This window comes from Patiria miniata, unplaced genomic scaffold, assembly GCF_015706575.1.
Source record: "Patiria miniata isolate m_02_andy unplaced genomic scaffold, ASM1570657v1 HiC_scaffold_5, whole genome shotgun sequence".
Classification (NCBI taxonomy): domain Eukaryota; kingdom Metazoa; phylum Echinodermata; class Asteroidea; order Valvatida; family Asterinidae; genus Patiria; species Patiria miniata.
The window spans coordinates 33705328-33768021 of record NW_024037072.1 but is presented as its reverse complement, the minus strand read 5'-3'; the positions used below and the strand labels follow the sequence as shown (position 1 = coordinate 33768021).

Here is a 62694-nt window from a genome sequence, read left to right as displayed (position 1 = left end):
ATAAAAATTAATCAAAGGCTTTTACTGAAAACAAGTTGCTCTTGAGTAAATGGCCTGCAAAATGTAAAGCTTTACACGTTTATAAGTTTGCAGAATATAAAATTGTCGTAACCGAAACGGAAAGCGGCACTGGGGAGGGTCATGTGAAGGAGGACAGATACCAATAAAAAGGCGCCAAACGTGACGAACGCAATGCCGTTTACGCGCACAATGCGCTGTGCATCGGCACCCATGCATGGTCTACATGTGGATTGGGTTTTCAGTTCCTACCTGATTCCGTGGGTTTTCCCCAGACTATATTCTTCTGGGGTTTTCCTCCCACCTCTAAAACTGTAATTTCTTCTCATTGTCTTCTCTGTACAGGTTTTTTTTTCGGGGTTTGCGAGCTACAGTGCCTGGGGCATGCACTTTTGAGGAATCCTTGGTTTCATTACCAGAAACAATATCTGTCGTTTACTTCGTTTCGTATGAATAAAAAGGAGTAAATGCTTCAGATTTCAAATATGCACTTGTCATTTACAAGGCTGGGTTGGGGCAACCTTGAAATTATAAAGCAAATAATTCTGCGCAAAAACTACAGCATTTATTATATGTTAATCGCGAAAAATTAATATTAACAAAGTTCATAAAGTACAAATGATACCATGTTCGTATGAATAAAACATGGCATTTGCTTTTACTTCCAATTTTGAAGCATTTACTCGCATCTGTATGAATGAAAATTAAGCAAACACTTTTTACTAAAAACCATTTGCTAAAATCTGAAAATAATTAGTTTTTTACCTTTTAACTTTTGCTACACTATAACTTATAAGCGTTTATTTCGTTTCATATGAATATAAAAGAAGTAAATGCTTCGGATTTCAAATATTTACCTGTCATATTTCTGAAGTCCTTTATCTACAGAACTGTAAGTCCGATTGGGTTGAAACTTGGTATGTGGCCAGATCGGGATGTGTTATAGGTAAAAAAAAAAATGAAGTGACGTAATGATGACGCCATCTTGAGATTTTATATGAATATTTGAATTTTTGGACCGTTTAGCCGTAACTCACGAACGCAACATGCAAAGTTAAAAATACTTTTTGTATTTGGTTTGTTAGGTAATAGGTATTTGCACAACATTTTTGAAAAACTTGGGTAGGTAAATAATGGTACTAGTATGCCAAGTCCGAAGTGACGTCACGATGACGTCATCGTTTGATTTTTTTTAATGATTTTTTAAATATTTATAATTTTATTCTGCTTCCAAAATTGCACACTTTCTTTCATCGGATTGACATTAAACTTGGTTCAAACCAAGACCACAATGACAAAATGTGTATTGAGAAGGGTTTTAAAGATGACGTCATTGCAGGGAATGTGACGTCATGTGATAAAATTATATCTTAGGAATTATTCTAAGCATTTGAACAACCTTCAACTGCATGGATCACTCTGACAAGTGACTGCAAAAGGACCAACGAAACATAAACATTTGTAAAATGCAAAAAGCCCTGTGTTCTGTTTGCAAACAGACATTGTGATGTTTTTTTTTAATTTCATCTTTTTATTTTTAATATGACGTCACGTGACATGTGACGTCATATTAAAATTGCATATTTTGAAGGCCAATATCTACAGAACCACTGGTCCGATTGGGTTGAAAGTTGGTATGTACCTAGACCGGGATGTGTTATAGATGAAAGTCGAAGTTACGTCATGATGACGTCATAATGGGTTACGTGACGTCTCGTTAGAGAATGATAGATTTGATCTTTAAAAATCAATATAAAATCAACCGTGAGAGACCTGAACATGATTTTTGCGGGATATGATAGAATTATCGAGGGTCTTCATTTTTTACATTATGTGCAAAATCACGTGACCCTTTCTTCCGGTTGAAACCGGAAGTGCCTTGTAATTTAAAATTGGTGAAAATGTGAACTTGCTTTCAACGATGTATGCTCTGGCGAAGTTGTTCTTTACCATTATATTATAGTTATAGGTGAAACTTGATGTGACGTCATCATGACGTCATCACGTGACATGTGACGTCATAATTCAAAGCCCTATGAGAATATAATCACATATTATATGCCACCATTTATTATAAACACAACTACACATCCTTCCTTGATGGAACATATACTTGAAACTTTACATGTCACAAGTCACACAAAAAATTACCGAAACAGCCCTGTGTTTGTCCACAAACATAAAGCTAGTCCTTTTCCTGTTACCCTTTTTTCGTTTTTGTTTGGCAGAAAAAGGTTGTCTTAGTTTTTAGTTGTTTGTGTTTCAGTGAAATAAAATTAAACAAATACGAGTGTGCTGCGTATAATTACATAATGTAAACTGTATACAAAGGAAAACGATTGATGATTTTGTTTTATTCGCATCAAAAACGGAATGCTGTAACTCGATGCGTTGTCCCTTTTTCTAAACACTAGCTGTTTTGTTTTGGTATACATTTCGTTTGATTTAGATTTCTTAAAATCAATTTTAAAATTTCTATAACTATAAACAAACAGTTTCAGACTGAAAGATGACTTCAAACATGTTTGCTATGGACGGTATTCAAGAGGAAGCCATTTTGTCGTGTTCCTTGAATGTATTTATAAATTGTGAACTGTTGAATGGGATGAACGTTGCTCTTTTCGATCATTGATATACCGGTGGCCCACGTTTTGGACCGAAGCTGATAGCCTAAACGGCTTTCGTCGAGCTGCCACAGTGGCCTAGTGGATAGTGGAATGAACTTTGGATCGCAAGATCTGTGGTTCAAACCACCAATGTCCATTTTCATCGAACATTTTTGTTAGTTGGGATAGGTTTAATTGAAGGGAAAACACTATGAGAATCTGAGTGTCTTCCATCCCGGCGCGATAGAATTTAATATTCATGTTAGGGTGCGTGATGTGATTGGTTAAAATACGATGTATGCTGCAAACAAAATATAAATAAAAAAATACGCCGCTCGTACCCCCGCCCTGCAAACAGGACGCTGCTGGGAAGGGCAATCTGGTTCCCTGACCCCATTATCCTTTGGAATTCAAAAATGGGGTCTGGTAACTAGCGGTGAATACCGTTGCCAGGAATTCAGGGGTAATGTATGTTAACTATATAATGAATGACGTGCGTTGGTCTGAAACCCGCCTCGTCTCGTTGGTCAACTTCCCGCCTCACAACGGTAATGTTAGCGTGCAACCAGCCTGTTGCAGAATGGCAATAGGCCTGGCCACGAATGTTGGAGGTAATGAGCTTCGATTTTTTTTTTAATTTGAAAGTATTTGTGGCAAATATCAATAGAGAGAATATTGCTGTTCAATACTTACAACTTATGCAGTTGAAATACTTGAAAATTGCTTTCATTGAGACACTGGTGATTTTGCATACTTTTTGTGGTAAGACAAGCGTGATTTTCTTGATAATCGTGGGTTCAATCACCGGCGTCCATGCACAAAAGTTGAACAGCGATTAAAAAAATAAACAATCGTGATGCGCGCGCAGAGGCGATCCTATCAAAGGCTTTAGATGGGAGTTAGTTACCGGTCCCCATGTCTTTTTGGGAGGGGGAGGGGGCGAAAACAGCCTATGGGAAGGGCTATGCAATAAGGACTATGCCTATGCTGACTTTAGATGATGTATGACAAAGATTAATGCAAAAAGTGGCGTTGCGAAAAGAAATGTACACATGCAGTCTATGGGGTTTAGGCGACAAAAAGAAGAAAGAAAAAACCAGCACAAACAGAAAGGATTTTCCGCAACTACGCGGAATAACCAATTATCATTCAGTACGAAAGCAGACAGCATGATAAAGGTCTCTAGTCACCTGTCAGAATGTCTTCCCGCGGAATCTGTTTAAATATTGGACAGTGCGAGCTACGTGTAAATTATTACTCTATGCTATGTGGTCCTATAGTATGTGCCTCCGTTTTCATGAGCGCATTCCACCTCTTTGCACATAGGCTATGCCTATTCTTAACCAGTGCCCTAGCCAGGGCAGCGTGAATTTACAGCATAGGGGCATTTTGTTCGTCGAGGAATGCGAGCGCAGAGCTACTACACTGTCAGTCAATTTTTGTTACATTATCAGTCCTAACCGATAATATAACAACAACTGAGTGATAGTGTTAGAGGCCTGCAGGGTTTAGACCCCCAAAATCTCCCCGTAGATCTGTCACTATATAATAGTTACAGATTTTCCGTCATCTTATCAAATTGCATAGAAGCCGAACTTTTTGACATGGCGCGCCCATGAGTATTGAAGTTTTTCGATACACAAGTATCCTACGAAGCAGTAAACCAAATGAATGAACCAATAACTTATAATAGGGTGCAGACGACGAGCAATGGTCTCTGTTTACAATAGGTTTTTCCACCGATTGGGCGTTGCTGGTATAGATCCACTTTGTCGCCAGCCATGTTATTCTGGCACACGGCTGGGTCACAGTTTTGCCATAAAAGACAACCTTGGCCAAGTTCGCGCAAGGACTATAGTTGACAATGGTTAACTAACGTTTGCCCGAACTATGTCTAGTCGACGGTGGTTGACTACGCTAGTCGACTATTTGGAACCAGCCTACTGGGGGTTGGTTGCTTCGCTGGTATCCAATAGCCGCGCGCATTCATAACGAAAGCAGAGAGCCAGGATCCAGAAGTTTTGCGATGACAATTTGACCAGCCTTTTCTCTAGAGATGTTCGCACGTTGCTATCAGTGCGCAGGCGTAAGGTACGTCACAAATCAACCACTAGTCGACTAATGGTCCTTGCCCGAACTTGGCCCAAGCCTTGTCAAAGAAAGCTATCACGCCTTTAGAAAAAAGAAGAAGTCAAGGTTTTTACAAGTGTTGTTCCGAGGAAGCCTTTAACGTCATTCTGTTCAGATGGTCCAATTAACCAGTTTCGCTTTCAAGACTGCATCAAGGTTGTGGCAATATACTTCGTTTCTAATAAATAAAAAGGAGTGAATGCTTCAGATTTCAAATATAGAAAATAAAAACTGGCATTTGCATTTCTCCCATCTGTATGAATAAAAATTAATCAAAGGCTTTTACTGAAAACCATTTGCTCTTGAGTAAATGGCCTGCAAAATGTAAAGCTTCACACGTTTGTAAGTTTGCAGAAAATAAAATTATCGTATTCCGAAACGGAAAGCGGCACCGGGGAGGGTCACGTGCTGGAGGACAGATACAAAAAATGCGCAAAACGTGACGAATTAACGCAATGCCGTTTACGTACACAATGCGCTGTGCATCGGCACCCATGGTCTACATGTGGATTGGGTTTCCAGTCCCTACCTGATTCCGTGGGTTTTCCCCAGACTATTCTTCTGGGGTTTTCCTCCCACCTCTAAAACTGTAATTTCTTCTCATTGTCTTCTCTCTACAGGTTTTTTTTTCGGGGTTTGCGAGCTACAGTGCCTGGGGCATGCACTTTTGAGGAATCCTTGGTTTCATTACCAGAAACAATATTTATCGTTTACTTCGTTTCGTATGAATAAAAAGGAGTAAATGCTTCAGATTTCAAATATGCACTTGAAATTTACAAGGCTGGGTTGGGGCAACCTTGAAATTATAAAGCAAATAAGTCTGCGCAAAAACTACAGCATTTATTTTATGTTAATCGCAAAAAAATTAATATTAACAAAGTTCATAAAGTACAAATGATACCATGTTTGTATGAATAAAACATGGCATTTGCTTTTACTTCCAACTTTGAAGCATTTACTCGCATCTGTATGAATGAAAATTAAGCAAACACTTTTGCTAAAAACCATTTGCTAAAGTCTGGAAAATAATTAGTTTTTTACCTTTTAGCTTTTGCTACACTATAAGCGTTTACTTCGTTACTTCGTGAATTTAAAAGAAGTAAATGCTTCAGATTTCAAATATTTACTTGTCATATTTCTGAAGTCCTTTATCTACAGAACTGTATTGATTGGGTTGAAACTTGGTATGTAGCCAGACCGGGATGTGTTATAGGTAAAAAAAAATTATGTGACGTCATGATGACGCCATCCTGAGATTTATATGAATATTTGAATTTTTGGACTGTTTAGCCATATCTCACGAACGCAACATGCAAAGTTAAAAATTCTTTTTGTATTTGGTTTGTTAGGTAATAGGTATTTGCAGAAACATTTTTGAAAAAACTTAGATATGTAGATAATGGTACTGGTATGCAAAGTCCGAAGAAGGATTAGCGGTTACCAGTACATTGGTTAGGGCGAGCAATGGCAACATAAATTGTGTAATTTTAATCCAAAGTAGATTTTGCTGAAACCTATGTTATTTATTAGTATGGAAGAGATTTTACAGAACTAACTCCTATTTAAGTTGGTTTTACATGTGCAGAAAAGATTGTCCATAGGTGCATGGCATGGTAATAATCAAACGTAATGAAATAGGACTAAATAATTAAATTCGGATTTTATGAAATTACGATTTATCATCTTTAACACAGTGAATGCCAATTTCTATTGTATGATACACACTGTAACTTGTCTTTGTATATCATGGGTTTTAAAGCACTTTACTTTTAAATATATACAAAACGATATACCGTAACATATAATGTAGAACAAACTGTTACCACTAGGCCTACATTTGTGTCTGGTGTTTGTGAACAATATTGAAGAGTATAAAGAAATGGGTAGCATGTGCCAATGATGAAATACGAACGCTTTTGGGAAGGAAGATGGCGGCAAACTTATCTGGTTACGTCAAAGCGATTACGCCAATCAGCTTTATCAGTCAGTCATTTAGTATTCAGGCAAAGAACCTGGATGATGGCATTGGCCAGTGGCACACGTCATTGGCGCCCAGCGATGCTTTCCGCCCCTTCATTCGAGTTTTGTTTTCCGATGACTTGGTACCCGCAATGCTTTGTAAACTCAGCGTGACGACGTGAGAAAGATTAGCATTCAAATTCTGTCGAATGTCATTAATTATAGCCTTGGCCCAGGCGTTCGTCATTATTTGTCCGTACGCGGTAAACGATCGGCGGCATATTTCCTTAAAACTACAGCGCGAACAGCGACCTCATGCGGACACTATTTTATGGAAATCATTTGGATCCAGACGAACGCCTCGGTCCAATCGTCCGCGAAAGCTTATGTTTCTCATTATTTTGCGCTGGATTTCCAGCACCCGACCTCATTATGCGAATACTGAGATAAGTGTAGGCGGGGCTATGTGGAGTGTCCAAACACACCTTGGTAAATCTCGACCTCATCAAATCATGTACAGCCGTATTCGCCCTTTGCGGATGTGTCAAAAAACCATATTTTGTTGTGCATTGGTGCTGTGGGTAATGTGAGACATTGCAGACGGTATGTGTATGGATTATGTACAGTGCATCTTGTCTCGCCAGTACCGCTCGCTAATTATGCAAGATTCCGCGCAACGATCGACCGATAAGAAAACGACTTTTTAAGGTCAGCTTAGGCTATAGGCATAATAAGCACCACCCCAAAAAACCTCACACGGACGATTAGACTCATGGACCAAGGCGTTCGTCTGGATCCTAATGATTTGCATAAAATAGTGGCCCCATGAGGTCGCTGTCATCATCGTGTCTCTCGGTTAGTCCGTTAGTAAATTAGTTAGTAACAAACGTTGACATATATAGTCAATTACTCCTACTATTTTCACCAGTTTCAACCAAAATTTGTCAAAAGTATCAGTAGCCCTGCCCCATCATGTCACATAACTTAACTGGGGTCAAAGATCATCATGGGGTCACTGGGGTCAAAAACCTGATTTTTTACTTAAAACACTAATTCCAGAAATTACATGGCACAATCACATGACTCATGCACGAACACGAATTCGTTGGCCCGCGGCTTCCCAGATACTTCCGATCTAACTTGGTCAAGTTAATATTACATAGAGGCACAAAAAATAATTGCTATATTGTCCAATATAGGGCGATCGTGTAGTGTAGGGCCCGGTTCCTTTAAGGGAACAAAATCCACTTTAAAATTATTAGACCGACCAAACTAGTTGGCGACATTCTCAATAAACAGGTATGTCATAGATAGAGGGCAGAGTTTTGGGGTAAAATTTTGGGATAAAAATGACGATGACAGCGCAGCGACAACAGGCAACCCGAAAATAAAGCTGTCGATCACCGGGCGATTGAGCACGCACGGCGCGCTGAATCGCAAGGCACAAACCGCGCAGGAAAATCGTGAGTTCTACCCCCAAAACTGTTCAAAATTGCAAAACGGGTGTCCTTAGAATTGAAAAAAAAGTCTGCTTTTGATTGTAAAGGTGATATTTGAGCAATAAAAAAAACATTTTTGACTCTAATTTGATCAAAACAAAACAGGGGCCCTACACTACACGATCGCCCAATATAGGCCTCTATCACAATTCCAAAATGAAAAGATGAAACAATTCATTATCTTTTTTTTCACAATATGCTATTGAAAAGGGAGGGAGACGTTTAATGAATAAAATGGAACCGCACGTGTTTCAATTAAATCTACTTGCCGTGCTCCGTGTAACCATCACGGCCATTCATCTCGTGAATAATTTGTTGCCGGCGACGAAAATCGATCAACGCGGGTACTGAGTACAGGTGTACTTATCGTAGCTTCGTGGTATGTCGCTCATATAGCACTTCAGTGCTGACCCAACACGTATGAAGCTTTGTTATTTCCTCAGGTTTTGATGCGGCATTATAAATCGATGCGTCTTTTCACTGACTCGCCATCCTCCGTTAATTCATATGGAGCGCTAGGTAACCGTTTGAAGTTTCGTCCCAGTTCTAGAAAAGGGCCTTCTTGTAACGAAATAAACCTTCGAAGCTGACAAAATTTGAGACATTCTATTTTGATCATCATACAAAGTTATTGATAAATGGTGTATGGATGGAACAGCAACATTACCGATGTTTCATTACCGATGTACGGTTTCGACTACATGTATATAGGCCTGTACATCTTTTCCGTCGCAAGTGAAGTGTGAATCTTCTTGACACTGCATGTACTACTACTACTGCCATAGGTAAGTACTAAACACAGTATATTAACACCGATAGTTTTATTTGTTAGATCCGCATGCGCACCAAGCCTCTAAAACTAGATTTAAAAGGAAAATAGTCGGTAAATGATTGTTGACTTGTGGCGTAATTAGGGTCCAGGCGGGGGGGGGGGGGGGGGGGGGGGGGGGGGAGGGGGACGACAAGGACTGATCCAAGGGGATGATGGTTGGGGCAAGTCTTACCGGTATTTTCAAAGAATCAACATAGAGGGAAAAATCCCAAATTTCCTAATAATTCACTGACTAACATCAGTGTTGGAAATCTTGATCCATTGCCTCAGGCCCTTTGACTTTTAATCATTGAATGCAACTCCTTAACCCCCCCCCCTCCTAAAAACAATGTCGGATTTCAATACCCAACCATCCCCTTCCAGCAGACGCGGATCCAGAGAGGGGGTTTTGGTGGGTCAAACACCCCCCCCCCCCCTTCCCCACGCTCTGACACACACATGTGTGGCAGTGGCTGCAATGTGCGCCGCAGCACCTTGTAAACCATTATAAGGTGCTACATAATGGGTCTCATATTTCTCATAAACTTTATTTACCTTTCTTTAATAATTGACATAATTTCCAGCGCCTTGAGTACCTAATTGTTGGTAGATACGTGCGCTATATAAGACTCCATTATTATTATTATTATGTGTGTACCAGCATATTTACGTTACATCAGACACAATTTAACAATAAGTGCATCAGTATACTGCATTACCTAGTTATGTCCGCCTGTACGCAATATACACGGAGCTTGGTGGACAACGAGCGTAAACCAATCGACTCTTTTCCTTAACGTTATACCCTGTGAATCAACCATAATGTATCTCAGTAATCTGTGATGTACTCGAGTCCACCTCATCCGAGTCCGAGCCGACTCGAGTCCGCGACTATTTATAATTCCTTGTGTTGCAGTTTAACAGTGACTATAACTTCAATGTTTGGCTTGCGGTATTTTTCTTATCTTCATAATATTCTTGCTGGTCACAGTGCCCTCTCTGTGTCCACGTGGCCTAGGGGTTAAGAGCACCCTACTGGTGTTTCAGAGGCAGCAGAATGTCGGTTCGGGCCCGGTCTGGACACTGTCTTGTGCCCGATAAGCAAGGCACTTAACCATTATTGCTTCGTCCTTCGGATGGGACTTTAAGCCGTAGATCCCGTGTGTTATGTAATGCAATGCACGTATAAAAGAAAAACCCACTGACAATATTGCTAGGAGAAGGGGTTTGCCCTGGTGTTTCTGGCCTCCTGTTAAAACTCTCCTGCGGAGTATTTAGGAGAAGAACCAACCAAGTACCAAGTACTGACTGACTCCCCGACTGACTGACTCCCCGACTGTCACTTGTGATCTGGACAGTGGTATGAATGGACTAAATTCGGCCCACTGTGTAGTCCAATGAATGAAAAGACGTTCAGGGAATAGTCATTCTGAATCAATTCTGTACTCTCTGGGACCAGCTCTACCTGGGCTGCCATTGTTTTGAATTAACGCACAGGGTCATTTCGGAGGAAACCTGAAATATATCGTATCATTATTATTTGTTTTGCAGTGTTCAGTGTCAGGCCTCGCAGATGTGTGAGGGTCTGCTGAGAATGTGGAGGGATTTTTTTTTTTGAGCTAGGAACAAAACGTTTCGGGAAATTTAAAACACTCTTTGAAAAATTTGAAGAAAGAAAATGCGAACATTCTGTTAATTACTTAAATGTTTTCTAGAGTAATGTTATATTCACTGACAAAAATAGTTATGCACCACCCTTAATTACTTTACTCACTGGCAAACAGAGACGTCTCATTAGAGCCAAGGTTGTGAGCAATAAGCACAGATGATTCGCAGCATTTCAAAGGACACAAACCAGTCAAAAATAATATTAGTACATGTATTATAAGTCCATGAGGTTATACATCATCATGCAAGACAAATTTAATATACATGTAGTGAAGGGCAAAATAATTATTGCAAGCTGCCGCTTGCGATAATAAAAATCCAAGGTACTCCGAAATGGAGTGCGTATAGTGAGACTATTGAAAAGCATTAGTCCGATTTCCCATCTTTCTGTATCCCTCAGTGGCGTAGCCGGGGGGGGGGGGGTGGACTTCCCACAAATTCCCGTGGCCCCCCACCCCCCAGCTCCCCCACTCACGTGCCCCCACACACAGCCCAACATTTCATTAAGGTTTATTAAATCCTACAGCTTTATGACATTTGAAGAAATTAGTAAGAAAAAAACGAGCGCTCTCTAGCATCAAAAAAGGTCCTCCCCCCCCCCCCCCCGCGTTCCGAATTTGCAGCACTTGCCTGGCCAGACGTCGGTACCCTGGAGATATGGGGAACATGTTGAGTGGAACCTTCCTCGGTGCCCCCCCCCCCCTATAAAAAAAACACACACATTCTGGTGCCCCTATGCCCCCCTCCCCCCAATAACTGGGAAAAAATCCTGTCTACGCCACCGGTAGCCCCGACCCGTATAAAGAGGCTTTTTCCGGGTCTCTGTGATGATCGAATGTCATTCCAAATGACAAGTTTGCTATAATGAAAGCCCTTTTTTGGGCTATAATTATGATTCTTAGACTCATTTTGAAGAAAAAACGTCCAGAAGCGCACTCGTATTATAAACAGAGCAGATAGATATTGTAAATTAAGGAAGCACGAAAAATGTATTTCCCTGGGGATAAAATCAACTAAATAAACCAAATTTGCTATATTGCTCGATTCGTTATTCATGTCTCGAGAAGTTTAATATTCATTCGTATAACTAAAGCATGCGTGGGTGTTAACGTTAACCTTTATGATGATAATGTTGAACGAGAGCATAATTTTTCACGAATTTCTCCATCTGACGGATTGATTGGTGAGCCTTGCCTCACTTTTGCTCCACAGCATAAATCTTTAATTATTTCAGAAGAACAGACACTGAACCTTCGCTGACCCGCTGCATAATTGATCACGAAAATTAATATTTCGGCGTCGCGCGCCGTTGTTATGGCAACACATTATCAGACATAATACGGAGCGCTCAAGGCTGCTTGGTGTTGGCGGGGCTTCTGCCTTGATATTAGCCTTAAATAAGCAAAGTAGCTGGGGGTGGTGAGGTTAGACGTACAAAAAGAATGCACTTTGATTATCCGTGCTAAAAGGCAGACAGTTTTCTTCAATCAGCGGTCACCCGGCCTTTCTTTCGATGAAGGCCGGCGCTATCCAAAGCGGACGATCATGGATTGTACCTGACAATAGGGGCGCTTTTTTATGACATCACAATATTGCTAATGTTCCCGGGACGTTAAACAAGTGCGAGTACACAATAAGCTCTGGCCGAGTTGCAAGAGGTTTTTGCATGAAAATCAAAATCATCCCTGTCAGAGCTTAACAATGCGACAACGAACAAAGCGACGCTGAAAAATGCGACCCCGTTGGCACAAAGGCAACACCATACTTTTGAACAATTTTCGGGGACAGACAGACAGATAGGCGGCAGGCGCGGTTCTAGAACCAATATTTTTGGGGGGCTAGCACGGTGGATCCAGAATTTTTTTCAGGGAGGCGTGCTGAAATGTTGACCGGTTATTTTTTCCAGACACTTAGGCCTCTGAAAACCAATAGGTGGTGGTGGGGGTGGGGGTGGGGGGGCTCATGCCATATTTTCAATGGGGAGCGCCAATAAAATCCAAAACACAATTTTTTGTGGGGGGCCCAAAAAAATTTTGGTCCCCCACAAAAGTGGGTCCAAAAAATTACGGCGTGGGGTTCGGGGCCCGCTTAAGGGCCCCGAACAATTTTTGGATTCTAGATGCTCTGTGGTGCGATCTGAGGCAATTTCTGACCACTTTAACCAATTGTTTTTGAGAAAAAGATGGTGGTGTACTCATTGCCTGCCTTTATTGCGATGTCACATAAAATAAAAAAAATTTGTTTCGTTTTTTTTTTTTTTGGGGGGGGGGGGCATGGCCCCCTTTGTCCCCCCCCCCCTCCTGGATCCGCCCTTGCACTATATTAACTAATGCATCCTTGTCACGGCTATTTCTTCTTTAGGGGAGACCGTTCACATGTACATCACAATCCTTCTTTTTGCTAATGCATTTTTTTTTTTTACGGAATTTATTTTGGGGGCTAGACAAAATTTTTTGGGGGCTACAGCCCCCCCCCCAGCCCCCCCCCCCCCCCCGTAGAACCGCGCCTGATAGGCGGACCGACCGACAAACATACAGACCGGCCGACCACCAAGTGACATCGAGAAGCTCCTGCCGGAACTTAACCCTAAAAAGGCTGGGCTTTTTTTGACCATCTCTCTTTTTTGACCAGGCTCGGCCATCGAGCGACGAAAAGTTATTAATCTCGGTACATGCATAGAACAACTTATCATAAACATACCCAAGAAATTTCATGACTATATGTCAAAGGGTTTAGGAATTATGGCTAATTAATTATTCATATGCACGAATGGTAATTCTGTTCTGTGTACACTTCGTATGGGGAAATTTTTCGCTGCGCGGCAACCCGTGGTCCGATTTTTATGTTTTTGGTATCAAGAGATGCGCAAGACTCGAGGCTAAAAAGTCATGACAGCTCGGGTTGCGAAAAAAATTTTTTAAAGGCTATCGCGGAATAAGTCGAGGGGGCGGATTCCGCCCCCGGCCCCTTTAGGGTTAAAAGAGGGCACGCGTTGATAAAAGGGCACTCACGAAAAAGGGCACTCGTTTATATACCCACTAAACCACCCCCTCCCCGATGCTACGCCGCTGTATAAATGACACAGTCTAATTAAATACAGGACTCATTTGTGAACGCTAAATATTCTTTGACGATCAGTAGCCTGACAGTTTAGCCTGTTACCCATTCGTCTGTTCAGATTCAGCTTGAAGTGTAGAACTTGACGTGAAAACTACTCAATCATAAGATCTACAATATCGTGTGTGACCTAATGTCACCAATCAAAATCGGCTGAACCGTAAATTATGTCCAATTTTATTTTTATAATAGATAAATAAATCACAGCTTTTGCAGCTAGCAGACAGCAACAACCCTGTATACAGCATGGCCGCCGCGGCGAGGATGACGAAAGAAATCCAAAAGATCAAAGACCATCCCACCAAATACCCCAACATCAGCGACAGCTATCAGTACAGCGAGCAACTCTTCAAAGACGCCTGTCTGGCCTTGCACGGCATCATCCTCCAAGACATCCACCTGGGCAAGAAGGAACTGTTGAAAGACCCCAAGTTCCTTCAGGGTCGGTTGTACGACACCTGTACGTACATCCTCTCCCGACATGAGAAGGACCTGGAGCAAATCATCCTTGAGTACGAGCACCCAAAACTGAAGTATCTCCGCAGCAGGACGATGGTACAACCTAAAGTGGACGTCATGATGGCCAAGAGGCGACCGGAGTTGGTCCTCGTCTCCGCACTGATGATCCGCAAAGGTAGCGCGGGGTACGAGCCGGACGTGCGGGAGCCCCGTTCAGACATGGCCCGCCTGGCTTACATGATCCTGGAGCGGTGCTGCCGGTGGGGGTTCTACCTCTGGGTGGGAACATTAAAGGAGCTGAGAGCATTTGATTTGGTGTACAGCTTCTCGGAGCTCAGTCAGGCCAAGGGAACTAAGAGCAGCCAGATTGTGCTGAAGCGCGACGCTATCCTACTGCCGCGCGTCGGCAAGCCTCTGCCCTCCTCTTTCCGCAAGACGCTTCTTGTGAACCGCGTGGATCCAGAATTCTGCCTGCGATTGTACCGCGTGGAGCCCGAGATGACAATGTGGGAGGATAAGGAGGAAGATGTTGAACGTCTCCAAGACTTCTACAGCAGCTCCAAGCAGTTGCATACCAGCTACGGGACGTGGGGGGTCTTCGAACAGATGCAGAACGTCAGACGGCAAGTGATGAAAGTCCGCGATTACACCGATGTAAGTTACGATTCCGGGTTTGAATTCCTACCAAAGAGTTACTAAAGTATATTGGGCGCCGGGGTTTGATGATTTGGAATGCCGTCATCAAATTAGCTTTTCTCAAAAACCTCCACCCAAGTATTGTGCCATTCCGCGGACCTTGGGTCAAAATCTTATAAAATCAAGTGTAACCAAATTCAAATTAGGCATCCGCAATTATTAAGAATCTAAAGGCCACACAAAAAAATGGGCCTATAAGATAAAAGGTACGGTTATTGCGCGTGATGTTCTAGAAACTTTAAAGGAACACATGATCATTTGCTCGTCATGATTTGTTTCGTTTGAATCAAAAAAAGAAAAATATTAAAAAATCTTCAGTAAGGTATAACAACTAATATGTTGAACTGTTAGCTCAATGGCTACTGTACATTTAGAGAAAACAGAAAAACAATGCACAATTCTTTTCAAGTCTTTCAAGTCTCGTAACTGGATTTCGTTGCTACAACGCACGTTCAAAAGGTGTGCCCGCGTGCTCACTTTTTTTGTTGAAACCATCGTTGAATGCTGGTTTTCTTTGGATCCAAACCATTTCTGGCATAATAATTTCACAAGGTGTTTGCGACCACCCCTTTCACCATTCTGGGCAATTATCAGTGTCCCTTTGAAAGCCAAAGAAGTTTCAGAACAATTTCCATACTCCAGTTGGAAACGAATTTCATTATATACATGTATGTTGCTTTCTCTTGCAAGAGAATTTGATACCATGGCCATGATATATAGGTTACACTCTGGGCGGGGTTTAACCTCCTATAACCCGTATAGATCTGGCACTTGTTTTTACCCATAATCCATTATAAACTTAGGTAGGTAAAATAATATTAATTATGTTATTCGAATCTGTAATACCAGGCGGCCCAGTACGAGCGCGCCCACGCCATGCTGATGATGGCCCGAGTCATGTTCACCGATCTGGTGGTGGTCAAGAAACTGGACGAGCGAGACATCGACGAGACGGACTTCTTGAAGAGGGTGATGGACAAGCTGAAGGCGCGCATCCGGGAGGGGTTACGGGACAGAGAGGAGAGCTCCTCGGAAGATGACCGCTGAGAATCTGAGATGAGGGGAAGGGGGATCGGGAATTATGTGGAGAGGGAGTTGATACAGGCTGCTCGGGAAAAACATTTCACAGAAGTTCTAAGCTCATCATTATTTACTTAGCATTTGTTCTCAATAATAAAGGGTACTTAATGGCACTTTTAACTAAGATCAAAGCGCTTTACATTATTATTACCCCGATCATTGGGCCAATTAAACATTCCAAATACCATCTCAACTCCCTGTGGATTATACAGCTCGATGCAGCCATTTCAGCGCAAGACAGCTAAAATCAATCACAATAACATCTCTACCCTCAAAGGTACCCATTTACTCCTGGGTGGAAAGAAGAAATGATGGACAAAGTGCCTTGCCCAAGGGCACACGCACCACCCACGCTAGAATCGAACCAACAACCCGCAGAATTACATGCAGACCACGAGTCAATGTTCAAGACCACGAGGCCACGACACTCCACAGCTCTTCTTTTTATACTCCGAAAAGTATAGAAAATATACCCGCCAGAAAGTCATGTTTACAGGCCTACATGTATATGCTTGTGGATATATAGATTTAAGGCAAGCAGAATTGATTATGAAAGGGGAGAACTAATACTTTGCTGGTGAGCTTGGGCTACTCGTGTATATTCCAAGGTGCAGGGAGCACTTGGGGCCACATTTTCTGGAGGAGATCGACAGTCATGCAGAAGAACATCTGGTAGAAAGCCCTGATTTCTACTCCTAATTCTGAGGGGATACAAAGGAGGGACCCTCAGTTACCCAACTATTTCAAGGAAAATATTTACATTTGAGGCAACAGAAATATGGCTTGTGATGTGACTATAGTTCTCGGCTGAGTTTAAACGTGATAAGATCGTTTTCCCTGCGCATCAGCACAATGGAGGCGGCCCTATTTATTTCATGCATGAACAAGGCAACATTTTGTACGACTACATTTAGTTTATGGGTAAGGGCCCTAGCTTGCATCTGATCGTTTAAGTCTCATGGCTTAGGGAAATCCGGCTCTTCAGTTTTCTAAAAGAACATGAGGTTGGAGTTTAAAGTATTTTTGAAGTTCTTGAGGAATTTAGAGCCCAGGTTTGGCAAATGACCTTTGTTGGCAGACCAGTCAAAAATATTATGATAAATGGGCCCAAGGCAGCGAGCTTCCAGCCTCTGGTATTAGCTTGGTTTGGCTGAGCATCGAAGCCGTGAAATATAATACAGCAACAATAATAATGTACATCATTTGCTTTTGCTTCAATTTTCAAAAATAAATGGATTTGGAGGATTAGTATGTAATAGAATATATTGTTAAACTGACTTGTTTCACGTTTCGGGCCTGTAGATGCTGGAAAAACCAAGAAAACCTATCATGTTCTTGTAGTCTGGTTCCCTGACCCCACTTAGGCTGAAACGGAGCAATTAATACACTTTGGGGAATTGTAAGGTCAGAGAATCAGTCTTGATCAGTGTAATCAATTGCAAAGAATAGTCAGAATAACTAAATATGGACAATAAGAACAGTTTTTGAAAAATAGCCAGTTTTCTCCAACGCTGGTCGGCCGACCAGCGTTGGAAAATGCAGTTTTTCTTGAAAATGTCAGCACACCAGGAGCCACGATTTTACAGGATGCTTTAGACAGTCAGTCCCTACCAATCCAGTAAGGTATTTTGTGATCATTTGATAATTTTGTTTTTTGATGTTTGTAAATGTTGTATTTTCCCTTTAACTGAGCTCGATGCAAATACACGGGGAAGTATGGTCGGATTTGTAGCACTCCGCGGACACTTTTTTACACAGTATAGGCGTATTGTTTATCGCATAGCTAGCTCCACGGTTATTGAGATACCCTTATTAATCAGAATGCATTGTTGTGCGAGTAATTTCATGCGATTGAAGCAGCTTTACTCGCCGAAGGAAAGGAAATTGCGTCGTTTCTTCTCATGCCGGCCTTCATTTCGGCAGGCCCATTACTGACATTTCAATGTTCGATAACAATAGGCTGCCATCACAAGGACATCAACCAATTACTGACGTCATTTTATAATTAAATCAAATTAAATTAAATTAGGCCTATAATTGGGGTATAGCAGCTCTATTGTGATTTGAACAGGACATTCTTTTCCGAAACGTCGGCTTCGTCTACAGCTGAGGATCGTTCAAAACCAGTACGACCTCGGTCAGCGTAATTTTTATTCCTTGGAGGGTTAGGGGCAATGTCATGAATAATTCATGTTTATCCATGAGAACGGACAATGACACCAACAGCATTGTTGTTAGTTACTCAACTAGTTACAATACATTAAAGCATTTTAAAGAACGGTTGTCGTCGAGCTACCACACAGTAGCCTAGTGGATAGCGATATGAGCTATGGATACAAAGATCCCTGGTTCGAATCCACGTCGTCGCTGCTCATTTTCATCAGCTATTTTTCTTCTCCAAATTTATCACTGAGATAATTTTAAATTAAGGGGAAAATAGAACGAGAACCTAAGTCTTGCAATGATTCAAAGGAAAAACTGAATTATTCATGACATTGCCCCTAACCCTCCTAGGAAAAAAAAATTACGCCCTCGGTCATAGCTCTGTTTATTACTACAAGAACATCGGAATCCTCCAAGCAAGGTTTCGAGTATGGTTCGAACGTTAAAGGGAAAATACAACATTTGCAAACATCAAAAAATAAAACTACCAAATCATTTTGAAATACCTTGCTGAACTGTTAGTGAATGACAGTGTAAAGCATCCTGTAAAATCATGGCACCTGGTATACTGTCATTTTCAAGAAAAGTGGTATTTTTGTATCAATTTCCAACGCTGATCGGCCGATCAGCGTTGGAAAAACTGGCTTTTTTTTTCAAATACTGGCCCCAGTTGACCATCGCACTTGTTTGCAATCGATTACACACCTATGAACGGGTACAAGCCAGCTAGACTGGTTCCCTGACCTTACAATTCCCCAATGTATGTAAACTGCTCTGTTTCTTCTTAAATGGAGTCAGGGAACCAGACTACAGGAAAATGATTGTTTTTCTTGGTTTTTATTGCATTTTCGAACCCAAAACCTCAAAAAAGTCAGTGTAAGGGGCCATTCAGAATTTTCAATGTTTTAAAATTTCGACTTTTTTCCAAATTATTTTGACCCACCCACCCACCCCTAATTTCGATTAATAAAAAACTGAACATGTACATGTACATGCACTTGCATGTACATGTACTTGAACACCATGTACATGTGTGTCTAGTTCAGTGACGGCGTGAAGTTGTCGGTCTTCCTCTTTTGCACTGGTGACCTTCAGTTTTCTTGTGTTTTGCCAGCTGATATGCTGTTGGGAATGACAGTTTCCAGTTTTGGAAGCCAAAAAGATTACCGTAGTTTTGTCGTTTTCTGGATGAGGTGGATGACATGTGACATACGAGGTTGTGCCTATCACGTGAGGTAGCTGAGAAAAACATTCGCTCTTCCCCCCCCCCCCCCCCCCGCCCTGTTTGCAGGGCGGGGGGTACGAGCGAAAGAAAACATCAGGTTTGGGCAGACATCACATCACAGGCTGCGGTCCTCGTAGTCTTGGAGTCCAGTGGTTGAATAGTCCAGTTTTATAGCGATTGGATACACGTAGGCCTACATGACGTACATGTACAGTACACAGTGGCGTAGCCACGGGGGGGGGGGACAGCCCCCCCCCCCCCCATGAAACCTTGTCGTCGCCCCCCCCCCCCCCCCCCAGTCGCCCCCCACTGAGATTTTGAGTTTCTAAAAAAATTATCATTGATCTACATGACGCCCCCCATGAAATGTTCCAGCCCCCCCCCCCCCCCCCCCCCAGCGCCCCCCACTGAAAAATTCCTGGCTACGCCACTGGCCCCGTTGACTAAGCACACCATGGCTCGAACTATAGTGTGATCCGGTACACTCCTGGCCCCGTCCAGCTGTTGCTTCCCCGTCACTGTAGCGGTCCGCTCCCGCTTCAGTCCGGCCGTCTCTGCGAAGCGAAAGCTCGTACCGTGCCACTCGGTTCAGCTAAAATCTTTGGCATACTTGGTTCCCCCAGTTAGTGTTGTGAGACTCCGACACCGGTGTTGAAACCAAGGAAAAGCCTGACGTTGGAGGAATCCCCACGAAGTTAAATAAACCAGTAAAGTCACTGTGTGAAAGCTCTGTTTCCCGCCAAATTCGTTATCATAGATAATAATGTTGATTCTAATATAAAGTTAATGAACTAATAGGGAATGCTACAATAATTTCAGGAATGAATTGCAGGGCAGCTCCGTCGCACAGCCTTTAACGTTTCACCACTTGAAACTTAGAACTGATAGACACATGGATTACAAGATAAGAGAACTGTTCAATTGCCTCATTCATGTTCTCCGAAGTCATCGTGTTAAAATTAGAAAAAGTTTTAACTATGGAAGGTTGTGAATCTTTTCTTTCAAAACTGAGGGAGGAATTGTTGCAGTCATTTTTATTTTATCGTCAATGTAAAATTGTGTCTTATTTCATTTTGTTCCCGGGTATTTTCTTGTTGTTTCTTTAGTGTGTGTATTTAATGTGAGTGTAGACCTATGTATGTCAACTAGGTTGTTTGTTTTTATGGTTTGCATTTTTCTCTCTGGGGAATGGGATTGCTTTTGTTTCTCGGTTTTGTTTTGTTTTGTTTGTAATAATCTTTTTAGCCCGTTTGTCATTCATTCCCGTTATTGAGTCTGGTTGTTTGTTTTGTTTGTTTGTTTGTTGGGTTGTAAGAGTATTTATTTATTAGTTCGTTTTTATATTTTTGTATCTGTCTGGCTTGTCCAATGTTTCACTCTATGATTTTTTTGCTGAGTCTTGTCTCATCTCCCCGTCTTGTCTCGTCTCGTCATATCTCGTCAAGTCTCGTCTCGTATGATTTGTAGAATTTACTTTTCAATAGTACTTTAATTTTTATGAATGGAATTTTAAATCTGTTTTATTGGCAGGGGTTTGGATAAATGTCTGATGACAATTGTTTTTTTTTACTTTTACATATCCGTGGCAGCCTGTCCAACTTTTAGCTTTTATTTTATGTTTTAAGATTTAAAATAAAATAATTGAATCAAATAAATCAAATAAAGTTTCTTCAAGTCTTTATTACGCTGGAGATTTCCCGATCGCAGTACATATGAGAGGCAGCCCAAATAGGCGCGACCTAATCCGGCCAAATTACGATTTGTATACTAGTTTATCTCTAATAATAAAGAATTTGGGCCCCTGCACTTGAGGGTCTGTATTTGTAGAAGTGAAGGGTCCATGTTCCTGAACTTGGATTTCTGAACAAAACATTTGAATGGACTCTATATTGATATGGAGTGGAAGGAATCTGTTTTTTTTTTTGGTTTTTTTCAAAATGGCGATGGGGTGATCATCGTTGGAGGGAAAAATCACCTAAAAGTCATAGGTCAACCCCCCCCCCCCCCCCAAAATAAAAAGATTTCCAAAAAAGTAAAGAGGATTAATTCAGCTTTCATTTGATGTATGTTTTGATCACCTGTGAGGGTTCAGAGTATGTTCCCCGATTTGTTTAAATTGGGGTATTTATCTTTGGTGCCTATGGGAATTTATGTATTGGTGTGCACCCACAAACTTTTCATCTGGAAGGCTCATGTCACGGAATGTCCCATTAAATTGTTTAGAAATTATGTTGAAAATAACATCTTCATGGATTCCTAGCACAACTCCTCACAATAAGCCCAGTGTTAACAATATTTCTCGTTGTGGGTCTGAAAATGAAAATTGTCGGTTTGTGTATTGTGAATATGATCAAGTGAAATTATTTATGCAGTATTTTGCCCATTTCCCTCAAAATTGCATATTGTAATATTGTACATTTTTATCAATTTGCTAGAATATGTGATACCTCACCAACAAGTATCTTTTAACGAAATTCAATCAGAATATTTATCAATTTTTAAAAAAATATTAGTTGTTGTGTTACTTGTTGGTGTCCCTGCCACACTGTACGATGGTGTAGCCGTGCGTTATGCACGTGGATTGTTTACTTTCGTTTTGACGGGGACTTTACTGAATAGAGTCCGGTGACTGTACATGGAAATTTCTTTGAATAAAAGTCGAATCGTTCATTCATGTACACTTGTTATGCAAAGCAGGGGCAGTGGTTCAAGGATATCTTTGTCGACTTGCATAAAGTGTGCAAGAACGCGACTTGAATGTTTTTATGTGTTCACAATACAACGACGCTGTTTAGTTATTTCACTGTGTGACACAGTGAGAAATTTTGGAATCATAATGGCGTCAGCGATACTTGCTGGGGAGCTCTTGCGTACACTTTCTGTACTTTGGGACTGTTGTTTCCAGGACAATTGTGTGTACGGTAACCCGACGTACCCAGATTTTTAAAGACGAAATTGCCGACCTCAAACTTGTTAGTGCCATATTTGGCAACTATATGTGCGTTATTAGTTTAATTAACCAAATGAACAGGTAGATTAAACATAGTACCATTGAAGGTACCTAAAAGTAAACATAACAGCATAGAAGACCGACAGACGAACATAAAATGTTACAAAATAAACATATTTGTCTGGATAATTGTTTAGGGCGTTACCGGCAAGTTAACACAAACTTGGTGTCAAATAGATCATGGGAGTTACTTTTCTTTGACTTTTCATACAAGTTTACACGAACTTTAACTGTATGACCTGCAGTGGCGTAGCCACGGGGGGGGGGGGGGCGCGTGGGGGGCGACAGCCCCCCCCCCCATGAAACCTTGTCGCCCCCCCCATTCGCCTCCCCCACTGAGATTTTGAGTTTCTAAAAAAAATATCATTGATCTACATGACGCCCCCTCCCCCCCCCCCCATAAAATGTTCCAGCCCCCCAAGTTTTAACTGAAATTTCACAGAAAGTGAAATTTCATCAAGTTATAAACACTCCCGTTCATAAATCGCGAATTTATTTACCCGCTACAAAGTTAAAAGAAAAACTTATTTTGGCGTGATTTTCCGATTTTATTTTCAAGTGCAAAGTGAACCCTTTGAAAATGCCCCGAAAAATAAGAAAATAATTTTGTGACAAACATCTGGCTGGGTATGTAAGTAGAGATAATAATGATTTATCAGAATTTATCAAGTTTTCAGAAATTCTTAAATGTTAATTTGGAATTTCCCGAGATTTATTTAAGTGCGCCACGTTAGGGAACACTCCGCCAAATTGTGCCCAATTTCCGGACGCCACCGTTTTTTAATTTCGGCTTAAATTTTATGAAACCGAAATTGTTCACAGAGGTTAAACAGCAAGCATTAATAAGGTAAAAGTACCAGTATTTCACTGCATGAATCTGAGGTTTGTCAACAAAGAGGTTTGGCAACACTACACGAGGAAATTTGGGTATGCTTCGGAGTGCGCCACGTTAGGGTACACCACCATATCCCTGTTCGGCAGGAATGAGACCCTGCAGCAGCTCGAGATCCGTGCAATATGGTCTCTACCTTCACAGGTACCCATTTATACTCCTGGGTGGAGAGAGACAATCTTAGCAAAGTGCCTTGCCCAAGAGCACAAGCACCATGTTCCCCGATAGGGGTTCAAACCCATGTACCACGGCACACGAGTCAAACACCGTAACCATTGGACCACAGATTAAGCCGCCGTTTTAGTGAAACCAATGTTTGCCAAAACGGGCCAATTCATTTTCTTCATTCAGGTGGAAACAAAATGTACCGTGACTTTTCCAGCCACTAAATAAAATAAATAAAATACATATAATTAGGCCAGAAGAAGATACCCATTAAAATAGCATGCAAGACACACACACACACAAACACAATCAGAAGTAGGAACAGTATATTTGTTTATTTTTGTCTCCTCGATAGTTATTTTCTTTACCTCACTTTCTCAGTTATACACGATGATTGTGTGAAATCACAAGTACAAATTATGCAACCAGGTCAAATTTACATTCAGCGTTAAATATAACTATGCATCCATTTGGTTGTATGGCTACACAATATACAAAAATAAAGAAAAATTGAACTATTTTTTCTTCCCGCTAAGTCAAAAAACAATGCTCTGACAATTTGAGCAAAAAAAGCAATCTCTCATCCAGAAAATCTAGAAAAGAATCTTACCAAAAGAAACCTAAATCAAACTGAAATGTAAGCCTTTAAGTATCTTGACAGTTGAAGAAATTATTTTTCAAAGTACTCATTTACCAGTTACTACATTAACTTCCCCAAACACTTTACTTTTGTTTGTAGTTATTTAAAAGCTTATACTTTACTTCTTTAATTTGAACAAATATTAACAAAAAGATTGCAGAACGTAATGTATATTTTTTATATTGCAATTAATTTCACATAACCAAAAACTGGAGGGCTGTTTTGGTCTGAATGTCCAATGCATTTACCCTGGGGGAAAAAAAGTTACATCTTAAGCTTTAATATGTACATGTATGCTTGTGTGCTTTGGAATGTGTTCCCCGACATAAATGTCCTGGGCCTTTTTCACAAATCTCACTTTTTTTTAATATCAAAAGACATGTATGGATTATACAGCAGTACGTTCTGCTTGGTGGATAAGGAGGATATTGTACCTGTTTGAACTTTTTGAATTTTGAGCATATATGAAGACAAATTTGAGCATATATGAAGACAAATTTGAGCCTTTGTTATAAGCCGTTTTATCCGTGGGGACCACAATGGGAAGGCACTAAACCTTTTTTTATATTTATCCAAAACCTGTGTCTAATGAAAACCTGGATTTATTTGGTTTTTGTTTTGTTTTTGATGAAGTCAGGGTTTATGTCAACATCACTTTACATGTCCCATTTCTGTGATAATTAAAAAACAAACAAATGTTGCAATACAAACTAATGTTTATGGGTAAGGTTGACAAGATGAAAAAAGGGGGGTCAATGGCGGCCACTCCCCTCAAAAATCATGAAAAAGTGTAAATTGTTTCAAGATATTCCTAAACTACAGCATTTTCGTGGTATATGGTAAAAAACAGCGCTGAAAATATAGCCTAAATTAAGAAATGGCAATGGTTTAAAGGGAATATACAGCATTTGCTTTTGCTGTAATTTTCAGAAACGGATGGATTGGGGGGGATTAATATTTATAGCAAATATTGTTACACTGACTTGCTTGAAATTTTGTGATGGGTAAATTCTGGAAAAATCTAGAAAATGTTTTTTTTAGTCTGGTTCCCTGACACCACTTGAATTGGAATGAAGCAATTTATAGACGTCAGGGAATTATAAGGTCAGGGAACCAGTCTAGAAAGCTTGTATAGATGTGTTATCAATTGCAAACACAATTCAGACAAACTAAATATGGAAAATTTGGGGCACTACTTGAAAAAAGCCAGTGTTTTTCCAAATTTGGTCGGCCAACCCGTTGGAAATTGACACAAAAATATCACTTTTCTTGAAAATATCAGCACACAAGGTGCCATTATTTTACAGGATGACTTAGACTGTCGTTCACCAACAGTCTAGTAAGGTTTTTCATAATAATTTGGCAGTTTTGTTTTTTTATGTTTGCAAATGTTGTATACCCTGTATTCCCTTTAAAGAAAGATGGTCAAACACCAGTTTGTTCATACGCAAGTCTATGAGGTATGGCCAACACATGCAGCACTGCATGCACAAAGAACTGCAATAATTTGAATTAGGTCTTCATGACTGCCATAGAAGTGGACAAACTAGTTTTTGGCCACTTTTCTGTAAATGCCAACTACATGTATTTCTTAACTTGAGCTGTCTTTTCAAAGCCGTTTTCACAATATATGACCAAGATCTTTTAGTTTTGGAATATCTTAAAACAATGTCAACATGTCTCTTCAATTTTAAGAAATTTGCCTCTGAAAAAGAATACAGTTTTTTTGGACTATCTACAGTGGCTGACCATCTTGACAACTGAACTTATAAAATACCACCTTTATGGGAAAGTTCCATGAATACCAAAAATATAAATAGTGTCAAACTTTCTTTCTTTATTTCCTCAAGTTAAATTATTAAAAAAATAATCATTTCTAACTTAATGTTCTGCATTTGTCTTATTCTCACCGAGCTGGCAAATTTAATGTGACTTGCTCTTGAATAAAACAAAGGATGCATATTGCAATATGGTCGGTCCCTTTCAGCGATTTTTTTAATCATAAATTAAATTAGAGAAAATGAAATCAAATCACAGATCAACAAACTTTCAAATGTCTTTTTGATTTCTCTCAATCAGTTTTCATGGTATGCTAACAAGAATGACGAATGAAATGTCGCAAGAAATCCAAGAATCTTGGCAACTTTGTTAATCTACTAATGAAAATGGCACTGGCTTGATTTTCTTATTGCCACCGGCCGTGCTTTTTGCAAGCATTATCTGCTGTAGTGCTTTGTTGACGACTCCCTTCTTTCCGAATTTCCTCTGGTGAAGCAGTGCTTGGGTCTTGAATTTCTCAGCGTCGTCTGGTTGTAGGCCATCGTACAATTCCATCAAGTGATTGTGCATGTGTTGGTTCACCTAAAGGACAAAGAGAAGAACATATCAATAAACTATTGGACCTTTTTGTTTGAGCAGCTTCTTTACTATCTCTTAACCAGTTCGCGCCGGAGGCCGCGTATACACGCAACAGTTTTGCAGTATTCGGAATGGATGACAGATAAACACGCAGGGAGCGAGGCCGGAAATATCTGTCAGCGACCCGCTCGCAGCGAGCGAGGCCGGAAATATGAACGTGCTGCCCGAGGGTGATGGCTTCAACCCGCCTCGCTTGAGGTCGAATGAAAAGTAATCCCGCGCCTCGATCTGTTCTTGTCAAAATAATCCCGGCATAAACTGGTTAAGCTAGTTTTCAGCAATATGTGATGCAACAGCAAGTATTTGCCTTGAGAAATTACAACAAAAGATAACACAGCCAATTTCTACTGTAAAATGTTAACCATAATAAACTTCACAGAGCCGATTGGGCCAGACTCATATGCTGCTGTGAGGGGATCGCCAAACCTCCTCCACAGCGAGTCTGTTACCTTCCCAGCATTGAATAATGCCGGCACCCATTTAACACCTGGGTTGAGAGGAGTAATTGAGGTAAAGCGCCTTACTCAAGGGCACAACACGCATGGCCACGGCGGGGCTGGAACCCACAACCTCACGATCACGAATCCTTTGGGTAGGCATACCTGAAATCTGTTGAAGTTGGTGAGCATGATTCCGCACTTTCCCCAGAGGCACTTCTTGCCAGCAATCGGAACTACGTGGTTGTGCCATAGGTGTGCATAGATCTTATGGTGGACAGACTTCTTAGTGGTGCAGCCCTTCCACTGAGCACATGCAAAAGAAAACAATGGACTAAAGAATAAATACAAACCGTAGATGACACATTGCACAATAAATACAATTCTGAGAGAGCACTGTATAGTATACAAATATTGAGTGGCTCAGAGTGAAATGGGAGGAGTATTGTCGCAAGGTAAAATCTGGACTTTTCCATTTCACAAGGTGAAGCCGAGTAAACTGAAAAAGTCCAGATTTTACCGAGCAGTAACATTCCTCCCATTTCACAATTTAAAGCAACTCAATGTTTTATATAACTGACATCTAGATCCTTGTCATATGATATATTTGAACTTTTATTTCAATACAAAATTGGTGGAAAATGTGTTTCTCTCTTCCAAACCACCCCTTTATGAAATTGTTTGAACCCAACGCTGTAGCGCTGGCTCTTTGGAACAATACGCGCCACACGCAACGCTGAACGCGCACACCAGCATGTGTTTGCACACAAATACCGCGTCATGGAACAAGAATGATCCTAACTGTTGAATAGTATTTCCCATTCACCATGGGCGAATGGGACTTTTTGAGCCCCGGCGTGAATGGCAGTAATATAAACAAATGTCATGTGATGTGAGTTCCACCAATCAAATGACTTTCAATGGACCTTAATTAACTCCCTAGGCATTTTTGCTAGGAAGCAACCTCAATCCTGCAAAATCCTCCAACTGCCTCCATCAAAAATTGCATACAGACTCAATACTTCAAAATTCCCTCTTATTTCCTGAATGCGGTCCTTGGAGGGGTGACCACTGCCTCAATCCTGCCAAATCCTCCAGCAATCACTGTCAGTAAGTTCAGGCAGAGCCATCCTGGAGCAGTGCGGAGGATTTCAAGTATAATCCAGGCCTTAATTTATGCACTGCTGAGCATAAACAACACATGGTCCGGCCCAAGACCTTAACACACTGCATCCTCCAAAATTGGCTATACGTTTTTGCCATGTGGCCTCAATCCTACAAAACCTCTACTTTGCAAAGAGGATTTTGGAGGATTTGGGCAGATCAGGGTTAATCCAAGTGGGAACACACGGAAGAATAATAACGGAAGAATAATCAGAATTGAATATTAACTCACAATAATTTTGGACAAAAGTAAGTCCAATGCGATTGCATCCAGAATACCATGAGATGCATGTCTCCCTAAACATATTGCGTAGTGGTTTTTTTGAAATTTAATCTAAGGTCAATGATCATCCAAAATGAAATGGACCATGTGGGGCGCATAAGAGTCACTTTTTTTGGCAGTATAAAAGTATTCATTATTAAACAGTTACAAATAGTTGTGCATCATTTAAAAGATAAAATAGTTATTGCACACAACAATGTAATACCCCACCTACCTTACACATAACTCGCACTTTCTTGGACTTCTTCTTTTTCTTCCTGGCATTTCCTGGACGTGTCGATGCTTGCATAGAGATGGCTTGCACTGTGCCATCAGAACACCCAATGTACAACTACAAGTTGAAAGAACAAAAATATGCCTGAAAACTAGTATTTTGCAATATATGGGAGTGCACTCAACTAATGGTTGGAAGTCCATTATTAAATTGGTAAACGTTAATCAAAACTTTCAGGTATTGTTTTTAATTTGTATGTTTAGCTTTTACAAAGGTTCTCGCCTACTCAGGAAGTCAGAACAAGTGATTTTGGAAAACTTGTGATGAGCCCCCACCCAAGGATCACTCCATCCAAGTGACACTAAAATCCATCAAATTCTGTCGACAAAGAAACATTTGAAGCATATTTGCACAATGACCTCTAATGACCCCTGCATGACCTTTGACCTAAGTAATCCAATGAAGAATTGTGTCTTCCCACCCAAGGGTCACTGCATCCAAGTTTCATCAAAATCCATGAAAGCATGTAGAAGTTATACTTTTTTTTCAAAAACTGAACTGAAACTTAACATACATGTATACGGGTCTACGGTCATACAGAATTTAGGAATGGTCTCCAAAACTTCGTTTAGGCGAAAAAGCTTTACTTATAAAGTTTTCCTATCACCACAACAACAAAGTACTGAATTTTCCCTTGACACAGCTGAGAGAATCTGAAATCTGTAAGACTGTAGCTATTTGCGTAGTTAATTTCAAATGACTACAAGAAACATACGACTACAGATTGACACTCACCGTCTGGTTATGGTGCGTCATGCACTGAATCTTCTGAGGAAATGACGCAATTATTCTCCGGAGACCACCCTTGATCAGTAAACAAGAGAGAAGGGAGACCAATACAACTAGTCATTGGAAGACTCACCAGACTAATGCCGAGCAAAAAATATAATTGTAGTTTCTCGTATGGCCTTTTTGAAAAAGTGTCAATGTTCGAATATTCAAATATAATTGAATACTCAATTATTCCAAAAAAGCAGGTATATGCATCTCACGAATTGAAGTAGATGCTCAATGTGAGATTTGCAACAGATTTTAGTTAAAAGTTAATTTGCTTGTAAATGAATATCACACAAAATAATAAATCCTCAAAGCAATAATCATTTTAAACATGCTTTTTGAATGTCATTGATGTGAATTGAAATTAGCATTGATGCTAAGGGCCTTGTTGCTCTATAATTGATGCAGATTGAAAAAAGAAAACAATGTCTTCAATATCAGTCAAGGCGTTCCCAAAGCCTTAATTTTTTTATGCTGATTCTGTCATTACACCTAATGAAATGAGTTTGTTTCTGCATTCAATAGGGGACGTTGAACAATAGAGGACAATAGGGTCCCCAATTCCTGATGGTCAACAATAAACCATTTGTGACTGACCTATACCCTTTGGAATTTAAATTTGAAAAACATCTGGTACACTGACTTGCTCAGAATGCTTGGCACATTTTAACTTTGAATTCTCCCGACCAAAGACACTGTTGCTAATCACATGATTCGGGGCAAGCTCCTGCATAGTTACGAAGAGACACTCGGCACCAATACATTGTTCACAATGGGTGAGAATGGCACAAAGACACCAGACCATGCCGGAGCTGGGGGTTGCTAGCATAAGGCTTGCCCCGAATCACGTGATATAGTAACAGTCTCTTTGGTCGGGAGAATGCAAAGTTAAAATGTGCAAAGCATTGGATTAAGTCAGCGTTGCAGATTTTATTCAAATTTCACTCGCAAATGGCTTATTGACGATCGTGTACAAGACATATGGGGGGTCTTCCTAAAAGTTAGAGTACAAACAAAAGAGGGCAAATAGGGGGTCCTCGATTGCAGGCAAAACATACACTTGGGTGCGTACATGACCCCAAACCACACACAAGCCAACAGTGTCCTCTGACCACCTGCGTGAACTGCGTGACTGAGGTGACTGACTGATTGAGCGACTGGCTGCATGACTGATTGAGTCACTAATGTCCCGAACTGAAACTGTTTTGGGTACAGCTAATTGTGATGTTTATTTATCGCGGCCCACTTACTGTGTGGGCTATGTGGCGTATCTTCCCATCCAGGCTGACACTGAGAAGACTTCCTTCAAATACGCTCAGGCCGGTCACGGAACTGCCGTGGCCGCCAATCTTGCGAAGGTGCTCACCAGTCTAGAGAAAAATAAGCATGAAAATAATATAGGCCAGTTTGGCAGTCCAATTACACATACATGTACATGAGGCATTCTGGTGAAATGAGACAGAACTGGGCAGAGGTCGAAATGAGGGTTTGCGGGTATTAGGAAACAGAATAAGATTCTCTTCATTCTCGGACATTCCGTTGACAAGTTATGGCTGTCTAAAGCTCGCATTTGTCGACACGTCAACAAAATAAAATACTGAGAAAAAGGTCTTTAAGGTTTTGACTGTTTTGTCGTGAAAATGAAAGTTACCAATTGTTTTTCCTGAAAAATACATTTATTCCAAAATTTTCTATACTCATGAAAATGAATGAGACTGCCGCAAACTGCTTTTTGACAGGATTGACCTGAAATATGCAAATCTAAAAAATAAGGCTGCTGACGTTCCGATCTTAACAACATCGTCTTCAGAGGCAAAATTTATATACTCTTTTTATTAAATGTGTGCAGTAGACATATCAAAAATGACAAATACCAATAAATTTGAAAATCAAAAAAATTTGCCTCCATTTTTGCCAGTGAAGTACCTGTACCCATCCTAGATCCCCAAGCAAAATATCTATTTGCTGCTCTCCACGTTGCGCATTGTATGGAAAAATAGCATCATTTATCCAAGACCTTCTTGCGTTATTCCGCTACACTGACTTCCTTAAAGATATAGTCCATCATTTGTAATTTGTGCATTTTGTTCGTTTGAAGCAACAAAAGTGTTCAAAATCTAATGAAGGATACTGAACAACTAACCTGATGAAGTTTCAGCTCAGCTTCAGCTGTATATTCCGAGAAAAACAGCATTCTAGGATCTCAATTTCAAATCAAAAGTTGCTGAATCATGTTTTGAATTACAGCTATACGCAATGTCACGCACTGATCCGACGAATTATAGCAACCGCGCGCGCCTGTGTGTCGTGCCAATGCTTGCGCGCGCTGCGCCGAATAACAAAACGAACTACTAATTTAAATTTTCCTACGGTGCGTCTTAAGACGCACCGTTGGAAAGGCCTTCTTTCGTTGATTACTTCAAAATGATAGCTTGCCAGAAAGATTAATTTCACAGGGAGTTTAGTCCACTTACTATCTTTCAACCAAGTATGTTTTTCAACAATAATACGCCAGTTACTTTTTCGGATGGCTGCAAATGATGGACTATAGCTTTAATGCAAAAAAAAAAAGTTGCCATCAAAAAGGAAAAGTTAAACACCCACCTTAAAATCATGAACCATGATTGTTTTGTCTGCGGACCCACTGTAGAGTAACTGCTGAAATATCTGCAAAGGGAAACAGGATGGAAATATAATCAGTATATGTATTTAGAATTGTAATGAAAAAGGCATTGACCCTTCAGCACCTGGACTACATTGTATTACAATGTATCTATTTCCTGATGTATCCATAAAACCATCCAGAGTTGGGACAGTGGTATTAGGGACGAATAGGTTAATCCTATGAACACGGAGTGTATGTGTGCACTCAACATGAGTCGTTCCATAAATCTGGGGTCCAAAAGTGTGACACTTTGTGTGTGTCCCTGTCACGCCTGACCTGTGTGATTTGCCATGCAAGTATCAATAAAATTGACTTCCCAGTATTTTGTATTTGTTTGGTAGGTACTTTGCTTAAAGCTACAGTCCATCATTTGTAATTTGTGCATTTTGTTCGTTTGAAGCAACAAAAGTGTTCAAAATCTAAGAAGGATACTGAGCAACTAACCTGATGAAGTTTCAGCTAAGCTTCAGCTGTACATTCCGAGAAAAACAGCATTCTAAGATCTCAATTTCAAATCAAAAGTTGCTGAATCATGTTTTGAATTGTTTTGAATTGCAACTATACGCGACGTCGCGCACTGATCCGACGAATTATAACAACCGCGCGCGCGTGTGCGTCGTTCGAATACTTGTGCGCGCTGCGCTGAATAACAAAACGAACTACTAATTTAAATTTTCCAACGGTGCTTCTTAAGAATCACCGTTGGAAATGCCTTCTTTCGTTGATTACTTCAAAATGACAGCTTCCCAGAAAGAATAATTTCACAGGGAGTTTAGTCTCCTTACTATCTTTCAACCAAGTTAGTTTTTCAACAATAATTACGCCAGTTACTTTTCGGATGGCTGCAAATGATGGACTCTACCTTTAATCACTCTTGGAGATAGAGGCCATTCAAGGGAATGTTCATCATTGGCTTTTGCTGTAATTTTCAGAAATGAACTATTTGAGGGGTTAGTATAATAGATCAAATATTGTTACACTGACATGTTTGAAGTATTGTGTTCGAAAATGCTGGAAAAACTAAGAAAAACAAAAAAGTTCAAGTAGTCTGGTTCCCTGACTCCACTTAAAATAAAATGGATCAATTTAAAAATGCCGGAAAATTGTAAGGTAACGGAACCAGTCTAGCTGGCCTGCACTTGTTCATGAAAATGTAACCAATAGCAAACAAAATTTGGACTGAAAAAAGTGTAAAGTTGGAGCAGTAGTTGAAAAATAGTTAGGTTTTTCCAACGGTGGTCGGCCGACCACCGTTGGAAATGTATACAAAAATACAATTTTCTTGAAAATGACTTCACACCAGGTGCCATAATTTTACAGGATGCTTTAGACTGTCATTTACCAACATCCTAGTAAGGTATTTCGTAAAAACTTGGTAGTTTTATTTTTCGATGTTTGCAAATGTTGTATATTCCCTTTAAATAATGTGTCCTGAATTGACAAAATCTTACACAGATGTGTACAGGACACAAACAATTGGGCCCCAAATTTACGGAACGACCAACATGTCCTCCTCTTGTGAGTATGCCGCCCTCTTGTGAGTATGCCGCCCTTCACATTATAATTCCTGTAGTACATAGTTGAAATTTTGGAGGACCCGTCTCAACATTGTGGGCAGATTTCCAAGGATTTCCCGACACATTTCAGATTATTTGCTTATTTTAACCCTCCTGCTGTTTGAACAGTCACAGACAGTCAAAAAAAAATCAATCCTCTTCCCTGCCATGCCTTTTACACAGGCTAGTCGCCAACAGTCAGATCATATTTCGAGCAAGCACTGTGACTAGTCAAATTCAGTCAACAGACAAACGCAGACAAGTGGTTGGCACAGCTGGCTTATCAATCATCTAGTCAAAGCATATCTGTATCAAGTTACATAAACAGTCACAGCCAGTCAATCCTACTTTATGTAGACTGGGAGCTCTTAACTGTTGAAAACAGTCACTTGATTGATTTTGACTAAAAGGACAACTTTTGCACAGAATGTATGCTTGCATAGGATAGTTAAACCCTCAATATTTCAAGTCACAAACGTACACTCTTGTTTTACTATAACACTCTCCCATGGACTAATACGAGCCTACTACAGAGGACCGTTTTGAACAAAAGACCCAACGACCGAGGACTGAATGGATCCTTTCTTCTCCCTTTGTGTGTCTGTCCTCGGGGGTTATGTAAAACACGTACATGCAGTGAAGAATGGAACAGTTTGCTGAGAGTCTGCATTAGATGATTGCAACATTCAGTTGTGTAAACAAGCGTGACATTATCAATACAGAAAACTATCCACCCCTCTGACTAAATTTGATGTTACTCCACGTACCATCATGCACAAGATCGGGCCATTGTGTCCGTGCAGACTCTGTAGAAGTTTCCCGTTCAATGTGTCATGCACGCCAATGGTCCAATCTTCATAGCCAACCAGGACACACTTGCGAATTCGGCCCTTGACGGGGACTGGGTCGACCGGGATCATGGAGTTGATCTTGCATTCTGGCTTACAGGAAAGGTTCTTCTCTAAGCGTAATCTCTGTAATATGAAATGTAAAAGAGTCGTATTTTGATAATATGGGTGGATTTAACACTCTTTGTCCTACACGTTTTGACAAGGCACCTTATTAAACCTGTTGCATCCAGAATGCCTGCTTCATCAAAAAGAAAACATTGTATCTGCTGAATCCAACAAAATCTAACAGCAATGAGACAGATGCCTGCTTTAGTTCTCAATCTCAATAACCTTCCTTAATCCGCCAAAATCAACCAGGCGGGAGGATTTTGAAGGATTGAGGCTATATGCCATTTTAGTGCAAGATAATTTTGGAGGATGCATATTGTCAAGGTCTAAAGCTATACCTAGTTTTTTCTTTACTTATTTCTATGAACTTTTGCAATTGTTTCGTTTTTATTAATCATTATATTTGGTTGTTTCAGTTTGATGTATCGTCATATCTCACATATCCATAATTGCTTCAGAACCATCTGTGTTCTTGTCAATCTTTTCAGCAGATTAAAGTCCTGGATAGCTTACCTGCATATCAATGACATCGACTGTGCCGTTAGCCAGGCCTGCATACAACCAATGAACCCGAGCTGCCAGGCATGTCACGCGACTCTCACAAAAAAAGGAGATCTCACGGTCCAATGTCTACAAGCATCAAACGTTTATCATTAAGCTTCAATAAGAACATGTAACCTAAAGATCAACATAATTATTTCAAAGACAAAGAATCAGTTCAAGCAGCGTTGTATGCAATTTATCAGCTCTTTTACACACCTGTGATGGTATCAAAATTGCAAAAAAAAATTATGTTATGACTTGCCTCAATTTTGTGTGCGCAAGCCAGAGACTATAGAAAAAACATATTTGAAATATGAAATAAGATTTGAAATCACGAGACTTGCAAATATTAACTTAGTGTTCAAAAGGGCGGATCCAGGGGGGACCAACGGGGGCCACTGGGCCCCCTCTCCCCCCCCCCCCCAAAAAAACCCTAATTTTTTTAAAGTGACGTCGCAAAAAAGGCAGGCACTGCGTACACCACCATCTTTTACTCAACAAAAAATGGTTAAAGTGGTCAGAAATTGCCTCAGATCGCATTTGGGGCCCTTAAGCGGGCCCCTTGCCGTAATTTTTTGGGCCCAATTTTTGGGGGACCAAAAACTTTTCTGCCCCCCCAAAAAAAATTGTGTTCTGGATCCGCCCTTAAGTGTTCATAAAGTTTTAACCCTAACCCCCTAGAGTAATTTGGCTTGAAACCCTGCTGAACGCAGCAACATGCAACACTTGTCATAATTACAAGCCTGCCTAGAGTACCAAGATACATTAGGTCAAAAATCTCAAGACCAAACTGCCTCAAAGTCTGTGGCCACCAACTGCAGCAGAATACAACTGTGGCATTTTTCAATGGGACTAGCTCTCATTGTTTCAGAATTGGCTGTTAATGCACAGTGCTGATGACTCAATGCAGCAAGGTCCCACAGACTTTTACACCTGCAACACTGTGTAGCGTCTGGTAGGGTTAACGGTTAAAGGGCCCACACAATGTAATTTCTTTTAATGCAAACCTTGTAAATGCATCTTTGTGTCCCATTTAACCTAATGTTCAGTTTTTGTTTTAGCCATTGTCAAGGCTGTTTTGGTGCCTTTTCTGTTTTTATGCTAATGCTAATTTCAATACTCATGAGCAAACCTGAGATGTCATTCCAGGTAGAAACCTCAGTGTTACAGCTATTTCAGCACAAAAAGGTGCTAGAATTTTGGATATTTTGATGTCGTAAATGTTCTTTTATTTGGTGATTTGTTGTTATGTAAGTACATGGCAGTTAGCAACCTTTTCTCATGTTTTCAAAGAGCATATTTTCAGTTCACAATCTGAGCAGGAAGCACCTAAACTGAACAGTGTCATCCTGAAATGACATCACAGCAACCGCGCCCTTAGTTGTCCGGAAAAGCATGAGAAATTTTAAATGTTTAAAGAATTGCACTTTTCAATAAAATTAATAAAAAAAAGGATGTCAACTAGTTTTCATACATTTAAGAGGAGTAGAAGTTGCACAAAATGTGTTCCTAAGAAAAACTCATCACATGAACCCTTTAAGATTAAATTTAGTTATGACACAAACGTAACACAAAGAATATGCAATCGAAACTGTTAGTTTGTTACGCACCTCTGTGTTATACACACGAACACTGCGATCACTGGAGCCTGTACACACGTACTTGGAAGACCACATTTTAAGGCAGGTCACCTCCTTTGTATGATCACTCAGTACTTTTTTGCAGCTGAAATCCTGAAAAGAAGGGGCAAACGAAAGCGTTATGCTTTGATACCAGCATTTAAAGCTATAGTCCATCATTTGCAGCTATCCGAGAAGTAACTGGCGTAATATTGTTGAAAAACATACTTGGTTGAAAGACAGTAAGGGGACTAAACTCCCTGTGAAATTATTCTTTCTGGCAAGCTGTCATTTTGAAGTAATCAAGAAAGATGGCCTTTCCAACGGTACTTTAAATTCGTAGTTCGTTTTATTCGTCGAAGCGCGTGCAAGCATTGGCACAACCCACACGCACGCGCGGTTGCTATAATTCGTCGGATCAGTGCGCCACACACCGTAGCTGCAATCGGCTCAGTGAGAACGTCTCAGACGCTGAATTCAGGCCCAATTCAAAACATGATTCAGCAACTTTTGATTTGAAATCGAGATCCTAGAATGCTGTTTTTCTCGGACTATACAGCTGAAGCTGAGCTAAAACTTCATCATGTAAGTTGTTCAGTACCCTTCTTTAGATTTTGAGCACTTTTGTTGCTTCAAACGAACAAAATGCACAAATTACAAATGATGGACTATATCTTTAATGAAGGATCAAGTCAAGTAAATTCTCCACTTCCTATCTGAACATCTGATGGTATGTAAATGATAATTAAACCAAGGTTTAACTTTTCAATGACAATGTTTTTAGCTGCAGGTAGCAGCTCAAGAAATCATCATGTCTCTCCGTTAGTCCATATGTAAGCTCAAATGACAAAAGTAGCGCTGTCAGCATGTTGGCATTGGTCAAACATTTTAAAATGTCCATGGTGAACTCTTCGTCTGACCTACAGTTATGGGGTCAAAGGTCAAAGTAGGTCCAATTTCAAAGAAGCTCAAATGACGAAAGTAGCACTGTCAACATGTTGGCCTTGGTCAAACATTTTTAAAAATGTCAACGTGACCTCTTCATCTGACCTACAGCTGTGGGGTAAAGCTCAAAGGTGAACAAAGTTGTTGGCCCGCAGCTTCCGAGATCCGATCGAGCATGTTTAGTAACCAATTATGTTTTCTGAGATTCTACTGTAGTTACCCAAAGTTTAACCACTTTTTGGATTAAAATTTCCCTGTACACCAAATATCCTCCCTGGCTCCCCCTCCCCCCCCCCCCAAAAAACAAGTTTCTACCAGAAATGTCCAATATTTTTAGAATCTTTAAAATTAGTTGTGCTTCCCAAACAATCGAGTCTTGCCTAGAAAAGCCCAATTCCTCCTTCAAAACAAACCAAATGAAAAACACAAAAGATCCAAATCCCCGTTACTGTTGCAGAAGTCTCTTACATTAATATCAAAGACCCTTGCGGTGCAGTCGGCAGCCACAGTGTACAGTCTCTGCCTGGAGATGCATAGATGCATTCCCAGCACGGCACCGTCGTGGTTGGGAAACACACCGCACGGTGGCCAGGTCTGGGTGGACGAGCAGGGCTTCACGTCAGGTTTCTGTGGGGCTTGGGCTGGTGTGGCTCTTGCGTGAGAAGCAGTCGCTGGTCTGAGGGAAGATAAAACCAGAAAGTGGTACGCTTGAAATCAGAATTGTGGTCCAGTCCATCACAAGGTAAATCATGGTAAGTGCTTCTCAAGTAAGTTCATAAACAGGGGATCACCAATGAGGAATGCCAATGTCAGAGGCATGCCAATGTCACAGGTCATTGGGACTTAACTTGACCCTGAAGGACTTGTTAATGGACTTGTAATAATAATTTGGGAGGCTAATCATCCTTACTCGCAGCTGGTATGCTGAATTGCGAAGGACGCGGCTACAATGTGGTCGGGCCGCTGGCACGTAAAGGCGCCTATGGCTGCCAGTCACATCGACCCATATATGACCACGGAGCACAGCCTGAGATCGAAAGTGTTTGATTTTTCCGGAGGGAGGAAAACCTGAGGGCCCGGAGAAAAACCCTCGTGGCACAGGAGAGAACCAACGCACAACTCTACTCACATGTGATCCGCAGCCAGGATTCGAACCGTGGTCACCTTGGTGAGAGGCGAGCGCTTTACGCACAAGCCACCCATGCCACCCAATGAACTTAAAAAGATTTATCTTAAAAAGTAATGAACTTAAAAAGATTTATCTACAACTCTGTGATGAAAATAGTAAATATGGCTCAGCCTATAAAAACAAGAATGCAAAGAAGACTTTTCTTGTCTTAGTGTGGCCTAGGGGTTAGGGTTCGTGACTCATGATCAGAGGGTCAGGGTTTGAATCCAGCTGCTGACCATAATTGTGTGTCCTTGGGCAAGCCACTTCACCCCACTTGCATCTCTCCACCCAGGAGCATTAAATAGGGGTAACCTACGATGGACTGGCATGCCATCCAGGGGCAGCAGAAATATTCTCTGTCATTTCATGCCTCTGAAACCAGAGATAAACGGTGGCCTGATGGGCCATATCGGATCATGACAGACTTGACTCAGAACTACCCTGTCAAGACAACTAAGGTAATTTTGATGTGTTGCAGATGTGGAACAAATTCAAGACACATCATTCAGGGATTTTGTTTTAGATTTGGCAAAATCAATGAAAACAGAGCCTAGCAAACATTATTTGACAAATATGCTTGATACTACTTGAAAGTTGAAGCACAAAGACTTTGCCACTGGGTTCCTGTGTGGAGTTTGATGACGCACGCATGTTCCGAATCATTTAACCAACACTTGCTCACCTTGTTTTTGTGAAACTCTTACAAAGCGATGCTGAAGAACCCTCACTGTCTGACGATATCTCAAACACGTCGTAACAGCCAGGCTCCGTGGTGCTTTGTGTTTGCACTCCTTCCACGCTTTTACAAAGTCCAGAGGGCCTGCTGCTTCCAAGACTGCACCCCGGTCTGCTTTCAGAACCAGTTTCGTCTCGTAACTCCTGGGGTGTTTTTTCCACTTTGATCCATGTTACTTTGCTGCGATATTGCGTGTCGATCATGTTGTGAAGCTTCACTTCCTTCACCCAATTCTTGTAGGGGGAGTAGATTTCTTTGGGAGCATTCATGGACGACTCGATTGAAGCAACGTCTGAGTTTGCTAGATTCGAGGTTGAAGCACTGGCTGTGGCAACATGGGTTGCTTGAGTGGAATCAGGCACAGCCTGAGTTGTTGGCTTCCGTCTAACGCTTTTAGATCCTGTCAAATTAGGCGTCTTCGACACTTTGCCTGTCTTTGCTTTCTTGGTGACAGCTGCATTTGTCGCATTTTTCAGGCTTCTCTTGCTCGCCTTGGATGCCTTCCCAACCCCTCCTTGTTGGTTAGCTGGTTCTGGTGTCAGCGTCCCCGGACCTGGCTGTGTTCTTGGCATGTTAGGGGAACTTGAATCCAAACTGTCCACGCTTGGGAACGTCAGCAACGGCCCCAGAGCCAATTCGGAGGACAGAGGACAGTTAAGTAAGCTGGTTGGGTCACAGTCCACGAATGTCAAATTTGGCACTGCACCTCCCTGAAATGAAGACAGGGTTGTGTTACCTTGGGACACCGTGGCATTTGGAAGCCAAGCTGGAAAGTTTCCGAGGGGATCTTGTGTTATCTGACTGGTATTGGTGCTGGTGGTTGTTGAGGAAGTTACCGCTGATGCAGAGCATGGTTTAGCCTCTTGAAGAAGTTGTAGACGTCTTGTTCTGATGCCTAACACCTCCATTGAGATCTGTTAAAAAAAAAAATAAAAATATGACTACAGATGATATTTGACATGAGCCTAAACCTGCTTAACCCTGCTTAACCCTGCGCTAGCCGGCATTCCAAATCACCGGCAGGCACTTGGGGTGAAAATGACGCTTGCCGGCCGGCACAAATTTTGCTGCCTTACATGGGCGATTTTGAAGTTTTGACAGAGAAAATAGGCTTAGAAAATTCACCGAAACAGTATTGTCTCACTTTCCTCCATTTTTTTTTTTAACATATCTTTTTACATCAAAAATCGTCGTTTGCCTACTTACATTCGCTATTTTTTAAAAAGAAACCACCATTTTACAAGTTCCCTTCGCAATTCACTGCTGCGGTGATGAAAACATGTGCAAATTAAATGCATGCTTGCAATGCTGCTGTACTGGTTTCCGCCGCGCCGCGTCGCGCACTAAAAGGGCAAAAGAAGGCATGATGGAAAGGCGGCAACCAGTCTATGCATATGGCCAACATAACACAGCGTAACCACGCGTCCCACTAGGGGGGTAACACACTGAGTATACAGTGTTTATACATGTACATCGGTGAAGGGCAAAACCTAATATTGATTAGCCATTGCTGAACCGGCACAGACTAAACGGGTCCGAAACTCTCACCTTATTTTTCTGATCCTTGAGTTTCTTGTACTGCAGTTGCTTCTTTTGGATGAGTTCCTTGGTGGTCTTCATGCGGCGGTCCATCATGCTAAGCTTTTCGTGCAGCTTCTCCTCTTGGAGAGACAGCTCCAGCAAGACCTCTTGGAGATCAGAAGGCAGATCTTTTTGACTCATCCGGGTCTGTTTTGCGCGGGGTTTCCGCTGTGCTGGGGCTGTTATTGTAGGTGTCGTCTCAGCGTAGGGCTGTGCATTTTGAATAATTTAGTATTTGATTATTCCAGCTTAGACTTGATGGAATATTCACAAAAACGCTCATCAAGTTTAACATGTGCAGGCTTAAACTGACTGCCGATTGGACTTTGCATGCGCCAGCACTTGTTGGCTATTGATAAAGAACTTATGGAAATAAAAACAAAAAAGACGGCAGCAGAATCGTTGATATTTGAACAGTTTTAAAGAAGAAATTCAGGCTAATTATTCCTACTGGAAGCCCTCAAATCATGCCCCAAAGTGGATTTCAACAAAAGTGTGCTATTTGACGTTACTGATTTCATAGGATGCACTTTGTCAAGGTCTTGGGCCGGACCTTGTGTTGTTTTTGCTCAGCCATGTATAAACATAGGCCTGGGTTATGCTTGAAATCCCCCGTACTGCTCCAGGATGTCACTGGCCAAGCCTCATCATATTGACAGTCACTGCCGCAGGACTCTGCAGGATTCAGACAGTGGTCACCCCTCCACGGACCATATTAGAGAAATATTAGAGGAATTTGCAGGATTGAGGCTATATGCTATTATTCCATAAGGCCAATTGGAGGATTTTGCAGGATTGAGGTATGTCCTAGCAAAAAGGCCTAGGGAGTTAGGGTTAAGAATGCGTGTGGCATGTGCGTGGGCATGGCAACACCGCAAAATCGGCTCCTTGTTTTGTTTGGCGAATTAAACTATACCCCTTGAGAATGTTTCTCAGCTGATTTCCTCTTAGCACAAAACTTTGCTCTTACATGTAGACAATATTTGCTGCTGAGTAACTCCAGGAAATCTGGCTCTGGACCCAATTTCATAGCTCAGCTAAAGACGAAATCTGCACCCATGATCATCAATCTGAACTTACGGAGCTAGCACAAAAGTTCTGCATTTACAATCGGACCACAGAAAGTTTTTAAAAGGGATGCAATCCAAAATTCCTCGCTAACCTCTGAAATACCCCAACTGCAGAAAAATTACCAAAGGTTTTTGAAAAGCACTTGTACTCATGGAAATGTACTCAACGACAACACTGGTGGCCGGCGCTGCGTGACCAATGCACAACAGCCAGTAGAATTTCACTGGTAAAAAGATCAAAAATACCTTGAGATCTTGTTTTGGAGTCATACTTATACGTGTTGTATACAGTGAAATCTCAATGAGTCAAACTCTGATAACTCAAAACAAGTGTTTAGTAAAAAAAAGAATCCATTGCCTTCAGTAGTATAACAATGATACACATCCCTGCTTATTCTCAAAACTCTGCTTAAGTCAAATTTTGAACCTGTTCCCTTGAGGTTTGACTTATATCAAGATTTCACTGTTATTCTATAAAACCTTCAACAGAGGGGGTTTAAGACTTACCACTACCACCTGATAATTCGGCATTGTGAGCATGTTGACTGTTGTCCCTGCTTGGCCTGGAGTTGTGCTTTCCTGTTCAGTTGGGGCACTCAGCACTGCAAAATCTTGCACATGTAAGGAATTATTCATATCCATAGGAAAGCTGCTGATTTGGCCTGAGCTAAGTACACTGTCGTATGTAAAAGGCTGGACCAGTGACGCATTCAACTGCCAAGTTGCAGTTGATGTGGGGACAGGGTTTTCTTCATTAGGTGCTCCATCAGTAATGTCGTTGGCGTGAGTATCTGGTTCAGTTTTGATGGTCAGATCCCGAGTCGGAGTCGAGAGTTGGTCTGGAACAGTTGTTTGGTCTTGTACTTCAGCTGCAACTTGCTCTTCTTGTTTTGGTGAGGTGGACCACAAGTGAAAAGTTGCTGGATTGGCGTAAGCTGAGATTAGTGACTTCAAAGGTTCTTTAGAATCCACTTTGGGATGCTCGGATGCAGATGAGGTAGACTGAATCAATGGCCGAACAGCTTCTTTGGAATCAACAAGTTCAAAATCTTGTACCCACTTACAAGTATCACCACTTTCGTTAACTTCAGTGTCTGGCTCAGTTTTGATGGTCACATCCGCGACTGGAGCCGACGGCTGCTCTGCGCCAGTTGGTTTGTCTTGTGTTTGGACAATGTGTCCAACAATCTCTCGCATCATTTCCGATGCGGATTGCCGTCTTTGTCTTAGCAAAGTAGACTGAGACAGAGGAGCTGCCGGTGCTTCAGAAGTGGTGAATGATTTCAAAGCCTCTTTGGAATTCTCTTCTTCATGTCCCGAAGCTGATGACGTTGAAAGATGACCCTTCTTTGATAAGGTAGACCGTATCAAAGCCTGAACAGCTTCCTTGGAATCTACATCTGCAGGATCTGGTGCTGACAATGAGGGAGACAGCTCTTGATGAAATATTGCAGTATTGCTCAGATTCTGTGCCTTCCCATCTTTTTGGGAGTTCACCTGCTCGTGTGCGGCTGAGTCCAACGATTGCTCCTGTTGAGCCATAGTACCTCTTGTGAAATTATCTTCTGAGAGCAGGGGCTTCAGATGCCCACTCTCCAGCAAAGATTCTAAGACCTGCATGGATACTACCGGGAGCTGCTGAGCTCCAAACCGGGCCCTCTCGCTGCCCTTCTTAGATGCCTGCACCAATCGCTGGAGCTCCTCAATCTGCTGCAGCTGGCGATCCCGGGACTTGGGCGAGTCCAGGAGTTTCATCAGCAGCTGCTGCACCATCCTGTCAGGGGACTCCACCACCTGGGCCTGATGGTGTTCACCAGCGTGGAGCCGGCTGCGGGCGGCCACCAGATTGGGACGTGGTCTTGGCCCTTGGCTCTTGACAAGCAGCTTGGTCAGTTCTCGCTGCAGACTGGGCGGTAGTTGGACTCTGGTGACACTGGGTTCTTCATCCACGCCATCTATAAGATCTGATTCTGGCTGGTCTTCAACAGTATTAGGACCAATGCTTGACAGATTCTTGATTGACTCCTTACCACCAGGAACAGAGTTTACTCTTGGGAGGTTTAGTCTGGTCACTTCGGGAGGCAATTTCAAGAGAGTTGGGGTACCTGGCACTGAATTTGATCTCTGTAGTACGTGTGTTTGTTTGCAGGCTTCCTTTGGCTTCTTTAATGCTGAAGCAGCCGAAGCATTTTTGGATCTTTCAGCTTTGTCCTGACAAGACATCTTGTCTTGCCCTGGCTTGCTAGTTCGTGAAGGACAACTAGCTGATCTTTCCCATTCTCTCTTTGCTGAGAAAGCACCGTCTGGTTGTGCAAGTGTTTGGGTAGCAGTTGGATTTGTGCCAGCTGATTGGTCGGGCTTGGCGCATGATATCTTTGTACTGTCACAAGTAGCTACTTTCTCTGGGGTAGCCTCTTTGGCTGCAGAGTGAACTTCGCGACAATCCAATGCTTGGCCTGATTTAGAGCTTGATGCCCTGGATGCTGCATTTGAATCTAGTTTATTGGCACCACGATGATTATCTCTATGCTTAACAGCTGACTGGGCTGGTTTAGAGCCAAACGCCGATTTACTGTTCACAGATGCTGTTGCGGCACGTGGTTCTCTGCCACTTCCAGTATTAGGGTTTGCCTTTGAGTCTTGGGCCTTGTTTTTGGCGGTTAGACTCGGGTTGACAGCAGATTTGCCTGAGGCAAGTTGAGTTTTCAACCCACCCACTGACTTGTTTGTGGGAGCATTAGGTCCTCCTTGGCCGCTCACAGGAGTCCATGTTCTGTTTCCAGCATAACTGCCCTTGCCGCCGTTCCCATGATTCAACTGTTGGGCCGAGTGTTGGGCTGAGGAGTGCTGGACATTAGGTTGAACGTTGAAGTTGTTGATTGGGTGATTAGGTTGTGACCACCGGGCCCACGTACGGTGCACATTTTGTCCTGGTTCTGGGATACAGAATATAGGTCTCTTGTTCTGGACTGAAATAAAAACAAAATAAAACAGGTTGCAGATGTAAAACTTCTCATTTAAAAAAATAAGGTCTACGAGTAATAAATACGAGTCTTTTCGAAAAAAATTAAAACTCAAAGTAATGCTGAGTGCGAAATTGACATTAACCCTAACCGAACTCAACCCATCAAAGTTCAACAGCAGGCTTTGATTAAATCTGTTGGGATAGGTACAGTACCCCTAAACTGATGGTCTTTTACACTGGGGTTGGCACACCTCCAGAAACTAAGTCCAACAGTGTGTGTGTACAATTTCCCATGTGGGCGTTGGAATTTGCCAGAATGGGTATGGTTCCCAGTAACTTAGGCTTGGGAGTTAGGGTTAATGACCTTTCACTTTGTTTGTCTGAACACCTTGTGAGCTGCACATGCATTGCTAAAACTCGTTATGCTACTTCTACTTTTTTTGTAGCAGTTTCCACTCTTTAGTTTATGGATTCACAGTCATTTATTTTATTTTTCGCTAATTCCCGCAGCAGGCTAGAGCAGAACGGTATACAAATATTTAGTGGCTCAGAGTGGAATGGGAGGAATATAATTGCAAGGTAAAATCTGGACATTTCACGAGGCAAAGCCCAGTAAAATGGACAAGTCCAGATTTTACCAAGCGATAATATTCCTCCCATTTCACAATTTAAAGCCACTCAATATTTGTTTTATATAGCTGACATATAGATCCTTGTCATATTTGATTTACAGTTAAAAGGAACTTCTAATTTAATGCAAAATTAACGGGAAATGTATTTATCTCTTCCAAACCACCCCTTTACGAAATGTTTGACCCCAATGCTGTAGCTACTGGCTCTTGGGAACAATACGCGCTATGCTCAATGCTCAACGCGCACACCAGCATGCATTTGCACACAAATACCGCACCATGGAACAAGGATGATCCTAACTGTTGAATAGTAAATAGCATTCACCATAGGCGAATGGCACTTTTTGAGCCCCGGCGTGAACAATAATGAATGTCACGTGATGCGAGTTCCACCAATCAAATGACAAGGATCTGTATGTCAGTTATAAAATAAAGTTTAACAAGTCAACCACTATTTGTTATATTGTAAATTGAAAACTTATAGGGCCTATGACATGCACTTTTATACTTGATAAAACTTTCTACTCCTCTTAAATGTATGGAAACAACTTGACATCACTTTTTGATTAATTTAATATTGTTGAAAAGTGCATTTCTTTAAACATTTAAAATTGTCTATGCTTTTTCAGGAAAAGTGAGGGCGCTATTGTTGTCATTTCAGGAAGACACTGTTCATTTGAGGTTTTTTCTGTTCAAATGGTAAAACCAAAATTTGCTCATTGAAAACATTTTGTGAGAAAAGTTTGCTTGTAGGCCTAAGGTCATGTCCTGTAACAACAACGAATCAACAAAGCAAAACAGCAAAATATCCAAAATTCTGGCATTTTTTGGTGCTGAAATAGCTGTAAACATTTAATTTTCTGCCTGAAATGACATTATACTTTTGCTCATGAATATGCAAATTTGCATTAGCAGACAAAACAAAAAGGCACCAAAATGACCTTCAAAATGGCAAAAATGAAAATTGAAAACAAGGTTAAATGGGACGCAGGGTGCATTTATAAGCAAAGCATTACAAAAAATTACATTACATTTTAAGTTAATTATTTTCCAACGAAACACCAACCTGCAGGGTTCTGAAGTCCAGGGTATCCATTATTAGGTGTATTTGTTTGTTGTCTTGCACTGCTCCTGTTGAAATGGAAAAAAACATTGAAATACTAAATGAAACTGATGACCTTAATGGTTCATCTCTAGACTGATCCAACGACCACAATGACCACGATTAAAAACCAATATTGACGTGATACAAATCTTGCATGTTGGTTGTATACAATAATGCATACAATACACTTTCAAATGGACTTTTGGCCACCTAAACCCTAACCCTCCAGGGGATTTTGGCTAGAACCCTGCCAAACGTAGCAACATGCAACACTTGACTAAGTGACAAGCCTGCCAAATGTAGCAAGGTCAATCAGGGGAAAAGCCTCCAGGCCACACTGCCTCAGAGTCCGTGGTCACCGCACGCAGCAGGATACAACTGTGGCATTGTTCAATGGGGCTTAGCTCTCATTGTTTCAGAGCTGGCCATTCATGCACTGGTGTTGGTAGCTGAATGCATTAAAGTGCACCAGTTCTTTTCCACCTGATGCACTGTGCTGCATATGCCAGGGTTTAGGGTTAAGGTATGAGATTATAGGAGAGCTTGTATTTTATAACAGGGCAGGTTTTAGCAAAGATTTTTCTGGGGACTTTAAAAGAAGTAAACAGAAAATTTTAAAAATGGTCTTTAAGGATTAAGTTTACAATTTCACAGAGAAAAGCCCATGGGAGTTTCAACATTTACCTTTGATTTGATGATTTGGAAGCCACTTCCAGTTGTTTCTGCTTCTTGCGTGCAGCGCTTGCATCTCTGTGTGTCTTGCTGATGAGATGCTTGGCGTACTCCGAGAGCGTGTCGCTCTGAGTCTTGCAGAGGCAGCAGATGTGAGTCTTTCCACTGCAAAGCCAAAGTATGAGCAAATATGAACTGGACATACTCAAGACTGGAGTGCTCTGAAACATGCAAAACTAAATCAGGCCAACTTTAGGCCAAAAAAAAAATATTCGGTCTCTGGTCAGACCAAAGTTCCGGAATTGACACGGGGACGCGGCTTTTTTTTTTTTTTTTTGGCTTTTTTTTTTCTTCTTCAAATTAAGCTTGGTTTGTACAGACAAGGTGGGGTACTATTTTGCTTTTTTGGTGTCCTCATGTACATTGATGTCCTCCATAATTTGCCTTGGTGCTCTCGATCATTTGCCTTGGTGCAATTTCCCATTCCTTGGTGCTCTTTGGTAAAAAAAATTGAGGAGGTGCGGCAATAGAGGGCGCTGTTGGAGCTACCGCGGAACGATTTTAATCATGACGCGCATGATTAAAATCGACGCGCGCGCTGACCAGAGACCGACTTATTTTTTTTTTGGCCTTACTCACTCTTTAGCCAGCAAATATCTCAAAAAATTCCATTGGGCAAAGAAAAGGTCCTCAGTATTTCACCAACCAAGTTTGCAGATTCAATTCAATTTTTAAAGGAGACATTTCATCAATATTTTGCACATGACAGGGAAGTTAAGTGATTTTAAACTGAGACTAAAGACTAGACTGGTACATGTCCAACCATGGCCCAACTATTTGAAAAGACTCACCTCTTCATTCAGTGTGAGTCATTAGTCTGGTGGCTGACTAGGGAGAAATATGTAGTAAATAGAGACTAGTTTCCCGTTCATGCCAAATGTTTCTTTTGGCACCGTTGCTTGATGCAGTACTGAAGCTGTGTTGGACTGATTGTTTCAGGTGCCAGTCTGTTGTTTTTGTATTGCAGGTTTTCATTTTCAATACCTTAAGTTTTGGGACTCTCATACACAGTATTGAGAGTCCCAAATTTTTGGACTACAATTAAACTAGCCCAAGTATTGGGCCCTACTTATCGCCTTTTTAACATTTAGACATAGTCTAGCGATAGTACGACATGGCTTTTCGCTTTGAAAATGGCGTCCGCACGGACGGTATTCGCGATGGAGCCCTCTTTTTTCGTCCAGATCCAAAGTAAACTTAGTACCTCCATCTTTATCACCGATCTCTACTCGTATCTCAGGTGGTGTACATGTATTTAGTAATTAGTAATACCGAGTCTGACATTCAACATGGGCCCTACTATCACCAGACCATGTCTAAATGTTAAAAAGACGAGAAAGAAGGGCCAAGTTACTCAGGCTACCATTAAACCAATGACAACTTAAAGAAATTAGTCATCAAAGTGCACTAAGACAGGTTACATCTTTAGGTTTCAACCGTGTTTTCTTTCTACGTACGTGCCATACTGAATCTCCAGCTGCTTGTGGTGTATCATGGACCAGAAATGCTCCTCAAACTGAGTCTGTGTGCTGTAATCCAGGTGGCACACTTCGCAGATAAAGCCTTCGCTGCTCATGACGGCCAAACCATCCGGAGCTTCACTCCTTGGGCTTCATGGGGAATTCTACATACAGACCCGTTTTGTCGCTCAGGCCTGGTTCTGAAAGGGAAAAGCGAAAATAAAAAAGATGGAAATCCACATTTAATTTGGTATACATTAAACAGGTATAAATTATCCTGTAAAAATACTGAAATCATTTCGGACAAACACTTTCATAAAGTTTCCTCTGAAAATAACTTGAACTAGACGTCACGAGGTAAGAAATGGGATTTTTTCCAGCTTTCATCCAGGCATGGAGTATTTTGTATTGCTCCATGCTCCAGGTAAGACATGTAAGAAGCTTGGAAAGATTCCCATATCTGGCCATCATTTTTCCCTTCAGTGACCTACATGTATCAGCCATCAGAAAGTGATAATATGTCCTAAAAAGTCAAATTTAGCAGGGAAATATTGAAGTATTTACTCTCGAGAAGGTTTCTAGCATCAAGAGGAAAAGCAACTTTACAGGGAACACAAATTTTCAGGAAATTTAGCATGTGGCTCATAACACGGAGGAAGTGCAGTATTTGTTACGGCAGTCGTAATGCAATGTTCAACTGCTATTGTTAAGGCACTGCAAAACCACCATAGCAATTCTATATCAACCTTCTGGTTCCCTGACGTAATAGTACTCAACGTCACGATCTTTGGCTGATGGAACCAGACTATCATTCAACTGAATGGTTCTTGGACTTAATTTCCTTTTTTTATAAAAATCCTTCAAAGCCACGGATTTACAAACAAGAAAATGGGAGAAAATGTTGCAACCTGATGCTGCTTTTTTCTTCATATTTCATCTCAATGAAGGTCAGTCATTGCAAAATTGATGATACCACATGTATCCGGGACTGAGAAACGTTTCCAATTTTGTTAGGAAATACTTAAAAATTCTCTTGACTCTCCATAGACTTTGTACACGACCGCTGAAGTGGCGTCAGGTTGCAACACTCTTTCCAGAAAATGAAAATTTGAAATCTATTACTTAGGCCTAAATCAAAAGAATGATTTGATTAAAAACATGAAGGTAAAGAAAATTAGGCCTACTAAAGGGAATGTGTTTGAAGTTTTGTGTTCGAAAATGCTGAAAAAACCAAGAAAAACAAAAATGTTCAAATAGTCTGGTTCCCTGACTCCACTAAAGATGAAATGAATCAATTTATACATGCCGGAAAATTGTAAGGTAAGGAAACCAGTCTAGCTGGCCTGCCTGCACCTGTTCATGAACATGTAACCAATGGCAAACAAAATTTGGACTGAAAAAGGGTACATTTGCAGCAGTAGTTGAAAAATAGTTAGGTTTTTCCCAACGGTGGTCGGCTGACCACCGTTGGAAATTTATACAAAAATACCACTTTTCTTGAAAATGACTTCACACCAGGTGCCATAATTTAACAGGATGCTTTAGACTGTCATTTACCAACATCCTAGTAAGGTATTTCGTACAAACTTGGTAGTTTTGTTTTTTGATGTTTGCAAATGTTGTATATTCCCTTTAAAAAAAAGAAAAAAAGTTTCGAACCCGGATCCTCGGCATACAGTAGTTCAACGTTTTGACCAATTGAACAAGGCCCTACCAAAGCATTTTCCGACTCTACTGGTTGGATGGGTAGTTATAAATGTATCGTCCGAGTACCTGTTTTCGAGGCATCAAGTTTTCGAGGTTTGACCTAGTAGCGATGCACACGGCCAGATTTGTACCACACAACCAGTCATGCCAGTTGATTTGTTGTGTGTGCAGTACATGTACTCCTAGAACTATGAGGCTCCGCGTGAGCGGAGCCTCATAGATCAAGAAGCCCGCAAAATTGCTTGCAGCACAAAACACTAATAAAGTACAAAAACGTCCATCAAAATGCAGCCATTTCACACAGAACCGCTGCACAGTTTGCCCCTATACTCCGTACTTTATCTCTTGACATACTCACGTATCTTGTGCGGGACTAACATAGGTGGATTCTGTCGGTTTTTAGGCCAAAATGATAAAAAATATGCCCTTTCCGCACTGAGCCAACCTGACACTTGAAACGTGCACGCATATGATCGAGCGATGATTTTCGGTTCGCTCGGAGCGCGCCGCGGGGGGTACGGTACAAGCGAAATGATGTGCACGTGTACAAGTGCATGTACCGTACCCCCCGCGGCACGCTCCGAGCGAACCGAAAATCATCGCTCGATCATAATGCGTGCACGTTTCAAGTGTCAGGTTGGCTCAATGCGGAAAGGGCATATTTTTCATCATTTTGGCCTAAAAACCGACAGAATCCACCTATGTTAGTTTCGCACAAGATACGTGAGTATGTCAAGAGATAAAGTACGGAGTATAGGGGCAAACTGTGCAGCGGTTCTGTGTGAAATGGCTGCATTTTGATGGACGTTTTTGTACTTTATTAGTGTTTTGTGCTGCAGGCAATTTTGCGGGCTTCATGCACCCCCAGCCCAAAATATTTGGAAACCGAAGGCCATATGTCGGTGTTTTTCTCTTGCTTGAAATAAATCCTTATAAGTTACACCCTCGAAAACCGGTACATCGAGGATAATTCTACCTCCATGGGACGCGTATAAACGATTGCATTTAAGATTGCATATTACGGCTGCTGTAATGATAACCACTACGTTTAATGGAAAGATTCCCGTATCTGGCCATCACTTGTCACCCCCTGTGCACAAACTATGAGACTGGTCTGAAAATGTGTAAGTGTTTTCTCAGTATTACATTACATTATTATGTACTTCAATATTTTCCCTGATAAATTTTAATTTTTAATTTTAGGACATCACTTTCTGATGGCTGACAGGTCACTGAAGGGTAAAATTAGTGATGCCAGATATGGGAATCTTCCCCATTTACATGATTTAATTTATGGGGCTGCAGGCCCATGACATGATGTAGGAAAGTTCGCCCAACACAAAATCCCTATGCGTACACGTACAATACAAGTTCTATAGCGTGCCTCGCTACTGCCACTACTGGACTGCCTGCACACAAAAACTGTCATGGATGCTGTATTTTTGTTGTAAGCAAAAACATTGAACTAGCGACAGTAGCGTCCATGTATGTAGACTATTTATTTAGTGCTGACAGTACACACTTTAATTAATAATCAATTCGTTTAGGATACAGACACCTACGTGAGCAGGAATAACAGCCGAAGCCCTCAATAATCAATACGAATCTGTGCCTGGAAATGAGATTTGAGAATAGTTACATGTACATGCGTGCAAAACAAAACCGATTCTCTTTTTAAGCAGAAGTTACAATAGTCTGGTGCCAGCCATAGTTGGTATAGCCTAATCCTAGAATGACGATCAAGTACAAGACTATAGAAATGGAGAGCATCTTTAAAATCTTGAATTCATTACGGATGCGGCTTTATATTTCAATCCTTAACAATTATGATTTGGAAGCCTTCTCAGTCATTGTCAGCTCAGAGTCTAAACCCAATGAAAATATTCCAACTGATAGCTTCATATTACAAGTTTTAATGTGAAATAGACCAACATTGTTCCGAAGTCCAAGTCGGGTGAGCTTAAATCTGAAGCCATCAGTGCAGATGAGGCCATGGTTTGGGAATAGCCCAATACCTTTTTTTTTTTTTCAGGTTTTTAATTTTTTTAAGGAAAACAGTTCTTGATCCAACATTAGAGTGGATACTTCTCCTTGCTTCGGTAATTGCAGAAATCGTCTTACATCTTGAGACTTGACAATAAAATAAATTTCAAAGACAAAATCAGCACCAGAAGTCTAAAACCAATTATTTATTCTTTTTCTACTTCCTGAGTACATAAACCTGTAAGTAATACTTTGTTAAAGAAATTCATTAAAAAACATCAACTTGCATGGTTTCATTGGAATATATCACTTTTGGAAAACTGTATGTGAAAGATGTATTTCAAAGAAGCATAACCAAAATCATAATACATATATAAAAGACACACGTTTGGATCATGTTTTCATTCCAGTATGTACAATAAGCAGTTGAAAGAAAGACTCTTTTTTTTGCAAAAGAAAAGCACTTTTTGTTTTGCAGTAACCATATGGTTTGTGAATTAAAGAGATGAAATACACATACCTTACAATTTAACAAATGGTGTACAATTTCTTTTCTTTCAAAAATAATATACAGTAGTTTTCAGTTCAGATAATTCCTCAGGACTACCCTGCTAAATCCAACAGAGTCCAACCGGAGTTTCCTGTTCAATCCACTGTGCCTTATTTTCAGTTGTCTGATGAATCCAACGGAGTCCAATATGGTGTTATAATGCGGTTCAGTTGCCTGCTGAATCCAACATTTTGCATGAGGAATGTACACAAGGGGTTAACTGCTCAATCCAATAGGCTCCATCAGATATGTGACATAGTTGGGTCCTGTTGGATTCAGCAGGGTTTGGGTTAATGAAACACAAACTCAAAGAGATTTTGTTTACTGTACAAATGATGAAACATGAATTCTTGGAATATTAAAATACATAAATGTTACACCACTTCCAGGGCTAAAAATGAAAATTGGATCTTAATATTAAATAATAAAGTTAAAGGGTTCACTTTAGGTACGTTTCGTGACTTTCGTCTACATAACACAATATCAAACAAACTCACCAAAGATATTTTCTTGACACATTGTGTAATTCCACAAACTTTAGCCTTTTACAAAGGATCAATGGCAAAGATTTATTAAAACAGCATTAAAATTAATCTTAGTTAAGTTAAGCAATAACATGTTCAGTCTGTAAATTAAAGGTGGTTGTTACAAAGTACCAAAATTATTCTCTCCCATTCTTTTCCTTTCGAGCAAATAGAACTTCTATGATAGCAATAGCAATCCTTTAAACGTACCTGAATCCATCAAAAATCCACACCCCTGTTTCAGAGGATTTCGGCGGATTCAGGATACCTCCATATTGAAAAAGTTGAAGGATTTTGATGGATTCAGGACATGAAGCCTAGTGGTACTGCAGGATTTTGATGGATTCAGGATACCTCCATATTGAGCAGTTGGGGGACTTTGATGGATTCAGGATGTCAACAGATTTAACCCCGGCTAATTGGTGGATTCTGATGGACTCACTGGCCAGCAACATTTTTTTGCATGGCAAAATTGATGGATTTTGTGAAAAAATACCCAAGGGGTTAAAGGGAATGTACAAAATTTGCTTTTGCTGCGATTTTCAGAAATAAATGGATTTGGAGGATTAGTATGTTATATAAAATATTGTTAAACTGACTTGTTTCATGTTTTAGGCTTGTAAATGCTGGAAAAACCAAGAAAACGTATCATGTTCTTGTAGTCTGGTTCCCTGACCCCACTTAAGATGCAACGAAGCAATTAATACACTTTGGGGAATTGTAAGGTCAGAGAATCAGTCTAGCAGGCTTGTACCCCTTCACAGGTGTGTGATCAATTGCAAAGAAAAGTCAGAATAACTAAATATGAAAATTAAGAACAGTTTTTGAAAAAAGCCAGTTTTCTCCAACGCTGGTCGGCCGACCAGCATTGGAAAAATACAGTTTTTCTTGAAAATGTCAGCCCACCAGGAGCCACGATTTTAAAGGATGCTTTAGACTGTCAGTCCCTAACAATTCAGTAAGGTATTTCGTGATAATTTGATCATTTCGTTTTTTGATGTTTGCAAATGTTGTATTTTAAGGTTAAAACACATTACAACTAATAATTTCCTCCAGTATTTGCATGAGAATATTTATGAGACATTGACTTCCAGGCATATTTTAAACATAATCCAAACTCACAGTTCACAAAATTTCTTAAAGCATTTAGCCACACTTTGGTCACTTCACAGAAATAACCTTAAAATGATGTCTAAATAAATCTTGTAACATGTACTCATGTCAAAATTATGTACATAACAGGAAATCTGCTTTTTAAAAATAGATTTTTTAGTCTAAATCATTATTCGTTCAAGCTATAATAAACACACACACTCGAGATGAGTCAATTTTGAAGTACCTGTTCATTACACTTGCCAGTACTATTACACTGGAATGCAGTACTATTTTGCACATAACCACCCTGATAAACAGAACAGAATGAAACCATTAAAAAGTAACAGTTTGGACTTCATGGAATTCAGAGTGAGGTCAATTCATCAAGGAAATAAGTAAATTTCACAAAGCTTGCAATGATGACACATTGAAATCGACCAAATACTTTTGTTTCATGTGAAGTTCCGAACTATCTGACAATATACATAAAACTCCCATATCCTTCAAAACTCACAAGTTACATACATGTATGGGAAAGATTTCCATATACGAAGTTCACTCAACACCCTGTGTACAAACCCTATGAGATTGGACTGAAAAATTCGAAGTGTTTTCTAAGAAAATGCTTGTATTTTCTCACTGCTCAAATTGACTTTGATGACATGAAATTGCTATCTGGGGGCTTGTTAGTCAATACAGAGGAAAATTAGTGAACTTCGTATATGGAAATCTTTCCCATACATGTGCCATGATCATTGTACTACTTAAATATACAAATTCTACTTTTTCTCTGGATTTGGGGGTAAGTTTGTATAGCAAATATTGTTAAACTGACCTGTTTAAAGTTTTGTGTTCATAGATGCTGGAAAAATACCAAGAAAAATTGCGGTTCTTGTAGTCTGCTGATTCCCTGATCCTACTTCAGATGAAACAAGCAATTCATCGGCGTCTGGGAGTTGTCGGGTCAGGGAACCAGTCCATGGCTGGCTTGCACCCATTCACAGATGTGTAACCGATTGCAAACAAAATGTAGACTAAATTTAGTAAATTGCAGTTTACTAAATTTAGTAAATTGGGGGCAGTATTTGAAAAAGTCAATTTTTTTCCAACGCTGGTCATTCATACAAAAATTCAATTTTTTTCACTGAAATGACAGCACACCAGGTGCCATGATTTCACAGAATTTTTGAAACTACATGTATTATTTACTTACAGTCAAGTATTGGCTATTTCATAATAATTTGGTATCAGTTGCAGCAGTTTTTGTTTTATGATGTTTTCAAAATGTTGTATATATTACCTTTAAATTGGCAAATTAATGCCCCTCAAAAGTCTAAGTACAAACAACGTTAACAGTAGTTTTCTGCAGTTTTCTTGGTTTCATGTACTTTCCTTGAGTTGATATTCTGAATTAAGATTCTTCACATAACAAAAAAAAAATTGTCGGGACTGGGAGTAAGGCAGGGATAATGTAAATCATGTGCTGACATCCAAACAAAGATATATAGAAATGAGGTTCCCATTTTGGTAAGGTCCCCCACACCAACATTTAAGGGACCCTTTATAGAAATGTTATGCGTACGGGATACGTACAATGCATGCAGCTTACAAAAACTACATGTAGCTGTTTACATCTCCATTTGTGTGGTTATTTCACCAAACCTGCATACATATTTATTTTGATGTGAAATGCAGATTGCCCATAGTGTCAAATGAAATAACCTTAAAAAACGGCACCTTTTTTTTCCAAGCTGCATCCTGTACATGTAGCATTTCTGATGGTCTCTTTTGATATGAAACACTGTGCAGTATCTAAATGGCACAATCTTTAACTAATCAAAACTGGGACACCCTGTCTATGATACACTTTAGAAAATAACTGATTATGGCTGTGAAAGTGTGAATGGTAATGGAATCAGGGTTATGTTTAATTTGACAAAGTGCAACTGATGGTGTAGTCAGTGTAGGATTTGTGTATGGATCTCAAATTTTGAGCATTCAATAATTAATCTGAATTGTAGTAGCTACGTACAGATTACTAGACAAGTACTTTCTATTAATAAATATTAAAAATAGACCTAATAAGAAATTAATCAAATTTCAGAGGATTCTGCAATGATCAAGCCCATATATCGCTTGCTGATGGTGCCTTGGCTGCAAACGGTTGCACTCCCTTGATAGGCACTGGTGCTTGGTACCAAATATAATCATCACTCTCAGCGACAGATTCCATAGTGGCTTGACCGTTGTCTGTTTTGTTATTTCCCTGGCCATGCACACAATCGCTACGATGTTCGTCATTGCCATTGAGGAGTTTGCTGCAGTCGCCAGCACAGCCGAGGCTGTTTTCAACGTGACCACAGTGGATCTCGCAGCGGTACAACTGACCCCGACTGGGCGCCCCCTTCAGGCTCATCTTGGGCTGAAACCACGTCAGTCCGCTGTCCCGGTGGGCCCGGACCAGCAGCAAGGTGTTGGTCAGGGGCAACTGCTTGGCCTCCCAGATGGAGGAATCGGCGATCAGGGTCCTCATCAGAGCCCGTACGCAGTGCTTGGTCCGCAGATCCACCAGGCTGCCATCGTGCACCGAGGCCTGGTTACTGAACACTATCTCGTGGACTTCCTTAGGGCTGACGGCCGTGGCACCCAACAGAATAAGCACCCTGGGCACGAAGCTTAGGTTGAAGACAGCATCGATATTTGCCAGCTGTTCTTCCACGGTTGTGATGAGCTGTCCTAACCGTTTGTAGACTGAACTAGACAATTCCTGTTGGTTTTTATGTTTACCATTTTCCTAAAAAAGAATACAACAAATTAGAATTAAATTTTTAAAAAAATTGGATTTGAATGAGTGAAGAGATATCAAAACAAAACATAAATACACAAACATTGTTATTCAATATGTACATGTACTTCTATAGTTTATAAATCATCATGTCACACTTTTAATGAACAGGTCATCAGCATTTTAATTTTAAAATAATTATTAAATTAATACTTTTAAATTATGTTAAAATAATAAACGCAGTGGCTATTGTTACGGCAGCCGTAACGCATTTCATATTTTCTATCGTTACGGTAGACTGCAACTTTTAAAAAAACATGACAAGAAAATATAAAATTAGAAGGAAAAAAGTGAATTTGAACGTTATGAAATTTGGACTTTATTTCCCTTTTAAAAAAAATCCTCCAAAGCCTCGGGTTAGAAAAGGAAAAAAATTCGAGTGCAAAACTGAGATTCGAACCCGCAACCTCGCGGTGCAAAATCCTACCCTCTATCGATTGAGCTGTCGCACTGCTCGCTAAAACGTGTGGAAACAAATAACTATATACCTGCGTGCGTATCAAAAAAGTATCGTAGAGGGCGCTAAACAACAACTGCCGTAACGATAGCCACTTCGAATAATAAAATTACAAATATGAAATAATTGCATGTCTTAATGAGTAATCAAAGACAACATTATTTTGATTGATCAGCTGCATCATAATTCATATTTTTTTTCCATACATTTGTATAGGCCTAGGCCTAAAATGTTGGCTAAAAGTTGTCATCTCTTTTTAATTCCCATTTAGGCCTAGGGCAACAATGTATCCACTAAATCCAAACGCCACTTCTTTGGTTGTGTACAAAGTCTATGGAGAGCATACTACCTCCATGTGGAGAGTCACACGTCACACATTATAAACCATGATGCAATGCAAAGGGAATTTAGGCTTAAAACCGCAAGGTTCATATCATAAAAATTAACCGTTCATTACCCGAGAGGTTGCCGCCGCAGAACCACACTGCCTTCGTTCATACTCGTATTTCATCTGTTCATACGCCATCGGTATCTGATTCCTCTGAAGCATGAGATGCTTCAACATCTCCTTAACGATATTAGCCTGGACATGTGGAGCCACTCTTCCATTTAAAAGCACTTTACAAGTGCAGATTCGTTGCTCCTTTTTGCGAGTTGTGGCGGCCATTCTAATTTTGTATTTCCCGGCCAAGTATGGTACCCGGCTCATGGCTAACTTTACATTGTTGGATTTCTAAGCAGTGTAAAGAGGTACCATGGTATACCAGGTGATGTACAACCTCATGCAAGATATGGGGTGAAACATTTCGCCACATGTGTTGAGTAAAAAATCGCTACTCCATAGAACTGTGTACAAACCAAAAAAGCTTCTTTGGAGGGGAGATGAAATCACTACTCACTACTCCATAGACACGTGTACAAAAAGTCACTACACAAGTCCTACATGCCAGGAAAATCACTACTCCATAGAACTGTGTACAAACTAAAAAAGCTTCTTTGGAGGGGAGATGAAATCACTACTCACTACTCCATAGACACGTGTACAAAAAGTCACTACACAAGTCCTACACGGCAGGAAAATCACTACTCCATAGAACTGTGTACAAACTAAAAAAGCATCTTTGGAGGGGAGATAAAATCAATACTCACTACTCCATAGACACGTGTACAAAAAGGCACTACACAAGTCCTACACGCCAGGAAAATCACTACTCCATAGAACTGTGTACAAACTAAAAAAAACTTCTTTGGAGGGGAGATGAAATCACTACTCACTACTCCATAGACACGTGTACAAAAAGTCACTAAACAAGTCCTACACGCCAGGAAAATCACTACTCCATAGAACTGTGTACAAACTAAAAGAAGCTTCTTTGGAGGGGAGATGAAATCACTACTCACTACTCCATAGATACGTGTACAAAAAGTCACTAAACAAGTCCTACACGCCAGGAAAATCACTACTCCATAGAAGTGATAGAACTGTGTACAAACTAAAAAAAACTTCTTTGGAGGGGAGATGAAATCACTACTCACTACCCCATAGATACGTGTACAAAAAGTCACTACACAAGTCCTACACGTCAGGAAAATCACTACTCCATAGAACTGTGTACAAACTAAAAAAGCTTCTTTGGAGGGGAGATGAAATCACTACTCACTACTCCATAGACACGTGTACATTTTTTTAAAATAACACAATGATTTGTCGTACATGTACATGTGTGTGATAGCCATTTTACATCTACATGAGTCGTTATCACCTTTACGCTCACTAAATAAAAAAATGTATTTCATTAAACAAGGAAATGTTGCACCCCCAATATTTGATTGTTCCTCAACTGCTAAAGTCTTGGGTTTTAGGATGTTAAATCAGTAGTACGTGCATGTACCGGTGATGACTTGAGAAGAAGTATCTACCCATCCAAGACATTATGTAGGACCAGGAAACGTTTTAGCTGTTACGAACATTTTCATTTTGCTTTATTTTTTTTCAGACAAAATTCGTGTTCATGCAATATTTCTTTGGAAAACCACGTTTTCCAACCATTAAGTGCGTACCAAAGTACTAGTTCACATCAGTTTTATTTGCTTTCATGTCTTTATATCAGTTTTACAAATGGAGCTTTGTACGTGAAAGTTGCTTTTTAATTAGTAATTTGATGTAGCTTTATTTTAACAAATTCTCATAGACACTGCAACTGAATGTTAATAGTCACAAGAAACTCCTGGTCATATCACTATGTGCGCCTACAATTATTTGAAATTCATCAACTGACATAAAATCAAAAGACAATGGTGAAAACTATCAGCTGTTTAACACGATTATTTGTTCCGCAATTATGTAACTCAAATAACATTACAATCGGCCCCACGATATGAAGGCATCTACACCATTTGGCATGAAACAACTTAATAACGCCCTTTCCTATATACTTTTTGCATAACCACCTTCAAACTAGAACTCAATGAACGTTGTTTTAGAGACACCAAATAACTGTTTATGAAAAATAACAAAATAAGTGGGTGTTTTTGCGAAAATTCCGTTCAAAACGTGTCCATTCAAAAAGAAAGAATATCTTTAATTGGTAGTCAAGATTACAGATATTTTTGATTATTGTTGGAGTGGATGCATCTCCTTGATTAAACTTGGTGGTAATGTATTGACACTTTACATCTTTTTACAGCAAATTTTTCATGTTTACACATTGTCCTTTCCTCATCAATATACTATAACAACGCCTCACAAGCGCACAAATCTGCTATAACTTAATACTCTGCGTGTTGATTCCATCTAACCAAATGATGTTTTGAATGAAATCCTAATAAAGAAGAAGAATTACAAGTTTACATTTTGCAGCAATGAATAGGCCACAACGTTGACTTTTGCTCAATAAACTTGCAGTCTTAGACCATTTGGCAAAATGACAAAGTGGGTTAATATCGTTTTCTATATACATGTATACTGCTCGTTAATTCTATACAGTCTCAGGATATAGAAACACAACCATGCAGCCTGACACTAAAGACACAAATTTAGATTTTTGAATATTTGTACCATCATCTGCTACATCTCCAGTTTGTGACTGAGTGGAGTGCAAACCAGCAGTATGCCCTATGCCTTTCTATAAACATTAAATTGGACATAACAATTGCAAACCACCAGTTATATACATCCATTTAGCCTGTTATAAGGTCACTTTAGATAAGATGCACCATTGTGAACGTTGTCCTTGAAGGTGGTCAACACGTATTTCAATTAAACAAGGCATGTCAACAATGTGTTTTTTTACAATAATGAGTACTTTGTTCTTTTTAAGTGTTTTGAAAGAGAGTTGTAAACCAGTGATGTGTATGTCTTTCTAAATATACTTAATTGGACATGCTGCAGTTGGCAAAACTGACATATATTACCTTGTGACTTAGTAATGTAATAATTTTCTCGGCTTGTAAGAGCACAAGACAGTTTTCAAATGCATCAGTTTTTGTTCAGTACTTTCCTCTGCAAAAACGTATGTACGTTCTCAAGCTTGTTTCATGTGTCATGTCACTAAATCAATACTGATGTTAATCCAACTGTAAAACATTATGTCCCTTAAAGGACTAGTCAACATATAATGCAGTTAATGCATGCAGTTATGCCAATGTACTCCAACTAACTACTGAACGTGCACACTTACTTGTTTGACTAGGAATGCCTATTTATACACGTCCATGATAAAGTGAGTTTGCATCATTGCAGAAAATGGAAATAAAAAGTTCAGGATAGTAAGTTGTCGTGCACACAAATACAGGTTTTTTTAGGTTTTGGGATTATTTTGCCGCTGTTTTTGAAGATTTCTATGGTACTTTAATTCACCCAATACAATGCTTTACAGCAGTTGGAGTATATAAGCGAATATTGATTGGCAATTACTATCATCAGGACAAAAAAAACCGCAAATTAAACAGCCAAATTGTGTGGTCTCGAAGGGTCTTAAAGTGCGGCTATTAAAAACAGAATTCCCTCTCTTATTTGGTGCACTGAGGCTGTAGCTGGCACGTAGGGCATGTAAAGACAAATCCTGCTGCCTTTCGTCCTGTTACGCTGATGCCGACGCAATCTTGGTGAAACCACTTATTACAAGTGGAACATTCAATCCAGCGAACAACCTGTTTTATGAAAAGAAATTATTTTCCTCTCAAATAATTCATTGCAAAAGTTAGGCAATTCGAAAACAACGAATAAATCGCATTGTATATCCACCAGTTTTAGCTTTTATAATTATAAAAAGATAAGTGAATTCTGTGGCACCTAAGCATG

General features: G+C 40.5%; 3 protein-coding genes across 3 annotated transcripts; 1 reads left to right on the top strand and 2 right to left on the bottom strand.

Moving 5' to 3' along the window:
* The first annotated feature begins 8598 nt into the window (after nt 1-8598).
* LOC119741889 lies at nt 8599-16163 on the top strand. Its single transcript, XM_038217829.1, has 3 exons — nt 8599-8997; nt 14001-14921; nt 15813-16163. The coding sequence occupies exons 2-3, from the start codon at nt 14055-14057 to the stop codon at nt 16008-16010; spliced, it is 1065 nt and encodes a 354-aa protein (XP_038073757.1). The 5' UTR covers nt 8599-8997; nt 14001-14054; the 3' UTR covers nt 16011-16163.
* A 7651-nt stretch (nt 16164-23814) lies between these two features.
* On the bottom strand, nt 23815-49430 carry LOC119740740. The gene is made up of 16 exons (XM_038216145.1): nt 49228-49430; nt 47723-47875; nt 47000-47064; nt 42844-45305; nt 41234-41476; nt 39632-40599; nt 38247-38454; nt 36825-36947; nt 35185-35301; nt 34480-34686; nt 32096-32158; nt 30742-30861; nt 29450-29518; nt 28655-28771; nt 27159-27299; nt 23815-26499 (listed from the first exon to the last, which is right to left on the bottom strand). Exons 1-16 carry the CDS (start codon nt 49344-49346, stop codon nt 26287-26289), a joined length of 5388 nt encoding a protein of 1795 aa, XP_038072073.1. The 5' UTR covers nt 49347-49430; the 3' UTR covers nt 23815-26286.
* Nucleotides 49431-56921: 7491 nt separating this feature from the next.
* LOC119741542 (MAD2L1-binding protein-like) lies at nt 56922-59154 on the bottom strand. The gene is made up of 2 exons (XM_038217336.1): nt 58849-59154; nt 56922-57883 (listed from the first exon to the last, which is right to left on the bottom strand). Exons 1-2 carry the CDS (start codon nt 59098-59100, stop codon nt 57209-57211), a joined length of 927 nt encoding a protein of 308 aa, XP_038073264.1. The 5' UTR covers nt 59101-59154; the 3' UTR covers nt 56922-57208.
* Between the last annotated feature and the right edge of the window lie 3540 nt (nt 59155-62694).

Coding starts and splice junctions, on each gene's coding strand:
- LOC119741889 (XM_038217829.1), top strand. CDS start 14,055: ATGGCCGCCGCGGCGAGGATGACGAAAGAAATCCAAAAGATCAAAGAC. Junction 14,922..15,812: donor AAGTCCGCGATTACACCGAT/GTAAGTTACGAT, acceptor CTGTAATACCAG/GCGGCCCAGTACGAGCGCGC.
- LOC119740740 (XM_038216145.1), bottom strand. CDS start 49,346: ATGAGCAGCGAAGGCTTTATCTGCGAAGTGTGCCACCTGGATTACAGC. Junction 32,159..34,479: donor GCCCGATCTTGTGCATGATG/GTACGTGGAGTA, acceptor TTCCCTTTGCAG/ATATTTCAGCAGTTACTCTA. Junction 28,772..29,449: donor TGACGCACCATAACCAGACG/GTGAGTGTCAAT, acceptor TTCAACTTGTAG/TTGTACATTGGGTGTTCTGA.
- LOC119741542 (XM_038217336.1), bottom strand. CDS start 59,100: ATGAGCCGGGTACCATACTTGGCCGGGAAATACAAAATTAGAATGGCC. Junction 57,884..58,848: donor CTGCGGCGGCAACCTCTCGG/GTAATGAACGGT, acceptor ATTCTTTTTTAG/GAAAATGGTAAACATAAAAA.